The sequence below is a fragment of the Syzygium oleosum genome, unplaced genomic scaffold (assembly GCF_021117445.2).
Source record: "Syzygium oleosum isolate NSW1041296 unplaced genomic scaffold, Sole_v2.1 Sole_v2.44, whole genome shotgun sequence".
Lineage (NCBI taxonomy): Eukaryota > Viridiplantae > Streptophyta > Magnoliopsida > Myrtales > Myrtaceae > Syzygium > Syzygium oleosum.
In genome coordinates, this window is record NW_026607528.1 from 1337259 (window position 1) to 1396024 (window position 58766).

General features: G+C 39.2%; 2 long non-coding RNA genes and 1 pseudogene across 2 annotated transcripts; 1 reads left to right on the forward strand and 2 right to left on the reverse strand.

Moving 5' to 3' along the window:
- The first annotated feature begins 13997 nt into the window (after nt 1-13997).
- On the forward strand, nt 13998-18545 carry LOC115663889 (uncharacterized). Its single transcript, XR_008815248.1, has 3 exons — nt 13998-14251; nt 14330-14562; nt 17932-18545. It is a non-coding gene; the product is annotated as an uncharacterized LOC115663889 (long non-coding RNA).
- Nucleotides 18546-21033: 2488 nt separating this feature from the next.
- Nucleotides 21034-53577, reverse strand: LOC130136272 (uncharacterized). The gene is made up of 2 exons (XR_008815247.1): nt 53494-53577; nt 21034-21427 (listed from the first exon to the last, which is right to left on the reverse strand). It is a non-coding gene; the product is annotated as an uncharacterized LOC130136272 (long non-coding RNA).
- On the reverse strand, nt 25725-42968 carry LOC115662361 (disease resistance protein L6-like; annotated as a pseudogene).
- Nucleotides 53578-58766: the final 5189 nt, after the last annotated feature.

A 58766-nucleotide genomic window follows, 5' to 3' on the forward strand; every position in this document is an offset into this window, starting at 1 on the left:
AAGGCTTCGATTTTTACTATTAGCGTCCCTGAGTTATCTCCAAAAGAATAATAGCTTTTTGCCCATTTGTTAACATATAAGGACTTATGTGCTCAACCTCTAATGAGGCGAAGATGTGGTATCAAATGGGTGCCTCATTAGTAACATATACTGAGACTAGCACCGCCTCGTTGAGGTCTCTGTGAGGGCGGCCAAACTTTCCATGGCCACCGGTTCGGGCTCATGCCCCACAATGGGCAAGCGAGGGCCCATTTGCGCTCCCCATCAACCAGGATGGTGGTGCGAGGTGGCCGTGAGAGGGTTGGTCGTGTGCTAGGGTGCTTGCCCTCATGGCAATGCCTATGGTACTTGTGTGAGTGGCCGCGAGAGGGTTGGTCGCCCTCGCTGTCTATAGTGGTGCAGCGGCGCCACCCCATCTCCCACCCTTCTCTAATAATTTTTCGATTTTTTTGTCCATTTTGCTAATTGGTGCCTAGCATCGAGTATTCTCGAAAATATTACACAAAGTCGCATTGGAATTTCTTTTGTCGCTCCAAATGAAGGGTTCTAGTAGAAGTATCCGATAGCATTCTTTGACAAACTTTAGGATTTTATTACACCATTCAAAAGTTTTAAAATTTGATTGCGCTTTATTCCGCTATAAGTGTGAGAAAATTTAGTTTCCATCCCCTTACAAAAGTAAATCACGATCGAAGACCCTTGTTTCCACTAACATGACTAGACCGTTAGTGGTCACGAATCTCATTCCGCCATTGTGTCCTACTCTTATTAATTCTCTGAATTGATTCAGAAAATTATCCATAAATAATCTAAAATCACTATTACTGAGAAAAAAATTCTCACCATGCACCGGAGCAAAAAGTTTCGCCCCAAGAAAGAACAATTCTAGAAAGCACCCACGTTTCCCTCCATATGAACTCAATCTTTGCGAGAGAAGCGATTCCTTGGGATGTTTTGATGGAAAAAAAATTCTACTTTTCCCCTCTATATTTAACAATATTTATAATCAACTCTCTATACTTTGTAATTTTCTTAATCGAGTTATTTGACTTTCACAAATTGTCCTATCAAGTCCTTCCAACACCAAACCTGCCAACTCCAGCTGATATGACTATCGAGATGGCATCGCAGCGTAACATTGACAATATTTTACAGCATGGATAATGGATATCACCATGTGATGTGGACAACATTTTGCTAATGTTAACGTCCACATGGATGCTAACATGGAAAAAGAGAGAAATTACAAAGTAACTCATTTTTATTATCCATGGACAAAATGCTGACACGCACTGCGTAAACTCAAGTGGATTATCATCTAATTAGTCTCTTCTAACATCAGTTTTGCCCCCTTCACCGACATTGGCACAGGAAAGACTAATATTTTCTCCTGTTGGATCTTGTCATCCGAGACAGCGTAATGCTAGGGCCAAGGATTGCGCTTGTTAGTAATCTTGACAGATTTTGGAGGAGCTCGTGCAAGATTGATTTAATGATCACCGTTTGGGACATCCTTAATTGCCTACTTCCGCTTGTTCTTTCTTCATTTCTCCTCTTGGTTTTGTTGCACTCTTCAGTTATTTGAGAAATTTTGGTAGAATCATTCATTTTACCCGGATAAAACAAGTAGCTTGCTCTGCATGACTACACAATAGATAGCAGTGACAGAAACTGACTCTAAAGCACTGGACTAACAAATTTAGTTGGAGAAATCTGAAATGTGAGGGGAGGAGCGGGACGGGGCCGGATTTGTGAATTTCGAAAGGCGCTCTCTAGGCTCGGGCTCGGGGGTTTCCATCCAACGGCCTGTACGAATCGATCGGACGGTGCGCGTCCCCGTTTGATGATCATGTGCATTCGTGCATATGTGCCTTCGTTGTTTTCAAGTGCGGCTACCTAATTTTTTTTGCATTTTTTTTAAGGTTGTTTTTTTGTTTTTCTTTTTTTCGCAGGTTTGCAATTCTTTGAGGTTAGAATGGACTTTATGTTTGGTACCACAGAGTAAAATGAAGAAAGGATAGAACGGCACGAAATGGAGAATTTTACATGCTTTTATTAGGTGAATCGAAAGAATGGAATGAACGGATTTTCTTTTTGTTCGCGGGTAAAGAAAAAATGATCTGGGAATGAACGAGGAATAATAATTCCGATGAATTTGACATAATTATTATAAGTATTCTTCTTTTATTTTTGGAGTTAGGCCTTCTTTTCTTTGTTTTCCAAGTGAGGCATGATGATCTTGTATTTGGCATTTTAATCATTTGTGGTTGCGAAAACTCCGTATGATAATGTTTGGTTTGTGGCATCTGATTGCACTGCTGACATCTATATCTGCACATCTTCGCAATCAAGAAGACAAAATTAAAATTGAAACGGAGGGAGATGACCTCTATCCATTTTTACTGGAGTCGCTATATTTTGAATACTAACCACGTTGATCGCTTGAAATTTACGGGCTGCCTTACCGCTGCTAACCGAGAGAATCGCTCTCATAAACTGACTGACGTCCATAAGACTCTCTTCTTCCAGACCTCTCTCTCTCTCTCTCTTCATATCTTCCGTTCGAAGCCAAGCGGATCGGCATGCGTACAGGTAGGTGGTGACCGAGAGAAGCGCTCTCATCTCATCTAACTGATAGCCGTTCTCTTATGAAGGAGATTTTTGGGCATTCGTGAGGGGATACGATTCACACCCGAGAACACCAGAGCAAATAAAAAATCTATCAGAAACCGTTTCTGTCTCGGTCGCTGGCACCAATTCACACCAACACCTGCCGTTTACCACCTCCGATCGACATCCCAATCGATAGTAAGAGAAAACAGAGCATCAGTTTTGGAGTTGCAGAGAGTTCCTTGAAAGCTCTTACTGGTTTATTTGATTTTGCAGACCTCCATCATCATCGACTTCAGGCGACTTACAGCCCTTGCATCCATCACCGTTCGCTTCATTCAACTCCATGCTGCGACCTCTCTGTTCGCCCCTGTTCCATGGCGGGGAAGTCGGCAAAACTCAGATCTCACCCGAGATTTCTTCCCCAGCGCTGGCCATCAGCGAAGACGCTACCAGGACTTCAGTTCTTGATTTGATCATTGTTCGTGACCACCTACTGCATCTCCAAGGTAATTGCATCTCTGCTCTGTTCTGCTAGGTTGAGTCCGAGTAATTTGATCGAAGTCTGAGAGGAAAACGATACCGATTGAGAGGATCTAACGGCAGTCTAAGGTAATCACCTTTTGCTATTCTTTTTCTTAAAGCCGATCGGCCATCGCTGCTTGTATTAACCTTTTGCTAGATCGAAATGAGTGTCTTCTGTTTTGGATGTACGAGAATAAAAACAGAGGCTGAGAATCTAATTCTTGCTAGCTTGAAAATCGTACATGTCAGAGCTTACAGCCGTGATTGCGATTCGTCCGTGATAGTTTCATGTTGAACCGGTTTTGATTTCCACTAATTCGTCATCGTTCGTTAATCACTTTAGAGCTGATTTCCGAGAATCTCAATTTTAATATGCCTCACATGTTTGCGTATGCGTTTGTCTTAACATATTAGATCGCGGATTGTGTTTTGCCGAATGCGTCTTCTCTGTGTAAGTGTCATTTGAGTGAATGCATTTTCGGTATATGCAAATACATCCGTTCTCTTCCTACATGTGTTCTGGGTGTACACGTCTTTTCTTTGTATGTAAATGACACTTGCTTCCAAATGCATGGGTTCTATGATGTGAATAAATGAGTTCCGGCAGTGCAGACGCGAGTGAGTGGATGAAGCATGACGAGCGAATTGACCAAGAATGAAAGACAGTTGTAATGAAGGTTTAAGATATAAAAGATCGTTAGCGTTTCTCTTAGATCTACTTTGAGGGAATAGTTCATCTTTAGCATTTAATAGCATCAGTGAAGACCTTTAGTAGGAAATTTCTATTAGTCAAAATTAAACTTCGGTTTCAATTTTAGGGACTTCGAAGTCTTGGGCTTTCAACTTTGCTAACGATGGTAATTTCCCAAAATGGTCCAATTTTTTTTTATTAAACACTCAGCTTTTTCATAAGGGCTGTTAAAAGTCTAAAGTTTTTCGGGAAAGCTGAACCAAATGCACTTTAAAACACATATATCTTTGCGAACAATTTTCCATACTATGAATCAATCTTTTGCAATTTAATTTTGTCGCAAAAAAACAATTAGGTTATGTCTTAGTCATTTCACTTTTTTCGTCTAGCTTTACTATTGATAAAAATGATAGACTACCGCAAATGGTCAGCTTTTTAATGTATAGGAAATGAAAAAAAGCAAAGAAAAAAATAATTATTTTTGGATAACATCACAACCTTTTTTCTTCTTTTTTTAGCCAAGCAAATTAATTTTGGATATAGTCCATCGCACGTATTATTTCTCATTATTCTTATCTTATAATCACATAAATTAGGAAAATAAATTCAAAGAAAAAGGGAGGAAAATAGGGCACAAAATATTTTTATTTTTCAAAGTCTTGTATATATAGTTAAGATTTACGTGGGAACATTGTGATAATAAATAAGATTTTCCTTTTTATTTTTTGAATTTGGGAAAACATAGGAGTAATGAGTGAGGTGTTGGTACACATAAAGAAGGACTTGAAAATAATTAACATGTAGGTTAAGTCTTCAGAGAATGCTTAACGTGTTGCCATCGCTCCTCAGATCAGCGATGGCAAGGTGAACCTACAATTGGATTGGCCGCCGCTACATGATTGAGTTGGCGGGGGCCATTTTCTTCACCTTACCCCTCCTTTTGGGCTTCGATCCCAACTATGACTCCTTCATATTGGGCCACTTCACTAGTGATGGCATTGGCTATACCCTTACGATTGCTGACTACATGGCCGAGGTCTTCCTTGCCTTTCCCCGCGACTTCCTCACCTTAAACTCGCTGGAAAAGGTAGGGAAGACCTCAGCGATGTAGATGGCAATCATAAGGGCGTAGCCAACGCCAAGACTGGTTAAGCAGCCCAACAGGAAGGAAGCATAGTTGGGGCGAAGCCCATGAGGAGGAGCTCAGTGAAGAAGATTGCCCTCGCCAACATGATCCTGTAGTGACAATCGATCCAGTTGGAGGTCCGCCTCGCCATCGCTGACCTGGGGAGTGAGAACATGTTGAGCATCCCCGTCATGGCTTCATATGCATGTGGGTTATCTTCAAGTCCTCCTTTATGTGTACCATTGCCTCACTCATCACTTCTATGTCTGCCCAAATTCAATAAAAAGAAAGGAAAGAAAATCTTATTTATCATCTCAATGTTCTCACGTAAATCTTAACCATATACAAGTTAAAAAAATAAAAAATAAAAAAAATTTGTCTCCTATTTTTCTCCATTTTCTTTGAAATTATTTTCCTTACTTATATGGTTGTAAGATAAGAATGATGAGAAATGATAAGTGTGATGGACTTTATCCAAAATTATCTTGCTTGGCTAAAAAAGAAAGAACAAACTTGATGATATTATTCGAAAATAAGTATTCTTTTTTTATTTTTATTTTTTTTTGTTTTTTTCATTTCTTGTACATTAAAAGGATCACCTTTGGCGATAGATCTGTCATTTTCATCGATAATAAAGCTAGACAAAAAAGTGCAATGACTAAAATATAGTCTAATTATTTTTCTTTGCAATAGAATTAAGTTGCAAAAGATTGATTTATTGTATCAGGAATTGATTCGCAGAGATATACGTGCTTTAGGTTGCGTTTGGTTTAGCTTACTCGAGGGACTTTAGCCTTATATAGTTCATTGTGAAAGAGTTAAGAGTATTTGATAAAAAAAAATTTGGATCACTTTGGGAAAATGCCATCAATGGCAAAGCCAAAAGCCCAGGGTGCCTTGGGCTTCAAGTATTTTCGAAAGACAACAATGATAATAATAGCATGTCCAAGCACTACGATACGTGAAGCGGTAAGCAGATAATAGCGTATCATTTTGTTGGTGACAGTAGAACATTGGGTTGGATTTGACATGGCTCTTTTGTTAGGGTGGCATGGCTCACAGTTGGACGCCATGTTCGCCCCACATGTTTGTCATGTTAACATGTAACCAAAACCATAGGGCAAGTATACGTTCTCTATACTTGCCCTTCTGTAGGGCAAGTATAGAGAACACGACTCACCTTTTCTTCCAATGCGAATGGACAGGTAGCATCTGGCACAATATTCTTGCGTAACATGGGATCAGGCGTAATGCATGGGGATGGAATGAGTAGCTTCAATGGATGGTTAGAGCAACAAGAGGCAAAGATTTGGCAGCGAAACTCCTCAAAGTATCTTTCCTAGCGACTGTATATTGCACTTGGATGGAGCGCAACCATAGGCGGTTTCAAAACAATCCAACTAACATTCAGATTATTTTGGCGAAGGTGCAGAAAAATGTAAGAGGTAGAGCTTCGCTATACCAAAAAATCAAACCTTCGCAAGCTAACTTTGTTTTAGCTACTTTATGGAGACTTCCTACCTCCATATTCTCGAATTATTAGTGCTAGTTATAATGCCGGGGTATGCCCCTAAGCTGCTGTACATCATCTGTTATATACTACTAACATTTTACACCAAAAAAAAAAACATGTAACCAAAATCTGACCGAGGTGTATGAATTGCCAAAAAAAAAAAATGAAAGTTCAGTGCATTAGGTGATTGAAATCAACATTTAGTGGCCCAACTGCAAATACCACCCAAGTTAAGTGACCATTGATGAAATTTATCCCAATGCGAACACTCAAAAACATTGAATTAGACCAAGCTGATTATCTTTAGATGCATATACGTTGTTCACTCCTATTTTCCCTATAATCTATGGAAATAGTGTCGTTTTAAAGTACTAATGATGGAACATTCTTATTTTCTAATTCTTGTAAAGAAAATGTGATAAAGTCTTAAAATTTTCAAAAAAGTACAATCAAGTATTTTCTTTTAAAACGCAATCAAGTATTTTTGTTTGCTTCGTTTATTTTGAGTGAAGGGAAAATTTGATTTGGCCTTTTTCTAAGGACTCTTAGATCTGATAAGGCGCTAATGCGGCTTCAAATGAGTGGCCCCTTAGCAAGTCTCCGCGAGGGCGGCCAAACTTTTCATGGCGACCAATTTGAGCTCATGCCCCACCCCTGGGCAAGCGAGGGACTGTTTGCACTCCCATCACCAAGCAAGGGTTGGTTGATAAGGATTGATTGATCCTCACCTGGTAGTCATGAAGGCCAACTCGGATGGTGGTGCGCGGTGGCCCCCCACGGGCAAAGGCGCTTGCCCTCATGGCAGGGCCTGAGGTTTTCGTGTAAATGGCCGCGAGAGGGCCCTTGCTGTCCACAAAGGTCCGGTGTCGTCACCCCCCACCCCGCTCTCTATTTGTTCTAGTTTGTAGTCCATTTTTCTGATCGGTGCCTAGCATTGAGTATCCTAGAAAGTATAATACAAAGTCACGTTGGAATTTTTTTGTCGCACCAAATGAAGGAAGCTAGTTGAACTATCCGAGTGCACTTTTTTTGGACAAATTTTAGGGCTTTATTACACAATTTAAAGGTTTAAAATTTAATTGTACTTCATTCCACTATGTGTTACAAAAAATGCTCACCATCCACCACCAATACAAAGCCAAAAGGGAGAAGGCAGAGCAAGAAGATTCACCCCAACAACAAACAACAATTCTAGAAAGCACCGACGTTTCGTGCGGCATTATTGCTTTTAATTGAGCACCGCATTCTTCTGTCGAACAGGACATTTCGGCAGCATTAATTGGATTTTGTCACATCCCTTTGTGCGTGTAGTAAAAAGTTGATGAAGGCTTGGATTTTCACTGGTCATCCAATTGGGCTCTGATCTCCTCCAGAGAATGAATGGCTCCCAATGGAGCTTTGTCTTTCGCAACGACGTGTGGGGGTTTGAGATGAGGTGGTCGTGCTTCCTTCTCACAAAATTTACTTTCAGACAAAGTACAAAACAACCACGTGGTTTCTCAATTTGTATTGGTATTCATCCTTTCTTTTTCATTGATCGGAGAATCTGTAGCACAATGGAGGGAAGGAGCAATGCCCCTAATGGGACGTGGATGGCACGTGGTCTTGGTCGTGTTGGGATTGTATTCTTGGGGCTAGGAATGTTCTTTTCTTTTGCGTTTTCAGAAGAACTCCCTGTGAGGATATGTGATTGGAAGCGTATTCTGGTGATGTTCGAATCAAGGGAAATTTTACTTTGTGATTGCATGCTTTCATGATTTTTTTAATCAAACTCTAGGTTTTAATTTTTCTAATCAAGTCTTACTACTTGTGTAAATTGTCTAATCAGGTCCCTTTGACACTAACTCTGACCAAATTGTTGACATGTCTGTCGGACAAAGTTAGAGTGCAATGTGGGTAACATTTTGCCAATGTTGACGGACACATGGAATCTACCATGGGAAAAAAAAGAAGAAAATAAATATAAACAAAAGAAGTTTTGTTTCATGGTGGTGTCTATGTTTGCAAAATGTTGTCCATGTCATGTCGTCGAACAACAGCTTAGGCTGGATTTGGCCAAATTAGCGTTGGAGTGTCTTAATTAGACTATTTGATGAGTAGAAGGATTTGATTAGAACAATTAAAAGTAACGGGACTTGATTAGAAAAAGTGAAAAAAGAATAAAAAATTCCTATTTCATTGAGTTGCTCCGTTGTTCTCTTAAGATGGAGTGAACTTTGTCTCTTCGGTATAATTGCATATAACTCTACAGGATCAGGTATAAAGAATGTCAAGATTTAGATTGCTTGTCTTGAATGTGGACCTACAACTCATAAACTGTCACTTTCTTGGTTAAATAAGCAACCTAGAGAGGGTGAATAGGTTGATTATCAAAACTTGAGGTAAAATTGCCGCGAAAATAAGTTTGAAGGTGCAGGAATAGTTTGATATATGCAAGAGTAAGCTGATGATATCAAGTGCAGTATACTTTTATCAATTACATACGGAAATAAGTAGGGAGGGATAGAAGATGTTGTCGCAACTTTTATAGTGGTTCAATTTAGATCAAGTCTACATCTACTCTCCTAAACTAATAGCCACCAATAGGCTAGTATCCACCAGTAGTCCTCTGAGAGGTTAAAACGTAGTCTGTGTTGCTTTTACCTAAAATTGGTATATCACACTACTTAAACTAGGGGTGAGTGGTTCCCGATCTAGTCCGGTCCAACCCAAGAATCAGGAACCGGACTGGTTCTCAATTTCTAGGACTGGGGACTGGATCGGCTAGTCATGGGAGTGGTCCGGTCCGGTTCCAATGGGATCAATATTAAATATTATTTGTGAACTAGGAATCGATTACTCCGTTCTTTCCTTTGTAGTTCTGATTTGATTCCATAAGGCCATGGAAAAAATTAGAAAAATATATAATATATGAAAAAATTGAACAATTGGTTCCAATAGGACCAATATCAAATATTTTTCATATATATATGAAAAAATTAGAAAAATATATATTTATCAGTCCGGTTCAATCCGGTTCCCACCCTAGAATCGAAAACCGAACCGCCCGAAAACCGGTTCCACTCTTAGGAACCGGGAATCGGACCGATATTCCTGAGAACCGGACCAAACCGGTCGGTCCGGTCCGGTCTCGGTTTGGGCGGTCCAACTTGCTCACCCCTAATTTAAACCCAAGCACTACTGCAACACTTGTATATTTCTCAGGAGAGATCACAAATAATGACAAGTACTCTTGGTAAATGAAGTTGTCGCTCAATAACTCAACAAAGTATAAGTGTATCAAAGAATAAAGCTTTCTTAGTTCATAGTTGTTCTCGTCATTCATATTTTCTCGGGCATTTGTTGATCTTCTTATATAGTTTTTAGTATATAAGCTAGCTATTGGACATCTTCAAGATGATCAATTTAGTTGTTGAAAATATATAACACAATCACCAAGAGAATTGGTCGTCCATACAATCATCTTCCCAGCAATTGTGTAGTTTCCACAAATAGAGTTGCCTATATTAAAAAAAAATACTTTTCACCAAAGTGATTGGTGACTGATTGGATTCTCCTTTGTGTATCTCTTCGGGAGTTCCAGGCATGTGGCTTGTTGTCAATATTCCTTGGCACTAAATTTTGGAAGTCAAAGGAAAATGTGGGTCTTCAAATCAGAAGGTGTGATCACATGACATGCACGTCATCTCAAGTTATATAAAGAGTTGCTCATATCAAAGATCCATGAGTCTATATAAGCATTCCGCTGGTAGTTGGCTTACATAGGGCCCGTTTGGTTCGGCTTTGGGGAAATGCATTTGGGGGAATGCAAATACCTTTGGGCTAAAGGGGTTTTCCGAAATGCAAGTAGCGTTTGGTAAGTGTTTTATAAAATCAACTTGGGCTAAAGGACTTTTGCTAATTTTTTTTTTTTTTTAAAAACTCCGGTGGAGCTACATCGCCGGCCACCGCCTCCGGCCAGATCTGGTCACCGGCGACCACCGCCTGGGGTCGCGCGACCCCCGGGCGGTGGTCGCCGGAGTCGGGCTAGCCCTCAGGCAGCGGCCACCGGCCGCCGGACGTCGGTTTGGGGAAGATGAACAGTGTCGATGAATAGCGCAAGTTGCATTCCGCAAATGCAACTTCCCAAAGCACCTTCAGAGGTGCATTGGCCAAAGGTCCCTTGGCCAGCATTCCAAATGCAATTGCATTTCCCCAAAGTGAGTAAAAAAAATTGCCAAACGCCATTTGCATTTGGCCAAGGAACTTTAGAGGCCAAATGAGCATTGAGAATGCTGAACCAAACGGGGCCATACACCTTTCCATTTGATTTTCCTCAGTACATTGGTGATTAAGGCTCCATAGAACTGTTCACCTTATGGTACCTCCAAGTTTCCATGAACTTCCCGTTCCTCTGACTTGTTCACACTCTATTAAGGTTTTTTCAATCTTTACGAGTCTTTGCAGCTGGTATTTCAGAACTCAATAATGGTGATATAACTTCCTTGTATCCTGAAACAAAAACAACATTGACATTTATCAAGTAATAACAAGAATTAGATGGTTATGTCAACTACAAAACATCATAGAAGATTTTCTCAACATTCTCGAATAATGTCATATTGCTTCGCTATGAACTGCATAACATATTAAATGTGTATATGTTAGGATGCACGTGTGAATTGTGTTAGAAAAATCCCATATCAAAAAATTGATGTGGTGTAGAGCGGTTAATATATCCTAGTTGGTCCATAATTTATTGGCTTAAGCGAACGACTAAAGGTGGGTCCAACTGGATATGTTAACAAGTTTGGACTTAGGCTCCCTTTTGGTGATCTCTCTGGAAAAAATGAATTGGGTTTCTATTGTGTGCTCCTAACAATATCTTCCACTCATAAGTTGGACTAGAAGAACAAGAGCATAAATGAAAGATCGCGCCACTTCTTATCTGACGTTTTTTTTCACCATGATCTGCATGCATCTTGAGAAGAGAAATGCTATATGCACTAAGAAATCCCACTAGAATAGTTCTTTTATTAAGTGATAACGCAGGATTTAATTGGGTGTTGAAACAAGTGGGATCCGTGCTATGAATGATTAGGTTATTTAAACATCCAAATGAAGTTATCACTCATTTAGTAAAAGAATTTCAGTAAGTTGTCTTAGTACATGAAGCATTACTCTTTATGAGGACATTCCAATTTAGGGAGGCCGTTTCTCTTCTGATCTTTCCCTTCATCCACTAGATAATTGCATCTCTGCTCTGTTCTGGTAGGTTGAGTCCGAGTAATTTGATCGAAGTCTGAGAGGAAAACGATACTGATTGAGGATCTAACGGTCGTATAAACATACTTTGATGCCAGTCGTTGCAGATAATCACCTTTTGCTATTCTTTGGTTTAAAGCCATCGGCCATCACTGCTGGTATTCACCCTTTGCCAGATCGAAATGAGTGTCTTCGGTTTTGGGTGTTGGAGAATGAAAACAGAGGCTGAGAATCTAGTTCTTGCTAGCTTGAAAATCGTACATCTCAGAGCTTACATCCGTGATTGCGACTCATCAGTGATAGTTTCATGTTGAACCAGTTTTGATTTCCACTAATTCGTCATCGTTTGTTAATCACTTTAGAGCTGATTTCCGAGAATCTCGTTGTTAATATGCCTCACATGTTTGCGTATGCGTTTGTCTTAACATATTAGATCACGGATTGTGTTTTGACGAATGCGTCTTCTCTGTGTAAGTGTCATTTGAGTGAATGCATTTTCGGTATATGCAAACACATGCGTTCTCTGTCTACATGTGTATGCTTGTGGCCTTGACAATGGGTGGCCGTGGCAGCTTTATTCAAGTTGATCACGAGAGAACGGAAAAGAAAAGAACATATATTCAGGCAAACCACTCAATTTGTTAATTTTTTTATTAAAGTTTTCTATAGGCTGATTTTGCGCCTACATAGCCCCACATCAGTGCTAAATGTCCTTAAATTGCACAATAAATAATTCGAAACAATAAACAAGGTCACACCATATATTTTCATTACCTAAAATCGACACACTTATCAAATATACTTGATTGCACATTATGACGAGTTCTGGAACTCAATGGCATGACATAACAATTTTGGCGAACCTCATTTGTGGAGATTGTCACCTCAACTGTTTGCTGAGGCTGCCCTGCTTCTGAGCTACTGAAGTCTACAGTTATTTGCGCTTTTTTCTTCAGAAAACTGTGAGAAAACCTTTGTGAAGACAAGTGCTATGGGTTGGAGTTGGAAAGCAGGAGTAGGGAAACAAAATTACTTTGGAAAAGGAAAACAATTTTCAAATCACAATCTGCGGCTTGTAATTCTTAACTTAAAAGCTATTGCCATTAGCTGGAAGTATTGAGAGCAAGCTGCTGAGGATATTTTTAAGTAACTTCTGAGGTCTCTTGTTTCTCTTAAAATGGGCAGATTTATCTTGGCTGAACTGCAGACCATAACTCGAACCGCGCCCATCACGAGGGATTTGCATTTGGTATGGTGAACTTCATACTAGCTATTTTCTGTGTGATTAACTGCTGCTATTGTGCAGAAACTAGTGGAGGGATACCTACTAAGAACTGCTCAGAGAAGAGATGTATTAGCCCATATATTAATATGGCGTCTGCAGGTTTGCGAATATTAATGTTTTATTTTTCAAAATTGTCAAATGGAATCGACGAAATATGTTCTTGCTGTGCTTAATTTTTGGTTGTTTTTTAAATGAGAGCTGTGATTGTCTAACTGGCAGGGCGAGACTTGTGCATCAGAACCAGGGAAAGAAACTGCTGTTTCTGTGCAGGTGAAGCCATGCCTCTTGCCTTTTGTGAAATGTTTTCCATGAAACTCTGACTTATGAAATTGTCGAGGAGGATTCTCGTATGTCTTTGCTCCCACAGCTTGTATCGAAGAATTTCTAAAAGAAAGAGGGTTCGGCTGCTAATAACTAATTTAAACGTTCGAGGGTCCATTCTTTATATCAAACTTTCTGCAATAATTTAGAATCGTGAGAATTGATGACAAGCGTCGTGAAATTATCATAAGAAAAAACTCTATTCCTTTTATTTCTGGAAAATTAGGAATTTCTCGGCATTTCCATAACATTAGACACGCTGGAATTGCGTGCATGACCAACTTTCAGGCGGTTCATTCTTTTCTTTGTTTTCCAAGTGAGGCATGATGATCTTGTATTTTATCATTTTAATCATTTGTGGTTGCGAAAACCCCGTATGATATTGTTTGTTTTGTAGCATCTGATTGCACTGCTGACATCGATATCTGCATATCTTCGCAATCAAGAAGACAAAATTAAAATTGAAATGGAGGGAGATGACCTCTATCCATTTTTACTGGAGTTACTATATTTTGAATTCTAACCACGTTGATCACTTGAAATTTACGGGCTGCCTTACACTTCGTTCCAAGAAGCCCCACTCACCAACTTCGTTACACTTCGGAACCGAGAGAATCGCTCTCATAAACTGACTGACGTCGATAAGACTCTCTTCTTCCAGAACTCTCTCTCTCTCTTCATATCTTCCGTTCGAAGCCAAGCGGATCGGCATGCGTACAGGTAGGTGGTGACCGAGAGAAGCGCTCTCATCTCATCTAACTGACAGCCGTTCTCTTATGAAGGAGATTTTTGGGCATTCGTGAGGGGATACGATTCACACCCGAGAACACCTGAGCAAGCAAAAAATCTATCAGAAACCGTTTCTGTCTCCATCGCCGGCACCAATTCACACCAACACCTGCCGTTTGCCACCTTCGATCGCCATCCCAATCGATAGTAAGAGAAAACAGAGCATCAGTTTTGGAGTTGCAGAGGGCTCCTAGAAAGCTCTTGCTGGTTTATTTGATTTTGCAGACTTCCATCATCGTTGACTTCAGGCGACTTATAGCCCTTGCCTCCGTCACCGTTCGCTTCCTTCAACTCCATGCTGCAACCTCTCTGTTCGCCCCTGTTCCATGGCGGGGAAATCCGAAAAACTCAGATCTCACTCGAGATTTCTTCCCCGGTGCCGACCATCAGCGAAGATGCTTGCAGGACTTCAGTCCTCCGTTGGATCATTGTTCGTGACCACCTACTGCATCTCCAAGGTAATTGCATCTCTGCTCTGTTCTGGTAGGTTGAGTCCAAGTAATTTGATCAAAGTCTGAGAGGAAAACGATACTGATTGAGAGGATCTAACGGCAGTCTAAGGTAATCACCTTTTGCCATTCTTTTGCTTAAAGCCGTTCGGCCATGGCTGCTGGTATTCGCTGTTTGCTAGATTGAAATGAGTGTCTTCTGTTTTGGATGTACGAGAATAAAAACAGAGGCTGAGAATCTAATTCTTGCTAGCTTGAAAATCGTACATGTCAGAGCTTACAGCCGTGATTGCGATTCGTCCGTGATAGTTTCATGTTGAACCGGTTTTGATTTCCACTAATTCGTCATCGTTCGTTAATCACTTTAGAGCTGATTTCCGAGAATCTCAATTTTAATATGCCTCACATGTTTGCGTATGCGTTTGTCTTAACATATTAGATCGCGGATTGTGTTTTGCCGAATGCGTCTTCTCTGTGTAAGTGTCATTTGAGTGAATGCATTTTCGGTATATGCAAATACATCCGTTCTCTTCCTACATGTGTTCTGGGTGTACACGTCTTTTCTTTGTATGTAAATGACACTTGCTTCCAAATGCATGGGTTCTATGATGTGAATAAATGAGTTCCGGCAGTGCAGACGCGAGTGAGTGGATGAAGAATGACGAGCGAGTTGACCAAGAATGAAAGACAGTTGTAATGAAGGTTTAAGATATAAAAGATCGTTAGCGTTTCTCTTAGATCTACTTTGAGGGAATAGTTCATCCTTAGCATTTAATACCATCAGTGAAGACCTTTAGTAGGAAATTTCTATTAGTCAAAATTAAACTTCGGTTTCAATTTTAGGGACTTCGAAGTCTTGGGCTTTGAACTTTGCTAACGATGGCAATTTCCCAAAATGGTCCAATTTTTTTTTTATTAAACACTCAGCTTTTTCATAAGGGGTGTTAAAAGTCTAAAGTTTTTCGGGAAAGCTGAACCAAACACACTTTAAAACACATATATCTTTGAGAACAATTTTCCATGCTATGAATCAATCTTTTGCAATTTAATTTTGTCGCAAAAAAACAATTAGGTTATGTCTTAGTCATTTCACTTTTTTTCTCTAGCTTTACTACTGATAAAAATGATAGACTACCGCAAATGGTCAGCTTTTTAATGTATAGGAAATGAAAAAAAGCAAAGAAAAAAATAATTATTTTTGGATAACATCACAACCTTTTTTCTTCTTTTTTTAGCCAAGCAAATTAATTATGGACATAATCCATCGCATGTATTATTTCTCATGATTCTTATCTTATGATAATATAAATTAGGAAAATAAATTCAAAGAAAAAGGGAGGAAAATAGGGCACAAATATTTTTATTTTTCAAAGTCTTGTATATATAGTTAAGATTTTCGTGGAAACATTGTGACAATAAATAAGATTTTCCTTTTAATTTTTTGAATTTGGGAAAACATAGGAGTAATGAGCGAGGTGTTGATATACATAAAGAAGGACTTGAAAATAATCGACATGTAGGTTAGGTCTTCAGAGAGTGCTTAACGTGTTGCCATCGCTCTTCAAGTCACCGATGGCAAGGTGAACCTACAATTGGATCGGCCGCCGCTACATGATTGAGTTGGCGGGGGCCATTTTCTTCACCTGACCCCTCCTTTTGGGCTTCGATCCCAATTATGACTCCTTCATATTGGGCCACTTCACTAGTGATGGTGTTGGCTATACCCTTCTGATTGCCGACTACATGGCCGAGGTCTTCCTTGCCTTTCCCCGCGACTTCCTCGCCTTGAACCCGCTGGAAAAGGTAGGGAAGACCTCAGCGATGTAGATGGCGATCATAAGGGCATAGCCAACACCAAGACTGGTTAAGCGGTCCAACAGGAAGGAGGCATAGTTGGGGCGAAGCCATGAGGAGGGGCCCAATGAAGAAATTGCCCTTGCCAACATGATCCTGTAGTGACGATCGATCCAGTTGGAGGTCCGCCTCGCCATCGCTGACCTGGGGAGCGAGAACACGTTGAGCATCCCCATCATGACTTCATCTGCATGCGGGTTATCTTCAAGTCCTCCTTTTTGTGTACCATTGCCTCACTCATCACTTTTATGTCTGCCCAAATTCAATAAAAAGAAAGGAAAGAAAATCTTATTTATCATCTCAATGATCCCACGTAAATCGTAACCATATACAAGTTAAAAAAATAAAAAAAATAAAAAAATTATGTGCCCTATTTTTCTCCATTTTCTTTGAAATTATTTTCCTAACTTATATGATTGTAAGATAAGAATGATGAGAAATAATAAGTGTGATGGACTTTATCCAAAATTATCTTGCTTGGCCAAAAAAGAAAGAAAAAACTTGAAGATATTATTTGAAAATAAGTATTCTTTTTTTTCTTTTCTTTTTTTTGTTTTTTCATTTCTTGTACATTAAAAGGATCACCTTTGGCGATAGATCTGTCATTTTCATCGGTAATTAAGCTAGACAAAAAAGTGCAATGCTAAAATATAGTCTAATTATTTTTCTTTGCAATAGAATTAAGTTGCAAATAATTGATTTATTGTATCAGGAATTGATTCGCAGAGATATATGTGCTTTAGGTTGCGTTTGGTTTAGCTTACTCGAGGGACTTTAGCCTTATATAGTTCATTGTGAAAAAGTTAAGAGTATTTGATAAAAAAAAAATTGGATCACTTTGGGAAAATGCCATCATTGGCAAAGCCAAAAGCCCAGGGTGCCTTGGGCTTTAAGTATTTTCGAAAGACAACAATGATAATAATAGCATGGCCAAGCACTACGATACGTGGAGCGGTAAGTAGATAATAGTGTATCACTTTGTTGGTGATAGTAGAACATTGGGTTGGATTTGACATGGCTCTTTTGTTAGGGTGACATGGCTCACAGTTGGACGCCATGTTTGCCCCACATGTTTGTCATGTTAACGTGTAACCAAAATCTGACCAAGGTGTATGAATTGCAAAAAAAAAAAAAAACGAAAGTTCAGTGCATTAGGTGATTGAAATCAAGATTTAGTGGCCCAACTGCAAATGCCACCCAAGTTAAGTGACCATTGATGAAATTTATCCCAATGCGAACACTCGAAAAGATTGAATTAGACCAAGCTGATTATCTTTAGATACATATACGATGTTCACTCCTATTTTCCCTACAATCTATGGAAATAGTGTCGTTTTAAAGTACTAATGATGGAACATTCTTATTTTCTAAATCTTGTAAAGAAAGTGTGATGAAGTCTTAAAATTTTCAGAAAAGTACAATCAAAGTAATTTTTCTTTTAAAACGCAATCAAGTATTTTGGTTTGCTTTGTTTATTTTGAGTGAAGGGAAAATTTGATTTGGCCATTTTTTAAGGACTCTTAGTTCTGATAAGGCGCTAATGCGGTTTCAAATGAGTGGCCCCTTAGCAAGTCTCCGCGAGGGTGGCCAAACTTTTCATGGCGACCAATTTGAGCTCATGCCCCACCCCTGGGCAAGCGAGGGACTGTTTGCACTCCCATCACCAGGCAAGGGTTGGTTGATAAGGATTGATTGATCCTCACATGGTAGTCATGAAGGCCAACTCGGATAGTGGTGTGTGGTGGCACGGGCAAAGGCGCTTGCCCTCATGGCAGGGCCTGAGGTTTTCGTGTAAATGGCCGCGAGAGGGCCCTTGCTGTCCACAAAGGTCCGGTGTCGTCACCCCCAACCCCACTCTCTATTCGTTCTAGTTTGTAGTCCATTTTTCTGATCGGTGCCTAGGATCGAGTGTCCTGGAAAGTATAATATAGAGTCACGTTGGAATTTTTTTGTCGCTCCAAATGAAGGAAGCTAGTCAAACTATCTGAGTGTACCTTTTTTGGACAAATTTTAGGGCTTTATTACACAATTTAAAGGTTTAAAATTTAATTGTACTTCATTCCGCTATGTGTTCCAAAAAATTCTCACCATCCACCACCAATACAAAGCCAAAAGGGAGAAGGCAGAGCAAGAAGATTCACCCCAACAACAAACAACAATTCTAGAAAGCACCCACGTTTCGTGCAGCATTATTGCTTTTAATTGAGCACCGCATTCTTCTGTCGAACAGGGCATTTCTGCAGCATTAATTGGACTTTGTCACATCCGTTTGTGCGTGTAGTAAAAAGTTGATGAAGGCTTGGATTTTCAGTGGTCACCCAATTGGGCGCTGATCTCCTCCGGAGAATGAATGGCTCCCAATGGAGCTTTGTCTTTCGCAATGATGTGTGGGGGTTTGAGATGTGGTGGTCGTGCTTCCTTCTTACAAAATTTACTTTCAGACAAAGTACAAAACAACCACGGGGTTTCTCAATTTGTATTGGTATTCATCCTTTCTTTTTCATTGGTCAGAGAATCTGTAGTACAATGGAGGGAAGGAACAATGCCCCTAATGGGACGTGGATGGCACGTGGTCTTGGTCGTGTTGGGATTGTATTCTTGGGGCTAGGAATGTTCTTTTCTTTTGCGTTTTCAGAAGAATATATGTGATTGGAAGCGTATTCTGGTGATGTTCTAATCGAGGGAAATTTTACTTTTCGGTTGCATGCTTTCACGATTTTTCTAATCAAACTCTAGGTTTTAATTTTTCTAATCAAGTCTTACTACTTGTGTAAATTGTCTAATCAGGTCCCTTTGACACTAACTATGGCCAAATTGCTGACATGTCTGTCGGACAAAGTTAGAGTGCGATGTGGATAACATTTTGCAAATGTTGACGGCCACATGGATTCTACCATGGGAAAAAAAGAAGAAACTAAAAATAAACAAAAGAATTTTTCCTTTCATGGTGGTCGTCTATGTTGGCAAAATGTTGTCCATGTCACGATGTCGAACAACAGCTTTGGCTGGATATGGCCAAATTAGCGTTGGAGTGTCTTAATTAGACTATTTGATGAGTAGAAGGATTTGATTAGAACAATTAAAAGTACCGAGACTTGATTAGAAAAAGTGAAAAAAGAATAAAAAATTCCTATTTCATTGAGTTGCTCCGTTGTTCTCTTAAGATGGAGTGAACTTTGTCTCTTCGGTATAATTGCACATAACTCTACAGGATCAGGTATAAAGAATGTCAAGATTTAGATTGCTCGTCTTGAATGTGGACCTACAACTCATAAACTGTCACTTTCTTGGTTAAATAAGCAATCTAGAAAGGGTGAATAGGTTGATTATCAAAACTTGAGGTAAAATTGCCACGAAAATAATTTTGAAGGTGGAGGAACAGTTTGATATATGCAAGAGTAAGCTGATGATATCAAGTGCAGTATATTTTTATCAATTACATACGGAAATAAGTAGGGAGGGATAGAAGATGTTGTTGCAACTCTTATAGTGGTTCAATTTAGATCAAGCCTACATCTACTCTCCTAAACTAATAGCCACCAATAGGCTAGTATCCACTAGTAATCCTTTGAGAGGTTAAAACGTAGTCTGTGTTGCTTTTACCTAAAATTGGTAGATCACACTACTTAAACCCAAGCACTATTGCAACACTTGTATATTTATCAAGAGAGATTACAAATAATGACAAGTACTCTCGGTAAATGAAGTTCTCGCTTAATAACTCAACAAAGTAAAAGTGTATCAAAGAATAAAACACGAATGACGAGAACAACAATATCTTCCACTCATAAGTTGGACTAGAAGAGCAAGAGCATAAATGACAGATCGCGCCTCTTCTTATCAGACGTTTTTTTTCACCATGATCTGCATGCATCTTGAGAAGAGAAATGCTACATGCACTAAGAAATCCCACTAGAATAGTTCTTTTATTAAGTGATAACGCAGGATTTAATTGGATGTTGAAACAAGTGGGACCCGTGCTTTGAATGATTAGGTTATTTAAACATCCAAATGAAGTTATCACTCATTTAGTAAAAGAATTTCAGTAAGTTTTCTTAGTACATGTAGCATTACTCTTTATGAGGACATACCAATTTAGGGAGGCCATTTCTCTTCTGATCTTTCCCTTCATCCACTAGATATCAACTTTGTTTGGCTGAATTGGGAAGCGTATTAAAGTAAGAAGAGGATTCTACCTCATTCATCGCATTGGTTGGGCCAAGCTCGACGAATACAAGATTTATTGGGCCCTTTAAGTAGGAAAAAAAGCTCATAGAGCACACTAACTTGTGAATAAGCCCACCAACAGTAATCCCATGATCTCACTCCACAAAATACAAATTTCCTTTGGCAATGCATGCTCCATCTCTAGCCTCTCTTTCTGGACAAATACATTGACTTGGGCAATTGGAGATTCTCGGCGAACAAACGTTCGACCACTTAATTTTTTGGCGGTGCGAATTGTTCAAAGCATTTGGGTCGATTACCATTTGGTTAAGGATCCGCCCAATTCATGCGTCAACAAAGCTTATTCTTACTAAAGAGACTCTTATCATACTGATCCACTCTTCTTAACATGTCAAATTATGCAATAGAACATCTAATGAAAGAACTTGAAACGAAAACTTTCCAAACTCAATACTGTCGGCATCAGGTAAACTTCTATAGATCGAGGTGTCAGCGCGTTCACAAACATACCATCTGTTATCTAGTGATCATTTTTTTGTTTCAAGAAACTTGCCCGTTTCTAGTGATTGTCTATATTATTCAGCCAAGAAGACTCTAAAAGTTCTATTGCAACTTTGAACCAGCCAGAAAGAGAATCTGATTACGATGGTTTACCAAACTCGATAAATGTAGCTTCAATCAGAGTCTTCCTGTGGGATCGACTTATGGGTGACTTGGCAGGATTTGTCAGAAACCTCTTTCCCCGCTCAGTCTCGAAAGACCCTGCCGGTGCAATGCTATCCAAGTCGCACGATAATGTGTTAGCAAACATCCAAAGATACACTGGGTACACCTGCAAAAACAGCTTCTTGTTGAATGGACAAAATGCTGACACACATTGCAAAAACTAAAGTGGATGCTCAATGTCAGACTCTTGAGAATTGAGATGACATAGTCAGTAGTCTCTGCCCTAGCTTCTGCAACTAAAATCTCATCCTAGAAGTAGAATTGCTTGTAGATATCATCTAGTTAGTCTCTTGTACGGTTGTACCATCAGTTTTGCCCATTTCACAAACATTGGCACAGGAAAGACAAACATCTTCTCCTCTTAGATCTAGTCATCCATCACAGCACAATGCTAGGATCAAGGATTGCACGTATTAGTAATCTCGACAGATTTTGGACGAGCTCGTGCAAGATTGATTTAATGATCAATGTTTGGACATCCCAAAATTGCCTACTTCTGCTTGCTTTTTTTTTTTCTCCCCTTGGTTTTTTGCACTCTTCAGTTATTTGAGAAATTTTCGTAGAATCATTCATTTAACCAGATTCAACGAATAGCTTGCTCTGTATGACCACCCAATAGATAACAGTGACAGAAACTGACTCTAATGCACTGGACTACCAAATTTAGTTGGAGAATTGCGATGTTTTCATTGTCAACTCTGTAAAAAATGACTCCTCATGGCATAAATAAAAAAGGTGACATCTGACACAAAGATTTAGGCGAACTCATTGCCAAATGAGGCTACTTCAATCGATTTCTGTCAATCGATAATCACAAATACTGATACCTAACTAGTCACCTGCCATTGCCACCGATACCAAAACATTGACTAACGCTATCCCACTGAGAAAAAAGTATCACATGCATCGGAAAACTGTTATCTAAGTTGACGAAAATCTTGACGATGCTTCCATGTGGCAAGCAATCTGGTCTTCTCTAAGGGATTAACTTACCTCAATCAATGGACAGTTAGTAAATCCTCAAAGCAGAGAAGATCCATATGCAAACTGCATTCCTGTTTCCCGGAAACTTGTCCCTCGACCACAGTGCACTTGAGTTTATCAAGAAGACTGCAAGTATTCTCTTGGAGCCATCGATTAACTTTTATACCCTTAAACATAATGCATAGAGATCCATTCAGTTTTTCCTGACCCCACGTCTGCATTATCCTGCAAGACAATGTACTTTTTCTGTATGCCTCCGAAGACTTTCACTTGAAAAAACCGTAGGGGCTTGCAGATACATTCTAATATGGAACAATCATTGCTGTCGTACTCCATCGTTGAATCTTCCAAATGTTTCTCCATTTCATCCTCCTAGAACAGGAAAAGCTGAATTAGTCCTCTACCTCTATTGGAGGACAAGAAAATGCAAATATGATCTAATCAGCATGCCCTAAAGTCCAAAAATCACGGTCGTTTGCTTCACAAGCATTCATGAACAGTAGGGCAAAGCCAGTCACACGACCAAGTGTATGACGGTACAATCCTCAGGCATGAGAGGATCGACAATTGCTTAACATAAAAATATGGCAATTACAGAGTCTACTATCACTCACATGGCATAATTGATCCGTAGTTGCAATGACTACTGTCAAGTAGGTTAGATGACACATCCGTGAGTTACCATCCCACTAACAATTAAAGGTGTAATGCAGATTCTTACACCAACGTGCCGGCGAGCCTGCAATGTCGTCGCACTAACTATATACTGCTCATCTTATTCAGTACAGGTTTATTTACCTTCCGTGAAAATTCTCAATAAGTGATGGTTGCTATGGCATTCTTTTTCATTTGGATATTTTCAGAAAAGTACCCCTCGTTAATGAATGGGATAAGTACACTGGAAATTCTAAAACTTGTTATGAATGTGCAATTGAGTCCTAAAACTTTCAAAAACTGCAATCCAAGTCCTAAAACTTGTCAAGAAATGCAATCAAGTCATAAAACTTGTCACGAAAGTCCAATCGAGTCCTAAAACTTTCAAAAAGTGCAATCAATGAAAGGACTTGATTGGAACAATTTGACAAGTTTTTAAGACTTGATTGCACTTTTTGAAAATTTTAGGACTCAATTGCACTTTCGTGACAAATTTAGGAATTCCAATATGAATCTTATTTTAGGTGCAGCACACAGTTTTATGGCAAGTATATTGGAGAAGAGAGAGACATAGAGAGCTATATATGGGGGCCAATGGAGCAGGGGAAACGCAGTAATATCATGTTGCACTCGTCTAGTATCCTTGGGTTGGATTAGATCAGTCAACCTTTCCAAGGAATAACACCAGATAATTTGCAAACGCTCCACGAACACGAGAAAAAGGAAAAGCACGAGTGAGCCATGAAAAAGGTGAAAAAGATACACCAAAACTGAGTTAGCTTTATATATACTTTTCTATAAATTTATCTCTTTGAGCTTCTACTTTCACACATGGGCACGGGATTTTTATCTTTAGTTGGTGAAATATTGACACGATCGTTGTCATGTTTATATAAAGGATTGTTATAATGTCAATAGCTAGTGTGAGAAATAATTTACGCACTCCCCATCAGATGATTAACATGTGAAAGAGTTAATAATCACCTTGGGTGTTTACCTTCTAGACTATCCACTAAGTGCATCTATGCGTCTAGATTAACAATGCTACTCCTTGTAGGCAGAAATTCTGTAACTGAAATTTAGTTCAACTCAAGTGATATTTTAGGATCTCCTCTTCTACCTTTGACACCTTTCTCCACTTACGAATTCCCACATAATTGAAAGAGAATTTTGGGTTAGTTTGGTTTTAGGGAACATCGATTATTTTCGTTTTACTACGAAGTTCTCAAGAGACTATATTTTATTTTCAAAAAGCGACCTTAACTTCATTCTGCCATAGTTGAAAAAATAAGTGAAAGGGTAGAAGGAAGGCGCACCTCGTTGAAAGTCTTCCTCGTCCTGTCAAGAATCATCTCTCTGTAATCCCTGTAACTGAAACAACGGCCATCAGTATCTGGTAAATTCGCGCAATACCATACACGTATCCTGCATTCATTTGGTATCTTCGAATCGGATACATCAGTCAACATTTCCAACGATCTACACCTGACCAAAAATAGAAAATCCAAAAGCTCCAATTCTTCAAGGCCCTCAATAACTCTTAGCCCATTGCACATTTCTAACCCTAAAGTCTTCAGCTTCTTCGAGTTTGATAAACCATACAATTCTCCTAGGGAATTGCAGCGTCTAACATAAAGTTTCTCCAGTGATTCCATTGTATTCAGAAATCGAATTTCAAGTAGCTCTGGGCAATGTAAAACTTCCATTTCACAGAGCTTCCTCAAGCTTGATGAAAAAACTGACAATCTCTCAAGAAACTCGCAATCTCTCACATTCAAAACTCTCAACAGTTCAAGCCCATCGAGTTGAATTTCCCTCAATGGAGAGCGATAAAGATTCAATCTGGACAAATATTTCAAGTTGGAAAATTGTGGTCCAATGATGACTGAGTCGAAAGTGTCCATGCAAGAAAAAGTGAGTTCTCTAAGTCGAGGTAGGCAACCCAACTCCGCTAATGGCACAGGAACATCTGAAAGGCCCCAGCTCAAGTTCTCCAGCTTAGATAACTTTCCCATCCATTGCAATTGAAGTGTTTGCATTGGGTTTGATGCCTGAGCAAGTGCTTGTCCACAGCCGTTAGACAGATGCAATTTCACTAGATTTGTGAGGTTACTGAGATCCGGAACTAATTGCAATGATGTCGATTGAACACTTAGATAATTCAAACTCGGGGGAAGTTTAGGCAACTCTTGAAGCTCATTACAATCCGTTAAATATAGCTCTTGGAGTTGTGTGAGGGAATTGATTGCCGTTGGCACTACACGAACACGAGTGTATGATATGTCTAGGATACTTAGAGACAATAGTTTACCAATTTCAGTGGTAAGTTCGCCTGCAAGTTGTTCACAGCCTTGGGCATCGAGCTTTTCCAACCTCTCTAGCATTCCAATACTGGCAGGTAACATCCTTATTGGACTATTTCCCATACTCATCACCTTCAATTGCTTGAGATTTTTTATCGAATCAGGTAACTCAACAATGTTTGTCCCTGAGAGTTGCAACGTCTGTAACGATCTCAGATTGCCTATTGATTCTGGAAGCTCCCCCAAATTTCGACATTGATGGAGTGAAAGGAACTTGAGTTGCGTAAGCTCTCCAATAGAAATTGGAAGTTCCACAATTGACGTGTATGATAGATCAAGGAATGACAGGTGTTTTGCATTACCAATAGAATCAGATAAACTTGTAATTTCCGTGTATGATATATCCAACTCATACAATGATACTAATTTCCCAATAGAGTATGGAAGTTTCTCCATTTTGTCGCACTTTTTAATAGAGAAGTGCTTCAGATTCACCAGTCCTCCAATCTCTTCGGGCAAATTTCGAAGACGTAGACAACAAGTAATGTCCAAGTGAGTAAGACCTTTCAGCATCCCAATAGAGTAGTCAACTTCTTGCAAGTTTAGACAGTCATCAAGAGACAGCCTCTCCAAACTCAAGCATCCAGAAAAGTCTGGAGTCCGTTTCAATATATTACATCTTGAGAGAGAAAGAACTTTCAATTTGTTTGCCATCTGCAAAAGTCACTGAAATATTTTCAGAGAGGATCAAAGAGAGACTACTATGTTGAGAGAACAAAAGTATGAATTCACACCTTCAAAATGTTCCATCCACCCCAGTTTTCGGTGTTTTTATTGTCTGAAAGTATGAAAACAACTAGATTCTTCAAGTGCATATTGGCCATTCTACAATCTAGAGGAGGATAACCCCAAGAGAGCCATCTTAGCTCCAGGAGATAATTGTTGACGTCTCCAACAAAAGTCCCTGCTCTTAACTTGAGGAATTTCAGACTAGGCATCCTCTCAAGTTCTTCATCCACAATGCTGATGGGATTTGAACGATGTCCAACCAGACTAAGCGCTTGAACTTTATCCTTTCTCTGCCAATAGAAACCATCAATGAGTATGAGCTTGCAAACATTCAATTTGTCATTTAGAATGGCCAAAAGGAAACTTTTGAGGGAAGTAGGAAAATAATTGTATGGTTGATAATGTATGGATCCTGCTTTTACTTTACCTCTTTTGATCTTACTACTTTAAGAGCTTCTTCGCCATTCCATGACCTACTGCGCCCTATCATATTCCCAATACATTCTTGGCGAACGATGTCCCTTCCAAGGTCTCTCAGCTGATCATGCACCCATATAGCATCACCACGAACAATTTTAATTAGACACAAATCAATAAGTTTTTTCAATGAGCTATGTGGGTATAGATCGCAAGCATCCCAGAAATAGGTTGCCCATGATTTCTCTTCATCTATGAAAAAGCATGCGATATCGAGAAAAATTTCTTTTTCCACATCTCCTAATGCATTGTAACTTATCTTCAACTTATCCCGGACTTCATTATGAGGTACTTTCTTCAACCTTTTTAGCATTTCTTTCCATATTTCCACTTTTTGGTGACGAAGATAGGAACCTATGACTTCAAGAGCCAATGGGAGTCCCCCAGTTGTAGATACAACTTCTCGAGAGAGAATCTGAAGAGCATAGGGAGGAGAGACATCATTAAAGGCATGCAGACTGAAAAGCTCTAGCGCTTTATCATGATCCATTTGCTTTACTTCATAAGCTAAGATTCCCTTCTCTTCATCTAGAATCCGTTTATCCCTTGTTGTAATGATAATCTTACTACCAAGACCAAAAGTTTCAGGCCCCCCCACTAATTTCTTAAGTTGTTCTTTCTTGTCTAGATCGTCTAGAACAATGAGAACTTTCTTAGAACCAGATCTCCTTCTTATGCTATCCATCCCTTCATCAGCGTTGATAAATTTTTCGACAAATCTGGAATCAAAGATGTCTGATGCCAACTGTTTCTGCAGATCTACTAGGCCATTTCTGTTTGATGATTCTCGGATGTTCCCAATGAAGCTGCATTTGCCATCAAAGCAAGGACATAATTCATTGAAAACAACCGTAGCAAGAGTAGTCTTACCGATGCCACCCATTCCATGGATTCCAACGAAACGCACACTAGTGTCAGAGTCAACATCTAACAACTCCATTATGGCTTCTACTTGTTCGTCTACCCCAACCAATTTGCTGTCCATAGGTCTTTGTTTTACTTTCAGCTTAAGCAGAACCTCTTTCACAACGAGATCAATGACTTCACCGTGTCTGCCACAACACAAACACTTTTAGTAAAAGAAAACAAAGAACAGTGTCAATACTACTTCCTAGCAGATAGCATTTGAGTTGGATCACTATTTCAAAGTGTTGGATAATTCTATAAAGGCAGAAGAATTTTGGTGTAATAGAATCCCCACGATATGATTGGTGTTATGCCGACAAACTTACAATTTCCCCCTATTTCTGAGAAAGAAGATGTTTCTTTGCCGTCTGAATTACAGACATCATTCTAGAGTCAGATCAAATTCACTCATATAACTATCACTAGCCAAAATGGCCCTGCTTATGCATGAGAATTGGTGAATAGTCTTTGTTTTTTTTTCTTGGGTGAGAAATGAAAATTTACTACTCATATGCCAAAAAAACGGTTTGTATATGATGCATCGACCAATACATTTCATATCGAATTTTTGAACCACTCCAGCTAGTTTTCGCTGCCATTTACAAGAACAATAAGAGAATAGCATTTTGACTGAAGCTTGGAAATTTTCCATTAATAAGCCTTTACTTACGCTTTCCCTTGGACTTCCCATCCCTTGATCTCACCCACTTTTCTCAGAGCCGCCTCCCACCGTTCCCTGCTCTCGCCGCCGGGCCTCTGATCGTGCTTCTCCAATTCCTCCACGTACAGTTTCGTCTTGAGCTTGACGTCGGAGGGCGCGACGTCAAAGAAGATGGGCAGGATCTCCGGCTTCCCGGTCGATTCGTTGAGCTCCGTCACACAAGCGAGCTCGCGGAGGCACCAAGCGCTCGAAGCATAGCCTCTGGAGAGGACCGGAATGCAGATCTTGGAGTCGCCGACCGCTGTCAGGAGATCGTCGATCCGATCACCGGCGTGAAGGTCTTCGCTGTCTCTGTAGGCGACGATCCCCTGGCCGACCATGGTCCGGTAGAGGCAGTCGGTGAAGGTGTCGCGGGTGTCGGGCCCTCTGAAGCTCAGGAACACGTCGTATTGGGTGGCCGACGCGCCGGAACCACCGTGTGCTGCCATGTTTTTGGTGGGTTTCCCTCACAAAAGGTCTCTCGTCTCGCTCTGGTGTTTGCTTGACTTGGAGCTGCGTCTTCGGTGGTGTTAAAAATTAGAAATCATGTCAAAACCCTCTTCCTCGAAATGGACCGGCACCCACGAGCGATGCTTAAATTAAAAAAGAGAGGACACCGAAAGCGTCGCTGTCAAGCTCGAAACATCTTCCCAAATTCAACTTTATTTTATGGGCAAGTCAAATTCATTTTCTCCATCAAACTAAGCTGGGAAGCCAAACCCAGTACAAGTCACAAACAAGTGATTAATTTCGGCAAACCATTACAGGCCACAACAGATATTAGTAGCAAACTACTCAAGCAACAACATTATCTCCAAGCAGAACATGAATAGTAACTGCCCAAATATCCAAGACAGTTACAGGTCTAGTTACTAAAGGCCGAGCACACCAATTCACGTTCGGCTAAACCGAACCTGCCAGTTAGAACTGTAAGGCCAATCCCAGATAAGAATCAACTTTTTGCTGCAGCAGCTTGTGCCCTTCCGTGCTTAAGCCTTACTGCAAACATAAGAGACTTCGTCACAACGTCAACACGAGGTGTAATAGTTGAGGGGAAAAAAGAGAGAGAGAAAGGGGAGAGTTTAAGTCAAAAGGAGGGGAACACGTGGGACAGAAGAGCATAAGACAAAGGAAAGAAAGAGTAGAGAGAGAGAGAGAGGAAGTTGTACGGGCGTTTCCTCGGTTTGAGCTGTGTATATGGAGGATTGATGTGTTCAAATTCGCCCAATTCGCAAATTTGGATTTGCGGTGGAACTTAATTTCGTTTTTTTGGAGAAGATTATCTGCGTTTGACCGGTTTGACTTCTTGGACTCTCTGTTTACCTTGTGCATGGACGAGGGACTTCTTTTGGTCGTACAAAGAAGGAGATCACATAATATATATATTCTTTCCTAAATCATAAATGTACTCCTTCTCAAATAAACACCCATGTCATCAGACCCAAAAAAAAATGATAATAAACACCCATGTTCTACAATTAAGTAAACACCCATTTCGTGCTATGTCAATTACGTCAAGTTTCGACAAAAAAAAAATTACATCAAATTACTAATTACTTACTTGTTAAAAAATAAGTTGGTTGTTGCTTTATATAAAATCGTGGGGAAGACATGGTTATCCATAGCAGTATTTAGTTTTAGGGTATGTAGATAATAGATCAGAACCCGAAACCCATCCCGTCAGAGTTGGCTCTCGAATCGATCGGGGAATCGGGCCTAACTTTGAGTAATATAACTATTGTTTGAGGAAAACATATTATGTGAACAATTTGTGGTATAGTGGTTCGAAATCCATCTCCATCATTTCTAATTTTTTCTCTAACGAAAAAAGTTAAAAAACCCGTTCCGAGCAGGTTTTTAGATAGAACCGACAGTTTACGGTCTAAAACTGAAAATTGAATCGGTCAAGACTGGTTCCCCAATTTTTGATTCAAAATCCTACTAGGTCCGTGTAAACCAGCCTAGAACCGATTGAATAAAATCTATTCAATTTAATTTTCGATTTGAAGGCACCCGAATGTTCACCCATGGTTATCCGTATTCCCCCAGGCATGGGAAGGTGGCAAGGATGGGGCCCCTTTAGTAGCCTTGAGGACCAGGTAAGGGACGCGTTCTCACCCTCGCCTTGCCTCATTCTCACCCCTCCTCGTTCTCACCATATCGGTGCGGAAAATTACCCTATTAGTTTTAAATCTATTTTGTGAATACCGATTTAGTATGTCATCATTCATCCCCCTTTATAATCCTCCCTCCTTTTCTCACTCTCTCTCATCCTCCATAACCAAAATCAATTCTCTCTCTAGAATTGGAAATCGCTGAAGTAGCGGTTTAGTCAGCACGGGCCGTCTTACATGGCACGGTCGGTAATAATGTGGACAATTTTTACAATTTTTATTGTTGAATTTTGTTTATTTCCTTTCTCTTTTTTATTTTTTCCTTATTTCCCTCCGTCGGTTGCCAAGCCTCGGCGCCAAAACAAGGTGCGAACAAAGAAAATAAAACAAAATTGTAAAAATCGTCCACGTTAGCGTCGGTCGTGCCATGTAAGATGGCTGACGTCCACGTCATCAATTTCCTGCTAAAATTGGCCAGAATGACTATATTGTCAAATTGTTAAAATGTTTACGACTAAATTGAAAGGTTTAAAATTGAATTAGCTGCCGTACAATAGGTTTAGGACTTTTTGGATAATTTTCCCGACAATTAACGGGTTAATGAATGTGGCATGAAATCTCAGAACAAAGTATACTCTAGGCATGGACGAAGAGGAAAATTTCCTTGCAAATACTAAAACCAACAGAGATAACTCTCCTCTTACCATTGGCTCTCTAATTGCAGATATTATATTACATGAGCGTAGTATATATACCAAACTGAAAATATGGACCATTGAAAATGATAGGTCCCATGTGAGTTTTACATGCAGTCCATAAAATTTTGCAATCCTGATTTAGTTTAGTGTATTAAGTGCATTGAATAATTTCTCCATTAATCAACCATTTTACGTGATCACTTTTTGTTTTTGCAAAAATGAAAAGGAAGCTTGGCACATTTTGTGCGGTTACGTGAACTGTCGAGCTGCTTCCAACAAAGGATTTCCATGAATTAAGCAACTATAGTTTAAGAAGTCAAGAAGGATTGAGGGCCAATCTCAAGTTTTGGTGCGTACACAAAAGAGCCATCCTACATAGTTTGTAACTCCGCTCCGACAAGAAATTACTTAATGAGCATGTTATATATGTCATATAATATGAATTTCATTTATGTAAAACTCATAATTATGTGAGATGAGGATATATCCACCAAATAAATGGTATACACCATAATATATCTATGCATCAACTCTAGCGGATACCCCAATAATTGGTATGAACAAAGGTATTGTCCTACAACGAAACCTATATACGTAAATTTCAGCTTTCAAACTAAAACCTACCATCGCGAATGTTGTTTAATTAAAGTTCATCATCATATAGATGAAATTTTTCCAAAATTATCTATTCAATATAATTTATCCAAAACCAACAATATTTCCAAAATTGTCCATATCCATTTTGTCCTTAGTGTGCCCAAGCCCACTATAGTCACATTTCATTTGCGCATTCAGACTGAAAGAGGGACTTCTACCGCTACGGTAAGTAGTGAATTACAGGACATTTTCAAAGGGACGACACTCGAAATGTCTCTGTTCAGACAAGGATGTTTGTCCATGGAACCATTCCGCACCAGCTTCGGCATAATCAACCTGAAACTAGTCCCTTAGCGGCCTGCTTTATCCAGCGAAGTCCAAAAATCTAATTCCCAGGAACTCGGACAATGACACATAGCAATAGAGCCCTCCTCTGTGTCTGCTTTGTCAAGAGGCATGTTGTTTCCAATTTTGTTATGCCGCTTTCTTTTTTCTTTTCAAATTCATGTGTACTTTGAGCTTCGACAAATCAAGCAGGATTCTCTTTTTACACCATCATCAGCCTATGGCCCAAAGCTTAAGGTCTAGTAGGTAATCAGCTGATATCACTCGACTAATATAGTGCCCCTAAGATCAAAGACCTCAGTAGGCAAAAGCCCGGTAATCAAGGAGCCGCAAAGGTTTCGTCCAATCCAATTGAACTCCAAAAATCTTGCTCGCACCTTAGGATGGAGATATCTTGTGCTACATTTCTCATCGTTATGCTGTGATTAACTTGCTTTTGGCATTTCTCTATTATCTCTGTGCCAGCTCTCTTCATGATTTAGGTAGTGACAGTACATTTAGTAGTCGGAAAATCTGATTCATATACCAAATCACTCAACGGCCACGGGAGGCCACATCTAAAGAACTTGAAATGAAGTATTAGGCCAAAGGGAAGCTGAAGATATTTGAAAACTAGATATTTTGGTGTTCATAGCCATCAATGCTTGACAATACCCCGGCCAACAGATGATCTCAGCACTGGTAAAAAAAGTTGTAGTTACCTTTATCAAAATGATAGCAGTAAATGGAAAACATGCTAATGTACATTACCCCTTGATAGCAGAAGAAAACGTATGGCAGTGAGTTGCTTGAACATCCACCATCGATCCTTCCATGGCCTCTTCCACTACAAGCTCCTAGAAGAAAATTCGAATGGCTCTTCCACTACAACCTCCTAAATGGAAAACATGCTAATGTACCTTGCATCATGATAGCAGAACAAAAAGTATAGCAGTGAATTGCTTGAACATCTGCCATCGATCCTTCATTGGCCTCTTCCACTACACTACAACCTCCTAGAAGAAAATTCGAATGGCTCTTTGACTAGCATTGTGGGATGCAAAAATGCAGATACCATGTAATTAGTCTCTTCTGCCGTTAGCAGTGAATTACTTGAAACACAGGTACTGATAATAGTCATTAGAAATGCTCTTTGGCTAGCATAGTGGAATGCGCAAATGCCAATACCACCCAATCATTTTCTTCGACCAATACTTTTGTCAAATTCGCAAACATCGGCACGGGAAGGACAAAAATTATCTTCGCTTAGGTCACGTCATCTATGACAGCGTTATGCAGGGCTACAGATAGTGCCTGTTAGTAAATCTTGACAGATTTTCGAGGAGCTTTTGCTAAGTTGATTTTGAAGATCAACAGCCCAAATACCGTCTATTTCCAGCTCAATTGTTTCTTCATTTTTTCTTCTTTTATTTCTTTAGTTTTTTGCATTCTTTAGTTATTTGAGCAACTTTAGCAGAACTATTAATCTACCAAAAACGGAAAAAGAAAGAGTGCCTTGCCGTAATGTCCAAAAAATGATAACAATTACAACAACTGACTCTGAAGTACTGGATCATCTGGAGAATTAGATCATCTTCTTTAACTGTTTAAAAATGACTTCTTACGGCATTAACAAAAAGGAGTGACCTATGGCATAAAAATTATTAGTTGAACATACTGATACCTTGAGCTTGCCCATCATAATGCGCACTTTCGAGAAAAGTATCATATGCATCGGAAATCGACGTGGCACACAATTGGATTTTCACAAAATGGAATTAATTACCTCGAACAATCGACAATAAATTTCCCCTGTGGTGGACCTGGAAGAGGAGGGACATGTCCTCAAAGCAGAGTAAACTCCATTACTTACGAAATTTCACAAGATTCCCAAACTCGATCACATTGTGAATTCATTCATCTCGCCATCGCTTTAATCAGACACATTTTGTTTACAGAATTGAGCACGAACACTTGGAAACATCCGAAGATGTGGTTCAGGGAAGAGACTGAAAGTCATTCAAACCTGCAAGATAGTTTGTGCTATCGAGGTAAGCTAATCGATGAAATCATATCCAAGCTAATAGCAGCAAAGCATCCAAAGTTGTAGTTCAATCCCTGTTAATTTTGAATATTGGTAAGCTAACAGATGTTAGTTTGTGTATCCGGATGACAGTATATTCATTCTAACAGCAGTGACTCACCTCTAGAGTCGAACTCAGTGCCAGGTTCTGGAGACCCTCTGGTAGGCAATGACGAGTTCTGAGACCTATAGCTGCTGATCTCCATCTTTGATTCTTCTTCGTGTGTTTCCATTACATCTTCCTAGTACAAGAGTACAAGCAAAAGTGGATCAGTCTTCTCCAAGTATTTTAGCATAAGAAAATTCAAATATCATCTAACCCATCCACTTTGAAGTCCGAACACTACAATGCTTCAATTCGTATTTAAGTTACAATACCTATTTTAATTATTTATGGATTATGTAGAAAATTCAATGAATTGCTCATAATTAATTTGTTGATAAATAGTATAAAGAGGAGCTCTTAATAGTAGAATACGATTGTTTGATATTTTACTAGTCATATTGCCCATTCGTTTCATTTTTATAGACAAGTAGGACACGTGTATACATGGGTTTTAAATAAAGATTTTTCTTTTATACTCGAGAGTTATTACTTAACCTAGTAATAAATTTAGGATAGGATCGATTCCCTTTATTTGACGAGTGCTAATTTTTTTTTTGTCTAACTTAACCTTCTTGATCTAAAGGTTTGATAACATTAACTTATATCATTTTCTTCATATATAAGTGGATTATATGCCTTGGTTACCCATCATTGTGAAAACCGATTATGCAAACAATTGCTAGTATATCTAGCATAATCTACAGAGTTATTAGCTTTTAACAATTATCCATAAAAAATAACTTGTTGAATTCAACATGATTATCCAACGGTTTAGCAGTATAATGATTATGTATCTATTATATACGTACATATTTTACCCACATTTTATTGGCTACTTTGTATTTTAATCTAATCAGATTGAGCTATCGGGAAAAGAAAACAGTATGTTTACCTGTTTGTTTAGATAAATAGATATCATGAATTATATGTTTTCTATATGCATTCTTGTTCTTTCAAGAATTCTTTCTGTTTCATAGAAAACTAGAATAAATCATTTGATACTGAAATATCAAGCAATATGTAAAATTTGGACGAATGATAGAATTGGACCATTTCACATGCTTGCCTTCTAAAAGTGAATGCCAAACCAAACAGTTAGTCTGATAGGCATAGGACGACAAGTAAAACATTGTTGACAAATGGGAATTGCATCTAAGCTAAGTCTGTTTTTGGTATATCCTTTTTCGCTACTTTTCCTTTCTCGTGGCTCATCCAATTTGTAACACCTCAAATCTTTCAAAATACATAAATCATATATTCGTTTCTATATCTTTATTTTTTTAATTTTAAAATATAAAGGGGAAGGGGGCATTTGTTTAAGCGAAATCTATTCAAACAACCAAGAGCAGTCGAGCTTCTACTTCTGTGCTGTCGTGCGAGATTTTTATCTTTGGTTGGTGAAATATTGACATGATCATTTTCATGTGTCCATGAATGATCCTTACTATGGCAATTGCCAGTTTAAGAAATAATTTACTTACTAACCATTGGGTGGTTGACACGTGAAAGAGCTAGTCATCATCTCGGGTGTTTACCTTCTAGACTATATCCACTAGGGGCGTCTATACGTCTAGATTAACAAGGCAACTCCTCGTAGACAAAAATATTGTAATTGAAATTTAGTTTGACTTGAGTGACATTTTAGGATCTCATCTTCTACCTTAGATTCATTTCCCCACTTATGGGTCATTTCTCCACATATGGATTCCCACGTAATTGAAAGAAAATTTTGCGTTAGTTTGGTTTTAGGGAACATTTATTATTTTCGTTTTACCACAAAATTCTCAAAAGACTATAATTAATTTTCTAAAAACGGCATTTATTTCATTTTGCAATATTTGAGCTCTTCAATATCTGAGACTATATTGAGTTCACTCAAGATGAAATCTTCATCCAACACACTCGAGAAAAAGAAATATTCTCACTTCACCGACATAAGAAAAGTCCATGCACGTGAGAAGAGAGGTGTGACGCGTGCCAAGACAGCCACCCTTGTCAATTGCGACGCACCCTCTTGAAAGGAAGTAGCTGAGTAATGAGAATGTTAAACAGAGAAACAACCACACGTCTCTGTCTATTCATTCTCTATATATACGAACCGCGCGCATAAATGAATTAATACATGCAAGAGAGGGAGATACAGATAGAGAGACATGGAAATTATACGGAACAAGGGAAAGAAAAGTCATGCCCACTACATGCGTTTTCGAAAAGTAAAAATTTGAAAAATAAGTGAAGGGTAGAAGTAAGGCGCACCTCATTAAATGTCTCCCTCGTCCTGTCAAGAATCATCTCTCTGTAATCCCCGTAACTAATAAAGTAGCCATTAGTATCTGGTAATTTCGCACAATCCGCTACACCTATCGTGCATTCATTTGGTATGTTTGAATTGGATACATTAGTGAAGCTTTCCAAGGATCCACATACTTCAAATCGCAAGTACTCCAAAAGCTCCAATTCTTCAAGGCCCTCAACAACCTGTAGCCCATTGCAGTCGTGGACGCGTAAATGCGTCAGCTTCTTCAAGTTTTATAAACCACACAACGCGCCTAAGGAATCGCAGTGTTCAACGGAAAGTGTCTCCAATGATTCCATCGTACTGAGAAATCGAATTTCAAGCAGCTTTGGGCAATCTCCAACTGCCATTTCACAGAGCTTCCTCAAGCTTGATGAAATAATCGACAATCCCTCGAGAAACTCACATGATTTCACATCCAAATATCTCAATAGTTCAAGCCCATCCAGTTGAATTTCCCTCACTGGAGAGCAAAAAATACACAAACGGAACAAACATTTCAAGTCGGAAAATTGTGGTCCAACAACTACCGAGTTGAAATTATCCATGTAGGAAAAAGTGAGTTCTCCAAATCGAGGTAGGCAACCCAACTCCGTTGACGGCACAGGAATATCTAAAAAGCCCCAGCTCAACTTCTCCAGCTTAGATAACTTTCCAACCCATTGCAATTGAAGAGTTTGCGTTGGGTTTGATGCCTGAGCAAGTGCTCGTCCAAAGCCGTTAGACAGAAACAATTCCACTAGATTCGTGAGGTTACTGAGGTCCGGAACTAACCGCAACGATGTCGATTGAACATATAGAAAGTTCAAACTCGAGGGAAGCTTTGGCAACTCCTGAAGCTCATCACAATCTGTTAAATTTAGTGTTTGGAGTCGCGTGAGGGAATTGATTTCTGTTGGTACTGCACAAATAGAAGTACATGATATGTCTAGGATACTTAGAGACAGTAGTTTACCAATTTCAGTGGGAAGTTCACCTGCAAGTTCTCTACAACCATTGGCATGAAGCTTCTCCAACCTCTCTAGCATTCCAATACTAGCAGGTAACCTCCTTATCGGAGTTCTAGCTAACCCCATCACCCTCAATTGCTCGAGATTTTTTATCGAATCAGGTAACTCAACAATGTTTGTCTCTGAAAGTTCCAACTGCCGTAACGATCCCAAGTTGCCTATTGATTCTAGAAGCTTCCTCAAACTTCCACATTCCTGGAGTGAAAGGAAATCGAGTTGCGTGAGCTCTCCAATAGAAATTGGAAGTTCCACAATTGGCGTGCCTGATAGATCAATAAATGACAGGCGTTTTGCATTGCCAATAGAATGAGGTAACTCAACAATGTTTGTCCCTGAGAGTTCCAACTTCGATAACGATCTCAGGTTACTTATTGATTCTGGAAGCTTCCTCAAACTTCCACATCCCCGCAGTGAAAGGAACTCGAGTTGCGTGAGCTCTCCAATAGAAATTGGAAGTTCCACAATTGGTGTGCCTGATAAATCAATAAATGACAAGTGTTTTGCATTGCCAATAGAATGAGGTAACTCAACAATATTTGTCCCTGAGAGTTTCAACTTCTGTAACGATCTCAGGTTGCTTATTGATTCTGGAAGCTTCCTCAAACTTCTACATCCCTGGAGTGAAAGGAACTCGAGTTGCGTGAGCTCTCCAATAGAAATTGAAAGTTCCACAATTGGCGTGTCTGATAGATCAATAAATGACAGGTGTTTTGCATTGCCAATAGAATGAGGTAACTCAACAATGTTTGTCCCTGAGAGTTTCAACTTCTGTAACGATCTCAGGTTGCTTATTGATTCTGGAAGCTTCCTCAAACTTCTACATCCCTCGAGTGAAAGGAACTCGAGTTGCGTGAGCTCTCCAATAGAAATTGGAAGTTCCACAATTGGCGTGCCTGATAGATCAATAAATAACAGGTGTTTTGCATTGCCAATAGAATGAGGTAACTCAACAATGTTTGTTCCTGAGAGTTTCAACTTCTGTAACGATCTCAGGTTACTTCTTGATTCTAGAAGCTTCCTCAAACTTCTACATCCCTGAAGTGAAAGGAACTCGAGTTGTGTGAGCTCTCCAATAGAAATTGGAAGTTCCACAATTGGCGTGGCTGATAGATCAATAAATGACAGGTGTTTTGCATTGCCAATAGAATGAGGTAACTCAATAATGTTTGTCCCTGAGAGTTTCAACTTTCGTAACGATCTCAGGTTGCTTATTGATTCTGGAAGCTTCCTCAAACTTCTACATCCCTCGAGTGAAAGGAACTCGAGTTGCGTGAGCTCTCCAATAGAAATTGGAAGTTCCACAATAAGCGTGCCTGATAGATCAATAAATGACAGGTGTTTTGCATTGCCAATAGAATGAGGTAACTCAACAATGTTTGTCCCTGAGAGTTTCAACTTCTGTAACGATCTCAGGTTACTTATTGATTCTGGAAGCTTCCTCAAACTTTCACATCCCTGGAGTGAAAGGAACTCGAGTTGCGTGAGCTCCCCAATAGAAATTGGAAGTTCCACAATTGGTGTGCCTGATAGATCAATAAATGACAGGTGTTTTGCATTGCCAATAGAATGAGGTAACTCAATAATGTTTGTCCCTGAGAGTTTCAACTTTCGTAATGATCTCAGGTTGCTTATTGATTCTGGAAGCTTCCTCAAACTTCTACATCCCTGGAGTGAAAGGAACTCGAGTTGTGTGAGCTCTCCAATAGAAATTGGAAGTTCCACAATTGGCGTGCCTGATAGATCAATAAATGACAGGTGTTTTGCATTGCCAATAGAATGAGGTAACTCAACAATGTTTGTCCCTGAGAGTTTTAACTTTCGTAACGATCTCAAGTTGCTTATTGATTCTGGAAGCTTCCTCAAACTTCTACATCCCTGGAGTGAAAGGAACTCAAGTTGCGTGATCTCTCCAATAGAAATTGGAAGTTCCACAATTGGCGTGCCTGATAGATGAATAAATGACAGGTGTTTTGCATTGCCAATAGAATGAGGTAACTCAACAATGTTTGTTCCTGAGAGTTTCAACTCCTGTAATGATCTCAGGTTGCTTATTAATTCTGGAAGCTTCCTCAAACTTCTACATCCCCAGAGTGGAAGGAACTCGAGTTGCGTGAGCTCCCCAATAGAAATTGGAAGTTCCACAATTGGCGTAGCTGATAGATCAATAAATGACAGGTGTTTTGCATTGCCAATAGAATGAGGTAACTCAACAATGTTTGTCCCTGAGAGTTTCAACTTCTGTAACGATCTCAGGTTGCTTATTGATTCTGGAAGCTTCTTCAAACTTCTACATCCCTGGAGTGAAAGGAACTCGAGTTGCGTGAGCTTTCCAATAGAAATTGGAAGTTCCACAATTGGCGTGCCTGATAGATCAATAAATGACAAGTGTTTTGCATTGCCAATAGAATGAGGTAACTTAACAATGTTTGTCCCTGAGAGTTTCAACTTCTGTAACGATCTCAGATTGCTTATTGATTCTGGAAGCTTCCTCAAACTTCTACATCCCTGGAGTGAAAGGAACTCGAGTTGCGTGAGCTCTCCAATAGAAATTGGAAGTTCCACAATTGGCGTGCCTGATAGATCAATAAATGACAGGTGTTTTGCATTGCCAATAGAATTGGGTAAATTTTTAATTTTTGCGGATGATAGATCCAACTTAGACATCGATGTTAATTTCCCAATAGAGTATGGAAGTTTCTCCATTTGGTGACAGTTTTTCACACAAAATTGCTTCAGATTCACTAGTCCTCCAATCTCTTCGGGCAAAGTTCGAAGCCTCCTACAACCAATAATGTCCAAGTGAGTAAGACCTTTCAACTTCCCAATAGAGGAGTCAACTTCATATAAGTTTGTACAGGCATCAAGAGACAGTCTCTCCAAACTCACGCATCCAGAAAAGTCCGGAGTCCGTTTTGGTCCATAACATCTTATGAGAGAAAGAACTTTCAATTTGTTTGCCATCTGCAAAATTTGCTAAAACATTATAAAGAAGAATCAAAGAGAGAATACTATGTTGAGAGAACAAAAGTATGAATTAACACCTTCAAAATGTTCCATCCACCCCAATTTTCAGTGTTTTCATTGCTCGAAAGTTTGAAAACTACTAGATTCTTCAAGTCCAAATTGGCCATTCTACAATTTAGAGGAGGAGCACACCAAAAAAGCCATCTTAGCTCCAGGAGATTGTTGACGTCTCCAACAAAAGTCCCTGCTACTAAGTTGAGGAATTTCAGATTAGGCATCCTCTTAAGTTCTTTATCAACAATGTTGATGGGACATACAAAATGTCCGACTAGATTGAGTGCTTGCACTTTATGCTTTCTCTGCCAATAGAAACCGTCGATGAGTATGAGCTTGCAAACATTAAATTTGTCATTCAGAATCGTCAAAAGGAAACTTTTGAATGAGAAATAGGAAAATAATTGTACGGTTGTTAATGTTTGGATCCTACTTTTACTTTACCTCTTTCGATCTTACTACTTTCAGAGCTTCATTGCCATTCCACAACCTACTGCACTCTGTCAAATTCCTGTTACAGTCTTGGCAAACAATGTCCCTTCCAAGGTCTCTCAGCTGATCATGCATCCATATAGTATCACCACCAACAATTTTAATTAGACACAAATCAGTAAGTTTTTTCAATGAGCTATGTGGGTATAGATCGCAAGCATCCCAGAAATAGGTTGCCCATGATTTCTCTTCACCTATGAAGAAGCATGCAATATCAAGAAAAATTTCTTTTTCCACATCTCGTAATTCATCGTAACTTATTTTCAACTTGTCACAAACGTCATCATGAGGTACATTCTTCAACCTTTTTGGCATTTCTTTCCATATTTCCTCATTTTGGTGATGAAGATAGGAACCTATGACTTCAAGAGCCAATGGAAGTCCGCCAGTCGTAGATACAACTTCTCGAGAGAGACTCTTATGAGTATCGGGAGGAGAGAAACTATTAAAGGCATGCAAACTGAAAAGCTCTAGCGCTTTACCACGATCCATTTGCTTTACTTCATAAGCTAAGATTCCCTCCTCTTCATTCAGAATCCGTTGATCCCTTGTTGTAATTATAATCCTACTCCCAGAACCAAAAGTGTTAGGCCCTCCCACTAGTTTCTTAAGCTGTTCTTTCCTATCTAGATCGTCTAGAACAATGAGAACTTTCTTAGAACCAGCTCTCCTCTTTATGCTAGCTATCCCTTCATCAGCGTCGATAAATTTTTCAACAAACCTGGAGTCAATGATGTCGGTTGCCAACTGTTTCTGCAGATCTACTAGGCCATTTCTCTTCGACAATTCTCGGATGTTTCCAAGAAAGCTACATTGGCCATCAAAGCGAGGATATAGTTCATTGTAAATACATGAAGCGAGTGTAGTCTTACCGATCCCACCCATTCCATAAATTCCAATGAAACGCACACCAGTGCCGGAGTCAACGTCTAGCAACTCCATTATGGCTTTTACTTGTTGGTCTTCCTTAATAAATTTGCTGTCCAAAGGTCTTCGTTTTACTTTCAGCTTATGCAAAACCTCTTTCACAACGAGTTCAATGACTTCACCATGTCTGTCACAAACCAAACAGTTTTAGTAAAAGAAAAGAAATAACAATCTCACTACTACTTACGAGCAGATAGCATGTGAGTTGGATCATTATTTCAAGTGTCAGGTAAATTCTATAAAGCCAGAAGAATTTTTGTGAAATAGAATCCGCAAGATATGATTGCCGTTATGCCGATAAGTTACAATTTCCCCTTGAGAAAGACGATGTTTCTTTGCAGTCCAAATTACAGACATCATTCTAGAATTAGATCAAATTTACTCATATAGTTATCCCTAGCCAAAATGGCCCTGGTTATGTATGAGAATTAGTGAATTCAGAAATGAAATTTACTACTCATATACCAACAACTGGTCTATATATGAGGCATCGACCAATATATTTCACATCGAATGCTGAACCACCCAAGCTTATTTTCACTGCCATTTACAAGAATGATAAGAAAATGGCATTTCGACTGAAGCTTGAAAAGAGTTCCATTTATAAGCATTTACTTACGGTTTCCCTTGGACTTCCCATCCCTTGATTTTACCCACTTTTCTCAGAGCCGCCTCCCACCGTTCCCTGCTCTCCCCGCCAGGCCTCTGGTCGTGCTTCTCCAAGTCCTCCACGTACAGTTTCGTCTTGAGCTTGACGTCGGAGGGCGTGACGTCAAAGAAGATCGGTAGGATCTCCGGCTTCCCGATCGATTCGTTGAGCTCCATCACACGAGCGAGCTCGCGGAGGCACCAAGCGCTCGAAGCGTAGCCTCTGGAGAGGACCGGTATGCAGATCTTGGAGTCGCCGACCGCTCTCAGGAGATCGTCGATCCGATCACCGGCGTGAAGGTCTTCGCTGTCTCTATAAGCAAGGATCCCCTGGCCGACCATGGTCCGGTAGAGGCAGTCGGTGAAGGTGTTGCGGGTGTCGGGGCCTCTGAAGCTCAGGAACACGTCGTACTGGGTCGCCGACGCGCTGGAACCACCGATTGCTGCCATGTTATTGGGGTTCCCCTCACAAAAGGTCTCGCGTCTCGCTCTGGTTTTTGATCTCGGACTTGGAGCTGCGTCTTCGGTGGTGTTAAAAGGTAGATACCATGTGAATGCGCAGACCGATTTCAATGAATCCGTCAAAGCCTCTCCCCTGAAGTGGACCCCTCACCCACGTGCAAGAATGGACGTTCCTGGATCGACCTCCGATGATTAAATGAAATATATTCCCAAAATATAATTTCGTTAGGCCTAATTTCATTAAAAAAAGCACCAACTTTATGTGAAATCAAGCAAACCATTACTGGTAGAGTACGACAGATATTACTAGCAAACTGCTCAAGCAACAAAATTAGCTCCAAGTAGAACATTAATAGCAACTGCCCAAATATCCAAGACAGTTAGAGGACTAGTTTACTAAAGGCCAAGCACACCAGTTCACGTTCGGCTAAACTGAACCAATCCCGAATCAGAATGAACTTTTTGCTGCAGCAGTTTGTGCCCTTCAATGCTAAGTCTTACTGCAAACATAAGAGACTTCGTCGCAACGTAAACCCAAGGTGTAATAATTGAGGGAAAAAAGAGAGAGAGAGAGAGAGAGAGAAAAAGGGGAGAGTTTAGTCAAAAGGAGGGGAACATGTGGGACACGGAAGAAGAAAATGAGGGCATAAGAAGACGAAGGAAAGAAAGAGACCCCTTCGGATTCCTCAATAAAAGGCCAACCCAGACCCATTAAATCAAGCAACTAAGCCCGGCCTTTTTCCCACGCCTTCAGAACGCAAGTTCGCGCGCGTGCACGAGAGAAGCAGGGAAAATCAAGGCTTGTTTTCCACTGCCATCATACGTCGCTCGCTGTTGCCTGAAGCGGTCGACTGTTGGTTTCGGAAGAGCACAGGACCCACTTGGTTCTTCCCTGTTTTTGTACTCAGATGTCTGGTAGTGACAGAATTGCGCTCTAAGATTCGTTCGCTGGTTGTGATTACAATCATTGATGACAACCATAATTTCCATTGTCGATTCCGTCGCCAATTGCAGCTCTCTCCATCTTCGCTTGTGGACCAAAGGAGTTGACTTTGGGAGAGAAATTCAACCGAGAGGATATACACAGTGAAGAAGATCCAGAGGCTTCTGGGACTAGTAATTGACACATAGCTGCGGCGAAGGCTTGTTTTCTGCTGTCCTGGAAGAGCAACCAGACTCTCCCTGTTCACCCCCGTTTTTAGCCGAGAACGCTCAAGCAGCCCATTCTCACTTGGAAGTTTCGTTGCCGACTCTAATGAAGGTACAATTGCAGATTTTAACCAATCTCTATTGTTTGCATTTTCATCGTTTTAATGTTTATTGTTTTTCTTATTCATTGTCCTGCTCATTGTTTGTTTATTCATTGTCCTGGTCACTCTTAACAATTTAAACACTCTGTTTTGATTTGTTAAGGGTGCGCATGGAATGCATTCCGGAATAAAAATTCTGTTCCGGAATGCATTCCGGAACAGAATGGCGTTTGTTAAAAAATTTCCGGAATGCATTCTGGAGCGATTTTTGCATTCTGGAATAAAAATGCGTTTGTTAAAAATACTTGATTCCAGAATGCATTTTTTATTCCGGAATGAGTTTTTGGCAAGAAAAAGAGAAGCTACTTTTTGTAGCTTCTTGATTCCAAAATGCATTCTCCCTATTTTCTCATAAATTTTTTTTTTCAGAAAATGCATAAAAATTGAAAAATTCTAGAAAAATTCATAAAAATTTCCAGAAAATAAAAAAAAGTCAGATTTCGGGAAAATTTGAAATTTGGTGAATTTTTTTTAAAAAATAAAAAAAATCAAAAATTTCAAAACTTCACAAAATAGCTTAAAACACATGTGGCCACCCACTTTGAGTGAAATTTAAATTTTTTGAGGTGCCAAAAAAAATCAAAAATTTCAAAACTTTACAAAATGGCTTAAAATACCTGTGGCCACCTACTTTGGGTAAAATTTAAAATTTTTGAGGTGCCCAAAAAAAAGAAAAATAAAAATTTTCAAAACTTCACAAAATGGCTTAAAATACCTGTGGCCACCCACTTTGAGTGAAATTTAAATTTTTTGAGGTGCCCAAAAAAATAAATAAAAAATAAAAAATTTCAAAACTTCACAGAATGGCTTAGAATATCTGTAGCCACCCACTTTGAGTAAAATTTAAATTTTTTGAGGTGCCCAAAAAAATAAAAAATAAAAAATTCTAAACTTCACAAAATGGCCTAGAATACCCGTGGCCACCCACTTTGAGTGAAATTTAAATTTTTTTAGGTACCCAAAAAAAATTAAAAAAAATCAAAAATTTCAAAACTTTACAGAATGGCTTATAATACATGTGGCCACCCACTTTGAGTAAAATTTAAATTTTTTTAGGTGCAAAAAAAATCAACAAATTAAAACAGATTTTTATTCCATAAATCAATTTCTGGAGCAGAATTAGTCATGTTTTATCAAACAGATTTCTCCTCCAGAAATCAATTTCTGGCAAAAATTCCAGAAATCAATTTCTGGCAAGAATTTGATTTCTGGAGCAGAATGGTTACCATTCGCTATATGTTGTGGGATTGCTAGTAGCTTTGTATCGTTTCCGCTGCAATCTTCAAGTTTATAAAAGTCAAGTAGAACAATTCTGGATGTATACCATAAATAAGAGAATAAAAGTGAGTCGCTACAATTAGGCAGACGCCTTGAATGTGAATTGTGTGCGTAAACGAACTCAAATTACTACAATTTTTATGATAGCTACTGTGCACATACCTTGTAGACTCGTTGAATAGGCTGTGTAATGGGTGTGCAATGGGTGTTGATATGTGTAAGCTGCAAGTAATTTTTTTTTTTTGAATTCTGAGAACAAGTTGTTATGAAACTGGATAATCTAGATGTATGCCAGCTGAGTTCGTTTGCTCATACTTTACATCGTTGCTTGTTAGCTGAGTTCGATTGCTCTCATTGTTGCTTTTCATGAATGAAACTGAATAATCTTCGTTTGATTGTTGAGTTCGTCATCTTTCGTTCCATTGTCGATTGTTAAGTTCATTTGATTGTTGCTTGATGTATGCTCGCACGTACTTCTCGTTGTTGCTCGTCTTTGTTAGGTCAATTGTGAGTTCCTTTGAATTTCGGTTCAAGGTCAGTCCTCATCGCTGCTTTGTTGCTCCTTGATTTATGTTGTCGATCATATTGAGCATATTCTGGAAACTCAAGACAAAACTGAGGTGGATTGTACTAAAGCTAACGTTTCAGAGTATAGACAAACTCTTCAGAGCTTAGATTTTGTTCGACTTCATTTTGGAGGAATTGCTTATTCTTGGAACAGTTGTAAAGTGTTGTTTAAAGAAATTAAACTTTAAACAGGTCATGATAGACTGCTTCTTAGGAGTCAATTGGAAATGCTGTATCTCCAGCGAGGTGTGGTTTTGGTGAGGTATTAAGCCATTGAGATCGAACATTTGCGAAGCATGTGTAGTGTTCTGTTTTTGTTGCTTTCTGTTAGGGGATTGTCGAATGTGATCGTGTCTCGTTTGAAACTGAACTAATACCGAAATGTCTCGGCCAAGCTTGAATGAAACTGAATCGACTTTGATACTCTCATGCTTATCTCTTGATTGATCAGGACTAAATACATTCGGAATTGATGTTGATACTCTGATTAGCTTTGCTAGATTTGTGTCGAGCTTCGAACGCGAGTACATATGATGCCTTTCTTTCAATGTGAGTGAATATTATTTTGTGTTTTGGTGTATGCACATCTGCATATTTACCGAGGGAACAAGCTGTAGGTTCGTGTATAAAAGGGACGGAAATGGTTTGATCGAAAAATACAATGAAGGAAGAAGATGAAGTTGCTTCATCTTGAGGAGTTCGTGTCGATTCCTTTTCCATATCCATGTTACTTGTAATTCTGTGATACTGTGGATGTAAGTTTTGGCTCGGCGGTGGTTGATGGTAGTGTTCCGATGGGGGACGGAGTTGACGTACGACGGGGTATAGGTCGTTTTAGGCCTAAAGCTTAGAAATATTAATCACCGGTGAAACTCCCTGGTGTTCTGGTATTTAGTAGATAGAATTGATGAGCTCTCAATTTTATTTTATTTTTGGTCTGATGAGCTCTCAATTTGAGGTTGATGAATTTGTGAGGTTCTGGGCACAAAGGACCGAGGGAGGAGAAAAGAAGAATAATAAAATAATAAAATGAAATAAAATAATCGAAAAATGAAAAAAAAAATTGGAGAATGATTAGAAAAATAGGCTTTGATTACGTTGTTAGTTTTTAGTATTAGATTTAGTATAGTTTCATTTAGTTAGTATAAATATAGTTTAGGGTAACACCTTTGATTTAGTTAAGATTTAGGTAAATTCATCTTTTAGCAAAGAAATTAGAGTCGATTAAATTTAGCTCGTAGATGTTCCTGTATGGGGTTCAATAATAAGGCCATGTTATATTTTTGACCAACTCGTATTAGATTATCTTAGTGCACTAGGGACTCGTGTTAATACTTCTTAACGACTTATCTCTAGTGGCTAGATGCACTCTGCCCTCTTTTTTTAATTATTTTTCATTGATGACATGGCTCTCAGTCCGCACCACGTGTCCACCGTGTTATTTTTTGACCAAATTCTGGCCATAGTGAATGAATTGCAAACCATCAAAAAGTTCAGTGCATTAGGTGATTAAAATCAATCAATGGCCCAATTGTAAATACTACCCAAGTTAAGCCACCAAATATGAAATTTATCCCAATGCGAACACTTGAAAATATTGAATAAGACTAAGCTCATCATCTTTGATACATATACATTGTTCACTTCTTTTTTCTGAAAATCTCATGCAAATAGTACTGGTTTCTCTTCTTATAAAAAAAATCAATGCATCAGATTTTCTGAAATTTACGAAACTGTTATCAAATGATTCAAATCTAGAAATTTTCGAAGAAGTCCAATTAAATAAAAAATTCATTTAAAAAACGCAATCAAATACTTTCTTTTCTCTATTTTGAGTGACAAAAAAGTCGGATCTAACTTTTTGATGAGGTGTAAAAGAGCGGAAACATAAGGGGGGGATTGATCCTCGCATGGTAGTCGTTATGGCCAACTAGGATGGCGGTGCATGGTGGCACCACCACGAGCAAGGGCCCTCACCCTCATGGCAGCTCCCGTGGTTGGTCACCCTTGCTATCCACAGAGGTGCTGCGGCGCCATCCCCTCTCTCTTTCTCTCTCTCTGTTTTAGTTCTTTTTGTTGATTGGTGCCTAGCATCGAGTATCCTCGAGAATATTAATAAATAAGACACATTGGAATTTGTTTGTCGCTCCCAATGAAGGGAGTTAATAGAAGTACCCAATTGTATTTTTTGGACAAATTTTAGGGCTTTATTACACTATTTTACAGTTTTTACAAATTGATTGTACTTCATTCTACTATGGCTGTGTGTTCGTTTGGCAAAAAATAACTTCCCACAGAAAATATTTTCCTTCCCACCCACAAAACACCTTCACTTTTGAGGAAAATAACTTCCTCTTTCTCAAAAGAGGAAGTCATTTTCCGAAAGCCTTCTTCTTCTTCTTCTTATTTTCACTGCTTTCTTTTTTCTTTTTTTTTCATTCTTCTTCTTCTTCCTCATCCGGTCGTTGCTCGATCGTCGCTGCCGCCGGTCGCCACCCGCCACTGTCCGCCGCCGCCGCCACCGCGCCGATTGCCGAACACCAGAAAATATTTTTCAAGACTTTTTTAGATTCAGCCGAACACTTAAAAATTATGTCATTTTCCAGAAAAATGACTTTCGAAAAATTATTTTTCAGAAATATAATATTTTTCACCAAATGAACGTAGCCTAAGTATTAGAATATGTGGTTCCCAGCCTCTTACAGAAAGTCTTCATAACTAGACTGTCAATGGTCACGAATATCAATCCACCGTTGCGTACTAATCTTACTAATTCTCTAAATTTTACTATTCAGTCAGTGCTTTTAATTGAGCACCGATTCTTCAGTCGAACAGGACAATTCTGCAGCATTAATTGGACTTTGTCACATCTGTTTGTGTGTGTAGTAAAAAGTTGACGAAGGCTTGGACTTTCACCGGTCACCCAATTGGGCTCTGATCTCCTCCAGAGAATGAATGGCTCCCAATGGAGCTTTGTCTTTCGCAGCAATGTATGGGGTTTGAGATGTGGTGGTCGTGCTTCCTTCCTACAAATTTACTTTCAGACGAAGTACAAAACAACCACGGGGTTTTTCGATTTCTAGTGGTATTTATCCTTTCATTTCATCGGTCAGAGATCTGTAGTACAATGGAGTGAAGGAGCAATGCCCCTAATGGGACGTGGATGGCACGTGGTCTCCGTCGTGTTGGGATTGTATTCTTGGGGCTAGGAATGATCTTTTCGTTTTCTTTTTCATATGAACTCCTCTGTACGAGTGTATGTGGTGTGGTCGGGCCATGAACTCAATCTATGCAAGAATTTCCTCTCACCAAGTGTTTCCTTATGGTGTTTTAATTACGGAACAATTTTACTTCTCGCTTACATGCTTTCACGAATTTTCTAATCAACTCTCTATAGTTTTAGTTTTTATAATCAAGTCTTACTACTTGCTTAAATTGTCTAATTAGGTTCTTTCGATGCTAAATTTGGCCAAATTCAATTGACATGTCTGTCAAACAAAGTCAGATGACGTGGGTAACAATCTGCCAATGTTGACGGTCACATGGATTAACCAAAAAACAAAAGAACTTTTTTTTTCATGTTGGTGTCCATGTCGGCAAAATGTTGTCCATGTCACGTTGTTGAACAACAGCTTCAACTAGATTTGGCCAAATTGGTGTTGGAGTGTTTAATTTAGACTATTTGACGGGTAGAAGGATTTGATTAGAATAAATAAAAGTACCAGGACTTGATTAGAAACAGCATAAGAATGAAAAGTAAATTTTTTAATTCCTATTTCATTGAGTTGCTCTGTTGTTCTCTTAAGATGGATCGAACTTTGTTTCTTCGGTATAATTGTATATAACTGTACAAGATCATGTATAAAGAATGTCAAGATTTAGTTGAACCCTAGACCGCTTGTCTCGAATATGGGACTTACAACTCATAAGCTGCCACTTCTTTTTGTTATTGCTAAATATACAATCTAGAGAGGGTAACGAGGTTGATTATCAAAACTTGATATAATTTTGCGGGATTATCAAAAACAAGTTTATAGTTGCATGAACGGTTTAAATATGCAAGGGTAAGTTAATGCTATCAAGTGCAATATACTTTTATCAAATAAATATGGAATTAAGTAGAGAGGGATAAAGATGTTGGACGGAGATCCTATAGAAGTTCGACTTAAATAAAGCGTGCATCCACTTTCCTAGACTAACAGCCACCAACAAGCTGGAATCTATTAGTAATCTTGTGAGAGATTACATAGCATGTACTGCTTCTACCCAAGTTTGGTAGATCACACTACCAAAACCGAAGCACTACTACAATACTCTTACGCTTCTCAAGAGAGATTATAATTAGTGACAAGTACTCTCAGTAAATGAGCTTGTCACTCAATAACTCAACAAAGTATAAGTGCATCAAAGGATAAAGCTTTCTCAGTTCGTAGGTGTTCTCGTTATTATATAGTCTTTAGTATACAAGCTAGCCGATTTTCAAGAGGATCAATATAGCTGCCGAAAATAAACAGCACAATTCATACCATCAAATCTTCCTAGCAAAGGTGCATGGAGTTGCATATATTAGGAAATAATCCTTTTCACCAAAGTGATTGACGGTAAATTGTATTCTCCCTCGGGTGTGTCTTTTGGAATTCTAGGCCAGTGGCTTGTTGTCAATATTCCTTGAGACTTAGATTGGCAGTCAAAAGAACTTTTGAGTCTTCAAGTCAGAATGTTTAATCTCGTGATATGCACATTCATCTTAGGTTATATAAAGATCTGCTCATATCAGCAATCTATGAATCTATCCAAGCTTCCTGCTGGTAGTTGACTTATGTACACCTTTCCATTTGCTTTTTCCCCGGTACATTTGATTAAGGTTCCATAGAACTATTCACCTTATTATACCTCCAAGTTTCCATGAACTTTCCATTTGTCTAACTTGTTCACCCTCTATTGAGGTCCTTCTAGGCTTTATGAGTCTTTCCAGTTAATACTTCGGAACTCAATAATAGTGGTAGAACTTCCTCATATCAACGTTACCTGAAACAACAATAACATCTGTATTTATCAAGTAATAACAAAAAATATGAGGGTTTTGTCAACTTCAAAATAATATAGGAGGTGTTCTCTACATTCTTAAATAATGTCATATTGCTTCATTTATGCTTTGCATAACAGATTGAATATGTAGCTTCCACTCATAAGCCATCACTTCTCTTGAATATATCCTTATCTTCAATGTAAGGTTTTAAGAACTGAAAAAATTGCGCAAAATTCAGAGAAATAGTGTAAAGCTAGCAAGTTGGACTAGAAGAACAAGAGCATAAATGAAAGTCCGTGCCTCTTATCAGATGTTATTTTTCACCATGACCTGCATGCATTTTGAGAAGAGAAATGCTATATGCACAAAGAAATCCCACTTAAACATTTCTTTTATTAAGTGACATCACAGGATTTAATTAGGTGTTTGAACAAGTACGACCCGTGCTATAAATGATTAGCTTATTTAAGCATCCAATATGAAATTATCACATCATTTAGTAAGAGAATTTCAATAAGTTTTCTTAGTACATGTAGCATTACTCTTCATGAGAACATACCAACTTAGGGAGGCCATTTCTCTTCTGATTTTCCCCTTCATCCACTAGATATCAACTTTGTTTGGCTGAATTTGGAAGCGTATTATTAGTAAGAAGAGAATTCTGCCGTCATCGCATTGGTTGGGCCAAGCTTCACGAAAAAGAGATTTATTGGGCCCTATAGGTAAGGAAAAAGCTCAAAGAGCCCACTAACTTGTGAATAAGCCCACTAAAAGTAAGCCCATGATCTCACTCCCCAATAACAAATGTCCTTTGGCAATGTCTGCTCCATCTGTAGCCTTTCTGGACAAATACATTGACCTGGACATTGGAGATTCTTGGCGGACGAACATCCGACCACTTAATTTTTTGGCTGTGTGAATCGTTCAAAGCATTTGGGTCGATTGCCATTTGGTTGAGGATCCGGCTGGCTCGTTCGTCAACACAGCTTATTCCTACTAAATAGCTTCTCATTATACTGATCCACTCTTCTTAACATGTTCTTAGCATGTCAAATTATGCAACAGGGCACAACATCTACTAAAGAACTTAAAACGAAGACTTCCCAAACTCAATACCGCCAACATCGGGTAAACTTCTAGATCGAGGTGTCAGCATTTACAAACATACCATCCGTTATCCGGTGATCGTTTTCTTGTTTCGAGAAACTTGCCCCGTTTCTGGTGACTGTTTATCTTATTCAGCCAAGAAGGCTCTGAAAGTTCTATCTTAACTTTGAACCAGCCTATAAGAGAACAGATTACAATGGTTTACCATACTTGATGAGTGTAGCTTCAATCAGAGCCTTGCTGCATTGTGATCGACTTATGGGTGATTTGGCATGATGGTTCAGAAACCTCTTTCCTTGAAAGACCCTGCCAGTCCAATGTAATCCAAGTCACACGATCAGAACATGTTAGCAAACATCCAAAGATACACCGGGTACACCTGCAAAAACAGCTTCTTGTTAGATGGACAATATGCTGACACACTGCATAAACTCAAGTGGATGCTCAATGCCAGACTCCTGAAAATTGAGATGACATTGACAGTAGTCCGTGCCCTTGCTTCTGCCACTAAAATCTCATCCTAGAAGAAAGTAGAATTGCTTGTAGATATCATCTAGTTAGTCTCTTCTACCATCAGTTTTGCCCACTTCACAAACATTGGCACAGGAAAGACAAACATCTTCTCCTCTTAGATCAAGTCATCCATGACAGCGTAATGCAAGGATCAAGGATTGCGCGTGTTAGTAATCTTGACAGATTTCGGAAGAGCTTTTGCTGAAAAGATTTTAATGATCACATTTTGGGACATCCCAAAATTGTCTACTTGTGCTTGTTTTTTCTTCATTTCTCCTTTTGGTTCTTTGCATTCTTCAGTTATTTGATATATTTTGGTAGAATCATTCGCTTACCCAGATAAAACTAGTAGCTTGATCTGTATGACCAAACAATTGATAACTTTAACAGAAACTGACTCTAAAGTATCGGATTACCAAATTTAGTTCGAGAATGACAACATTGTCATCGTCAATTTTGTAAAAATGACTACTAGTGGCATGAACAAACAAAGTGACATCTAACACAAAGATTCAGGCGAACATATTGCCAAATGAGGCTACTACTTTCGATTTCCATAAGTCAATAACCACAACTACTAATAGCTAAGTAGTCAACTGCCAGTGCCACCGACACCCAGACATCGACTATCGCTATCCTGGTCCTGTATTTTCATAAATGCGCACTTTTCAGAAAATGTATCATATGCATCGGAAACTATTTTCTAAGTTGTCAAAAATCTTTCACTGAAGATGTTTTCATGTCACAAGCAATATGATATTCACAAAGGGAATGACTTACCTCAACGAATGGACAGTTAGCAAATAAAGCAGAGTAGATCCATATGCAAACTGCACTCCTGTTTCCAGGAAACTTGTCCCTCGACCACAATACTTGACATTGTCAAGAAGAGTGCGAGTGTTCTCTTGGAGCCATCAATCCAGTATTTATACCCTTAACCATAATGCATAGAGATCCATTCAGTTTTTCCTGAATCCCCGTCTGCATTATCCTGCAAGACAATGTACTTCGCTTGTCTGCATATGAAGACTTCTCGCTTGAAAAAGCATAGGGGCTTGCAGATACATTCTAATATGCATAAAGAACAATCAATGCTGTCGTTCTCCTTCGTTGAATCTTCCGAATCTTTGTCCATTTCATCCTCCTAGAACAGGAAACGATGAATTAGTCTTCCACCTATATGGGAGGACAAGAAAATGCATATATGATCTAATCATCATGCCATAAAGTCCAAACATTACGGTCATTTGCTTCACAAGCATTAGTGAACCATAGGACAAAGCCAGTCACATGACCAAGTGTATGACGGAACAATCATCGGGCATGAGAGGATCGACGATTGCTTAAGAAAAAATGTGCCAATTACAGAAGAAGGATTGAGAGCGTTGTGGCTCTGTGTGGTTCAATGCGATGGAATTGAATAAAAAAAAGGAATAAATGAAAAGACAAATCCATGCTGTCAAGTGGGAATAAAAAAAAAGCCACATTGGACTTGTTTTCTAATATAAAAAAAAGCCACATATGAATTATTAAATAATTAAAAAAAGCCACGTAATCATTTTGGCCGGAATATTTCGCCGTTGGCACTTAACTAATCTTTTTTTCTCCGACTTGACACTTAAGTGAGCCAGTAAAACCTTTTGGTACTAAAGTGAGCGCTATACATAACTTTTGACACTTCTAGTGTCCTTCTCCCAATAAAAATGTGTCAATTATAGAGTCTATTGTCACTCGCATGACATAATTGATCCAAAATTGCAATGACTATTGTCAAGTGGGTTAGACGACCCACCCGTGAATACCATCCCACTAACAATTAAAGGTGCAATGCACGTTCTTACACCAACATGTCGGCGAGCCCGCTATGTCCCCGCACTAAATGTATACACCACTCATCTTATTTGTTACAGATTTATTTACTTTTGATGAAAATTTTCAATAAATAATGGTTACTGTGGCTTTCTTTTTCATTTTGATTTTTTCAGAAAGGTACCTCTCGTCAATGAATCTTATTTTAGGTGCAGCACACAGTTCTATTTATGTATGAAATGTTCATAATTTATGAGGCAAGTATGTTGGAGAAGAGAGAGACAGAGAGCTATAAATGGGGGCAAATGGAACAGGGGAAAAGCAGAACTTGTATGTTAGGAGTGGGGAGACCCGAGGTCCAACGTCCTATAGAGAAACAAGAGTCATCTATGCCAAACAAAAGACATCCAGTAGTTGCTGCCACTAATAATTAAAGCAGGTTCGAGCATCATACTCAACGTAACAATTTGCCAGGAAAATCTTAGACGAGAATAATGCGTAGATTAGTGCCTAAGCTTGAACAAGTTGGCAACTCCAGAGCAATGTACAGAACAGGAAAGGCTTCAAGAATTGGAATAAACCTCTAAGCAAGCAAATATAAGGTAGGACAAAATGATTCAGAACTAACAAATTTTGTTTTAATAAACTAGACAAGAAGAAAAGCCTAGAGTTCCTTTCGGCAAATAGAAGCATAAGGGAGAGGGCATCAGAGAACAGAATAGAAAGTCCAGTCTTTTCCTTTTGGCTGTTCTTTGCAAACGCATGTCCGACTGTTTGGACGAAGGTGTCGTCAATTTTGAGTTGCGATGCGCAGATTTTCTACCACTGTCCAGGGTGAGCCCGGTGATAGCCAGTGGTGGAGTCTCGGCGATAGAAGTAGCTTTGGTGGTGGTGGTAGTGGCCGTGGATGGAGCCTGGAGGGCGTGTTAATGATGGCTTGTGGCGGGGACAATGGGTGGCTGTGGCAGCTTTATTCAAGTCGATCACCAGAGAGCGGGAAAGAAAAGAACAGGAAATCAGGCAAATCACTCCATTTGTTTTGTTTTCCTTTTTTAAAGCTTCCTATAGGCTGATTTAGCACCTACTTAGCCCCACATCAGTGCCAAATGTCCTTAAATTGCACGATAAAAAAGTCCAAACAATAAACAAGATCACGACATATATTTTCATTATCTAAAACCAACGGACTTACCAGAGATACTTGATTGCACATTTTGACAAGTCTGGAACTTTATGGCACGATATGACAATTTTGGCGAACCTCATTTGTGGAGATTTGTCACCTAAACTGTTTGCTGAGGCTGCCCTGCATATATCAATATGGCATCAGCAGGTTTGCGAATATTAATGTTTTATTTTTTGAAATCGTCAAATGGAATCAACGAAATATGTTCTTGTTGTGCTTAATTGCGTTTTTTTACAAGCTGTGATTGTCCAACTGGTAGGGCGAGATTGAGCATCAAAACCAGGGATAGAAACTGTTGTTGCCATGCCTTTTGCCTTCTATAAATGTTTTCCGTGAAACTCTGACTCCTGAAATTGTCGAGTAGGATTCTCTTATGTCTTTGCTCCCGCAGCTTGTATCGAAGAATCTCTAAAAGAAAGAGGGTTCGGCTGCTAATAACTAATTTAAACATTCGACGATCCATTCTTTATATCAAACATTCTGCAGTAATTTAAAATCGTGAGAATTGATGACAAGTGTCGTGATGAAAAAACTCTACTCCTTTTATTTCTTGAAAATAGGAATTTCTCGGCATTTCCAGAACATTAGACTCACCGGAATTGTGTGCATGACTGACTTTGAGGCGGTACATGCTTTTCTTTGTTTTCCAAGTGAGGCCTGATGATCATGTAATTGGCATTTTAATCATTTGTGGTAGCGAAAACTCCGTATGATATTGTTTGTTTTGTGGCATCTGATTGCACTGCTGACATCTATATCTGCACATCTTCGCAATCAAGAAGACAAAATTAAAATTGAAATGGAAAGAGATGGCCTCTATCCATTTTTACTAGAGTTACTATATTTTGAATACTAACCACGTTGGTCACTTGAAATTGACGGGCTGCCTTACCACTGCTGACCGAGAGAATCGCTCTCATAAACTGACTGACGTCCATAAGACTCTCTTCTTCCAGAACTCTCTCTCTCTCTCTCTCTTCATATCTTCCGTTCGAAGCCAAGCGGATCGGCATGCGTACAGGTAGGTGGTGACTAGACCTGTTAAACGGGTGGGTCGGGTCGGGTTTGGGTCGGGTCATAAATGGGCCAACCCAAATTGATCCGTTAACCCATTTATGACCCATTTATTCATAGTGTAAATATCTTGACCCGTACCCGACTCATTTATCCATAAGACTCTTCTTCCAGACCTCTCTCTCTCTCTTCATATCTTCCGTTCGAAGCCAAGCGGATCGGCATGCGTACAGGTCGGTGGTGACCGAGAGAAGCGCTCTCATCTCATCTAACTGACAGCCGTTCTCTTATGAAGGAGATTTTTGGGCATTCGTGAGGGGATACGATTCACACCCGAGAACACCAGAGCAAGCAAAAAATCTATCAGAAACCGTTTCTGTCTCCATCGCCGGCACCAGTTCACACCAACACCTGCCGTTTACCACCTCCGATCGCCATCCAATTAAGAGAAAACAGAGCATCAGTTTTGGAGTTGCAGAGGGTTCCTAGAAAGCTCTTACTGGTTTATTTGATTTTGCAGACCTCCATCATCATCGACTTCAGGCGACGACTTATAGCCCTTGCATCCATCACCGTTCGCTTCATTCAACTCCATGCTGCGACCTCTCTGTTCGCCCCTGTTCCACGATGGGGAAGTCCGAAAAACTCTGATCTCACTCGAGATTTCTTCCCCGGCGCCGACCTTCAGTGAAGACGCTTGCAGGGCTTCAGTCCTTCATTGGATCATTTGTTCGTGACCACCTACTGCATCTCCAAGGTAATTGCATCTCTGCTCTGTTCTGGTAGGTTGAGTCCAAGTAATTTGATCGAAGTCTGAGAGGAAAACGATACTGATTGAGAGGATCTAACGGCAGTCTAAGGTAATCACCTTTTGCCATTCTTTTGCTTAAAGCCGTTCGGCCATGGCTGCTGGTATTCGCTGTTTGCTAGATTGAAATGAGTGTCTTCTGTTTTGGATGTACGAGAATAAAAACAGAGGCTGAGAATCTAATTCTTGCTAGCTTGAAAATCGTACATGTCAGAGCTTACAGCCGTGATTGCGATTCGTCCGTGATAGTTTCATGTTGAACCGGTTTTGATTTCCACTAATTCGTCATCGTTCGTTAATCACTTTAGAGCTGATTTCCGAGAATCTCAATTTTAATATGCCTCACATGTTTGCGTATGCGTTTGTCTTAACATATTAGATCGCGGATTGTGTTTTGCCGAATGCGTCTTCTCTGTGTAAGTGTCATTTGAGTGAATGCATTTTCGGTATATGCAAATACATCCGTTCTCTTCCTACATGTGTTCTGGGTGTACACGTCTTTTCTTTGTATGTAAATGACACTTGCTTCCAAATGCATGGGTTCTATGATGTGAATAAATGAGTTCCGGCAGTGCAGACGCGAGTGAGTGGATGAAGAATGACGAGCGAGTTGACCAAGAATGAAAGACAGTTGTAATGAAGGTTTAAGATATAAAAGATCGTTAGCGTTTCTCTTAGATCTACTTTGAGGGAATAGTTCATCCTTAGCATTTAATACCATCAGTGAAGACCTTTAGTAGGAAATTTCTATTAGTCAAAATTAAACTTCGGTTTCAATTTTAGGGACTTCGAAGTCTTGGGCTTTGAACTTTGCTAACGATGGCAATTTCCCAAAATGGTCCAATTTTTTTTTTATTAAACACTCAGCTTTTTCATAAGGGCCGTTAAAAGTCTAAAGTTTTTCGGGAAAGCTGAACCAAACACACTTTAAAACACATATATCTTTGCGAACAATTTTCCATACTATGAATCAATCTTTTGCAATTTAATTTTGTCGCAAAAAAACAATTAGGTTATGTCTTAGTCATTTCACTTTTTTTCTCTAGCTTTACTACTGATAAAAATGATAGACTACCGCAAATGGTCAGCTTTTTAATGTATAGGAAATGAAAAAAAGCAAAGAAAAAAATAATTATTTTTGGATAACATCACAACCTTTTTTCTTCTTTTTTTAGCCAAGCAAATTAATTTTGGACATAGTCCATCGCATGTATTATTTCTCATGATTCTTATCTT